The 72,089-nt window shown below is 45.8% G+C and overlaps 1 protein-coding gene across 1 annotated transcript; it reads right to left on the bottom strand.

Moving 5' to 3' along the window:
• Window positions 1–19,416: 19,416 nt before the first annotated feature.
• On the bottom strand, window positions 19,417–39,308 carry LOC142664420 (uncharacterized). Its single transcript, XM_075843488.1, has 8 exons — window positions 39,224–39,308; window positions 36,452–36,597; window positions 35,050–35,109; window positions 33,953–34,092; window positions 31,750–31,832; window positions 20,306–20,370; window positions 19,599–19,684; window positions 19,417–19,475 (listed from the first exon to the last, which is right to left on the bottom strand). Exons 1-8 carry the CDS (start codon window positions 39,251–39,253, stop codon window positions 19,417–19,419), a joined length of 669 nt encoding a protein of 222 aa, XP_075699603.1. The 5' UTR covers window positions 39,254–39,308.
• Between the last annotated feature and the right edge of the window lie 32,781 nt (window positions 39,309–72,089).

Here is a 72,089-nt window from a genome sequence, read left to right as displayed (position 1 = left end):
TTCTCACCCAGCTTTTCCAGAAACAGAAAAAAACAAAAACATAAGGCCTCGAGCCGCCCACAAATCGCGGCCGTGCACATGGCCACGGCCATTATTTTCTATGAGCCTGGACCGCAGAAGACGGCCGTAATAAGACATGCCCGTTCTTTCTGCGGTCCGGGCTCCTGGGCCATGTACGGACCGTGGAAACTATGGTTGTGTGCATGGCCCCATAGCAATGAATAGGGCCGCAATTCTCCCGTGGATTTTCAGGGGAACTGCGGCCGCAAAAGCACGTTCGTGTGCATGGGGCCTAAGGAAAGCAGAGAGAAAGGGCAAGCCTTATTACGGCCTGTTCTGCGGTCTGGGCTCATTAAAAATAATGGCCGCGGCCATGTTCACGGCCCGCGATATGCGGGCGGCTCGCAGCTGTCACTCCGTGGCCGACCCGAAAATCGCGGCCGTGCACATGGCTACAGTCGTCTACATGAGGCCTAATATAAACATTGTACCAAAAACATGTAAAAAACAATGTAATGAGGATCCCGGGGTGTGATGTGATGGGGCAGATCAGAAGCGTGTAAGTGATTGTTGTAAAAGGCTGAGCCAACATAATGCTCCGTCTATTAAATAATTAGGACATTGCCAGCGGGCAGGGAGTGGGCATGTAAGGGGCAGGTGCCACACAGGGATAACTCCTTGGCAGAACGCCACTTATTAGGGATAATTGTAAAGTACAGAAGCCAAAACAAATAAGACTGGATAATATCTGTGTACAATCCTAATATATATATATATAATGTACCGGCCGCTGGAGTCACATATTATATCTATCTATCTATCTATCTATCTATCTATCTATCTATCTATCTATCTATCTATCTATCTCATATCTATCTATCTATCTATCTATCTATCTATCTATCTATCTATCTATCTATCTATCTATCTATCTATCTATCTATCTATCTATCTATCTATCTATCTATCTGTCTATCTATCTATCTATCTATCTATCTATCTATCTATCTATCTATCTATCTATCTATTCATCTATCTATCTATCAATTCAATTCAAAGAAGCTTTATTGGCAGGACCAAATACATATTAGCATTGCCAAAGCAAGTAAGAAGTAAGGGAATGAGGGATAGGGACTGAGGGATAGGGACACATCTAGGGTCGGGGTTATACAAGTCCATGGCATATCATGTCTCTCTCAGTCTATGGCATGCAGTGACATATTGTGCCGCTTTGCCCACTGTGGTTTCCTCTTCACCCAGCAGGATGTAGAGTTTCTCTTCCTCTTCCATGGAGCTGAAGTCCGGTAAGAGATCAGAGAGTCTCCTGAAGTGAGTGTCCCTCACTGCTGAGTATTTGAACCAGTGCAGCAGGAAGTGGGCCTCATCCTCCACGGCCTCCTGGTGGCACTGTTGGCACAGTCGGCTCTTCCTGGGCTTGTACGTCTGTCTGTGGCGATCGGATTCGATGAGCAGGTTGTGGGCGCTCAGTCTGTAGCGGCTCAGGATCTGTCTGTCTCTGTGGTTTGGCAGTTTCTCCAGATATGGCGCCAGTTTATATTCTCGCTGTAGACTCCGGTATATTGTCAGTTTCTGGGATGTATTTATGTCGTTCCTCCAGTCACTGATATACTCCTCTTGGCCTTTGTTTATTGTCTCCTTGATTTCGGCTTTTGTGAGGCCGCGCTGAGTGACATTTTCTTCAGGCCGGGTCAGGGTGAGATGTTCTGGGGGGCCTGGTTTACCTGCGACCCCTTGGTGTAGCAAGGCTTTATGGTGATAGGAACTTTGCCTGCTGCTGTGTAGATGGGCCCAGAATGATAGCGCCCTCTTCTGGATTGTGAGGTGTAGTGGGAATCTGCCCAGTTCTGCCCGACAGGCACTATTTGTGGTGCTCCGATGGACTTGGAGAAGGTGTTTACAGAATTCTAGGTGGAAAATTTCTGTTGGGCTGGAATCCCACCTTGACCAGTTTGGGTATGTGTCCGGACCCCAGACTTCACTGGCATACAGGAGGATTGGGGAGATGATGGAGTCAAAGATTTTCAGCCAGACCGTTACTGGTGGTTTGAGGTGATAGAGTTTTCTTCTGATGGCATAGAAGGTTTTGCACGCCTTGTCTTTCAGAATCTCGATGGCTTGTTTAAAGCTTCCTGATTGGTTGATTTCTAGGCCCAGGTAGGTATACCTGTCTGTCGCTGTGAGTGTGGCGTTATTTAGTGTGAAGGTCGGGTTCCTGGGGGACTTTGAGTTTCTCTTCTGGAACACCATGATGTTGGTTTTCTTTGCATTGATGGGTAGTGCCCACGTGGAGCTGAATTTTTCAAGGATTTGCAGGTTGTCTTGGAGACCTTTCTCGGTTGGCGATAGCAACAGAAGGTCATCTGCATACAACAGAAATGTCACCTGGGTGTCATGGAGGGTGAGACCTGGTGCTGAGGAGGATTCCAGAGCTGTGGCCAGTTCATTGATGTAGATGTTGAAGAGCGTTGGGCTGAGGCTGCAGCCCTGTCTGACTCCTCGGCTCTGCTGGAAATCAGCCGTTCTTCTCCCGTTCACCTTCACACTGCATCTGTTCTCTGTGTAGGAGCTTCTGATGACGTCATAGGTTTTACCTCCTATTCCGCTCTCCAGCAGTTTCAGGAATAGGCCCGGGTGCCACACTGAGTCGAAGGCCTTCTTAAAGTCCACAAAACAGGCGTAAATCTTCCCATGCTTTGTATTGTGGACGTGGCTCTTGATGAGGCTGCGCAGGGTGTAGATGTGGTCAGTGGTGCGGTGGTTTGGCATGAACCCAGCTTGGCTTTGGTGGAGGACATTGTGCTGGGTGAGGAAGCTGAGGATTCTCTTATTCAGGATGGTGTTGAACAGTTTCCCCAGGTTGCTGCTGACACATATCACTCGGTAGTTGGCTGGGTCGTACCTGTCCCCACTCTTGTGGATTGGTGTTATAAGGCCTTGGTTCCAGATTTGAGGGAAGTAGCCGGCATTCAGCACCATATTAAATAGTTTTACTATTGCGGCCTGTATTTCTGGCGAGCTGTGTTTTATAATTTCTGGTGAAATTCCGTCTAGGCCGCTGGATTTTTTACACCTTATGTCTGCGGTTCTCTCTGTTACTTCTTGCAGTGTTATTGGTGCGTCCAGGGGGTTTTGAGAATCTTTCAGTGTTTCCTCCATCGCCTTCAATTTTGATATTATTTGTTTTTGTTCTTGGCTTTGTTCTTCTTTCGGGATATCTTTGTAGAGGTCCTTGAAATATTGGAGCCAGATGTTGCCATTTTGAATATGAAGGTTGTTTTTCTTGCAATTTTTGCCCATGTGTTTCCATAATTCCCAGAACGAGTTGTCATGGAGGGCATCTTGGAGTTGGGTAAGTTTGATGGAGATGTGCCTTTGTTTTTTCTTTCGGAGGATGGTCTTGTATTGCCTCTGTATGTTGCTGTAGGCCTCCTTCAGACCGGTGTTGTTTGGGTCTCAGTGTTTCTTATTTGAGGCATTTCTTAGGGTTTTCCGTACTTCTTTGCACTCACGGTCAAACCAACCGTTAGGATGTATTTCTTGTGGCCTCTTGTAGTCACATCTTTTCAGGTCGGACTTCTCTGCCATGGTATAGAATATATTATTGAGGTAATTTAAGGCCTGATTTACCCCTCCTGGGCTGGTCTCATACAACTTGTTGTAGAGGTTGTGAAGCATCTCCTGCATTTCTAGTCTGTTGATTGTCTCTTTATATTTTATAGTTGACGTTTTGGACCATTTAAAAGATGGCGGCAGGTTGAAGAGGCCGGTTTGATTTGGTTTTTGTGAAGATGGTTTGTTTGTGGATTTGATGTATAGAAGTAATTGGTTGTGATCTGACAGGTGCGTTTGTGGAGTGACTATGAGTGCGCCAATGTTGGCAGGGTCCACGTCCGTGATGGCATAGTCTACTACAATGCTGCCTACATGGAAGTTTAGTGTATACCTTCCTAAAGAGTCTCCCTTGGTGCGGCCATTCAGTATGTGGAGACCTAAGCTTCGACATAGATTCAGTAGTTTTTTCCCGCTTTTGTTGACGGTGCTGTCATAGCTGTTTTTCTCTTTCTGTAGGGAGTTATGACAGTCGGCCTCTGCTCCAAAGATCAAGATGTTTCCATCATTGGTCAGGTAGTCTTTATCTCTCCCCGTTCTTGCATTGAGGAGTCCGTAGATGAGAATGCTGCCCAGGGTCTGGAAATGGGCGGCTTCCCTTTGTATAATCTCAAAGCTGTCTGGGTTGGAGTACGGGGACTCTGGCGGTGCGATGTACGTTGCGCAGAGGTATATGTCAGACTGAGAGGTGAGGATGGAGCTGCCTATTCTTATCCAGATGTGGCTGTCTCCTCGCTTCACGGCTTTGATCTGCTCATGGAGCTCCTCTTTGTACCAGACTAATATTCCTCCTGAACACCGGCCCTGCTTGATGTTTTTATTTTTCAGGGCGGGGACAGAGATTTCCCTGTATCCAGTGGGCACCAGGGACTCATTCTCTGTCCTAGTCCATGTTTCCAGGAGGATTTGTATATCAATATTTTTCAGTCTTTGGTTGAAGTCTGGGATCGTTAGTTTTGCATCCAAAGGCTGAGGCGTTGAGGCCTTGAATATTCCAGCTGCTAATTATAAAGGACGTCATTGTGTGTCCATATACCTTGTAATGAGCGGCACTGTGTAGGACGGGCTGGAGATGTGACTGCTGGATGTGTTGTAGATGTTCTCGTGTTGTACAGTCACATTAGTTTTCTACATAGAGTGCTGAGCAGGGTCTTTATCTCCTCCATGTCTCTGCTCTGCGTGTCTCTGTGTGAGGCAGGGGGTTTCCTCCATGTCTCTGCTCTGCGTGTCTCTGTGTGAGGCAGGGGGTTACCTCCATGTCTCTGCTCTGCGTGTCTCTGTGTGAGGCAGGGGGTTTCCTCCATGTCTCTCCCCTGCATGTCTCTGTGTGAAGCAGGGGGTTTCCTCCATGGCTTTTGCCTCTGTTGGTCTGACCTTGGGTAAAGGGGTTTTTCTCCTGGGTGTAGTGAGGTGTGTGGGGTTTGAGGTCTTTTCATTGTTAGTGATGTCTATCTATCTATCTATCTATCTATCTATCTATCTATCTATCTATCTATCTATCTATCTACAGTGGAGGAAATAAGTATTTGATCCCTTGCTGATTTTGTACGTTTGCCCACTGTCAAAGTCATGAACAGTCTAGAATTTTTAGGCTAGGTTAATTTTACCAGTGAGAGATAGATTATATAAAAAAAAATAAAGAAAATCACATAGTCAAAATTATATATATTTATTTGCATTGTGCACAGAGAAATAAGTATTTGATCCCCTACCAACCATTAAGAGTTCAGCCTCCTCCAGATCAGTTACACGCTCCAAACCAACTTGGTGCCTGCATTATAGACAGCTCTTACATGGTCACCTGTATAAAAGACTCCTGTCCACAGACTCAATGAATCAGTCTGACTCTAACCTCTACAACATGGGCAAGATCAAAGAGCTTTCTAAGGATGTCAGGGACAAGATCATAGACCTGCACAAGGCTGGAATGGGCTACAAAACCATAAGTAAGACGCTGGGTGAGAAGGAGACAACTGTTGGTGCAATAGTAAGAAAATGTAAGACATACAAAATCTGATCTGGGGCTCCATGCAAAATCTCACCTCGTGGGGTATCCTTGATCCTGAGGAAGGTGAGAGCTCAGCCGAAAACTACACGGGGGGAACTTGTTAATGATCTCAAGGCAGCTGGGACCACAGTCACCAAGAAAACCATTGGTAACACATTACGCCGTAATTGATTAAAATCCTGCAGTGCCCGAAAGGTCCCCCTGCTCAAGAAGGCACATGTACAGGCCCGTCTGAAGTTTGCAAATGAACATCTGGATGATTCTGAGAGTGATTGGGAGAAGGTGCTGTGGTCAGATGAGACTAAAATTGAGCTCTTTGGCATTAACTCAACTCGCCGTGTTTGGAGGAAGAGAAATGCTGCCTATGACCCAAAGAACACCGTCCCCACTGTCAAGCAAGGAGGTGGAAAAATTATGTTTTGGGGGTGTTTCTCTGCTAAGGGCACAGGACTACTTCACCGCATCAATGGGAGAATGGATGGAGCCATGTACCGTCAAATCCTGAGTGACAACCTCCTTCCCTCCACCAGGACATTAAAAATGGCTCGTGGCTGGGTCTTCCAGCACGACAATGACCCGAAAAATACAGCCAAGGCAACAAAGGAGTGGCTCAAAAAGAAGCACATTAAGGTCATGGAGTGGCCTAGCCAGTCTCCAGACCTTAATCCCATCGAAAACTTATGGAGGGAGCTGAAGATCCGAGTTGCCAAGCGACAGCCTCGAAATCTTAATGATTTACAGATGATCTGCAAAGAGGAGTGGGCCAAAATTCCATCTAACATGTGTGCAAACCTCACCATCAACTACTAAAAACGTCTGACTGCTGTGCTTGCCAACAAGGGTTTTGCCACCAAGTATTAAGTCTTGTTTGCCAAAGGCATCAAATACTTATTTCTCTGTGCACAATGCAAATAAATATATATCATTTTAACAATGTAAAGTATAGAAAAAAAGGGGACCGATGCAAGGCGCTGCTAATATCAATAAGGATGTTTATTAACGATGGGAAAATGGTAGGCTACGCGTTTCGACGCAGGAATTGCGTCTTCATCAGGCCATGAACCTACGTTCACCGGCCCTTGGACCTTGGCAGCAGCTACAGATCGCATTTGGCTGGACACACCTTGGGTGTGTCTCCTGACTTCGCATCTCTATAGCAGTGTGCTCCCTGGAGATCGTTCCACACCCTCCAACAGTGTTATGCCTGGTCAGCATAACCCAACTAGGTGAGTGCAAATCACCCTAGCATCTATTGTTGTTTTTTGACCTCCGGATAATTGCACTATGTGGCGCCGTGTGTTTTTTCTTCTTTTCTAGTATTTTAACAATGTGATTTTCTTTTTTGTTTTTATATAATCTATCTCTCACTGGTAAAATTAACCTAGCCTAAAAATTCTAGACTGTTCATGTCTTTGACAGTGGGCAAACTTACAAAATAAGCAAGGGATCAAATACTTATTTCCTTCATTGTATCTATCCATCCATCCATCCATCCATCCATCTAGTGGCGTAACTACCGCTGTAGCAGCCGTAGCAGCTGCTACAGGGCCCGTGGCATGAGGGGGCCCGTGTCGCCCGCCGGCACGGGCCCCCACCATTGCCGCAGCCTCCGCTAGCAGCCGCTATGGCTGCTACAGCGGGACGCCACTGAATACTACGGCAGAGCAGGGAGGTATCTCCCCGCTCTGCCATTAACAAAATACATGTATCCCCTATCCACAGGATAGGGGATACATGTGTGATCGCTGGCACTGATAGGGAGAACGGGGGACTGAAAGTTCCCTGAAGTTCTCTATCACAAACCTCGGACTTCCGGGTTCTGTGTCGGCAGCTCCGTGGAAATGAATGGAGCGCCGGTCGCGCTTGTGCGCATGCGTGACCAGCGCTCCTTTCATTTTTATTGAGCTGCCGACACAGACACCGTAAGTCAGAGGTTAGTCATGGAGAACTTGGGGGGACTTTCAGTCCCCCGTTCTCCCTATCAATGCCAGCGATCGCACATGTATCCCCTATCCTGTGGATATGGGATGCATGTTATTTGTAGGACACAACAACACTGTAGGACACATTTTTTGTGGGGGGGTTGAGGACGCTGTATGGCGTTCCCTGCAGGGGGGGGGGCACTGTATGGCGTTTCCTGCAGGGGGGGGTGGCGCTGTATGGCTTTCCCTGCAGGGGGGGTGCTGTATGGCGTTCCTTGCAGGAGGGGCTGTATGGCGTTCTCTACAGTGGGGGCTGTATGGTGTCCTCTACAGTGGGGGCTGTATGGCGTTAGCGCCATACAGCCCCCTCTGTAGAGAACGCCACACACTCCCCCTGTAGATAACGCCACACAGTCCCCCCTGTAGATAACGCCACACAGTCCCCCTGTAGATAACGCCACACAGATAACGCCACACAGTCCCCCTGTAGATAACGTCACACAGACCCCCCTGTAGATAACGCCATACAGCCCTCTCCCTGTAGATAACGCCACACATCCCCCTGTACATAACGCCACACAGTCCCCCCTGTAGATAACGCCATACAGTCCCCCCTGTAGATAACGCCATAGAGTCCCTCCTGTAGATAACGCCATAGAGTCCCTCCTGTAGATAACGACACACAGTCCCCCCTGTAGATAACGCCACAGTTCCCCCTGTAGATAACGCCACACAGTCCCCCCTGTAGATAACGCCATACAGTCCCCCCTGTAGATAACGCCACACAGTCCAACCTGCAGATAACGCCACACAGTCCCCCCTGTAGATAACCCCACACAGTCCCCCCTGTAGATAACGCCACACAGCCCCCCCTGTAGATAACGCCACAGTCCCCCCTGTAGATAACACCACACAGTCCCCCCTGTAGATAACGCCACACAGTCCCCCCTGTAGATAACTCCACACAGTCCCCCCTGTAGAAAACGCCATACAGTCCCCCCTGTAGATAACACCATACAGTCCCCACTGTAGATATCTACAAAGGGGGCTGTATGGCGTTATCTACAGGGGGGGCTGTATGGCGTTATCTACAGGGGGTCTGTATGGCGTTATCTACAGGGGGGGCTGTAAAAAAGGCACTATCTACAAGGCGGGGGGTTGTGTGACTCCCAGGGGAGGGGGGGCCCCAGTCAAAAGTTTGCTATGGGGCCCAGTCTTTCCTAGTTACGCCCCTGTATCTAACTATCTATCTATCTATCTATCTATCTTATATCTCATATCTATCTATCTATCTATCTATCTATCTATCTATCTATCTATCTATCTATCTATCTATCTATCTATCTATCTATCTATCTAGCAGATATAAAAAAATGGCGACAGCACCCTGCAACACTAATGCCACCTAAACCACTAAATATAAATAGATATGCACTAAAGCTAAATCTACCTACAAATAGGGAGGTTCTTAGTGCACATTTTGATCAAAAAGTGTTAGCCCACCTGCCACGACAAGGCGACCTCTGTAAGGTGGGAACCTACGCTGCACATACACCCAGAACTGGGACTAAGCCTACATATATACCTGGGGATGGTAGGATCCAGCATTGAACTGATTAAAATCACCCAGGGCAGAGTGGGAGGAGTGCAAGAACAACAAGTCTATCTATCTATCTATCTATCTATCTCTTTTCCCATTACATACTTTTATGGCTTATTGATTCGATTTATCACCAAAAAAATTGCCGCTCCAGTGTTGCTCCAGGCATTGGGAAACCAAACAAAACCTGTTTCCTTATCGCTCATTAACTCCCATCAACAAGATTGTTGGAGGTCCGGGTGGTCAGACCCCGCTGAGCAGTTTTATTTTATATCCTGTATAATCAATATGGTCTGTCATGGGAAAAATATCCTTGAAATGTCCCTGGAGGACCCATGACAATTTGATAATCCAAAACCAAAACCATGAAAAATCCAGTAATCTAGATTTTATAGGTGTTGAGAATATCAAAAAAGAAATAAAAATACCTCTGGCTGCCCAAACACATACAATGGCTGTCGGTCGATACCCCCATACACATTAGATAGTCGTCAGACTTTTTTATGTTATGTGTTTGGGAACCTTTAGGACATGTTCACACAGCTTTTTTTTTTGAGCATTACTTCCCATCCCAAGTAATGAAATCATAAATCTGATTCTCGGCATAGAAGTAATGACGGATAATATAGATGATATCAGTGGTGAGTAATGGAAGGCGAATTACCAATAAATCGTATTTTTGGAATTCATCTCTAACATGTATATTTTGAGTCTACATCAAATATGTAATCGGAGGTTCACTATATGGACAAAAATTGGGACCCAGCTCTTAATCATTGAATTCCGGTGTTTCCTTCAGTCCCTCAGGTGTATAAATCCAGAACCCACCGTGCAGTCGCCATTACAGACATCTGTGATAGAATGGGTCATTGTAAAGACATCACTGAATCCCAGCGCGGTCCTGTAATAGGACGTCATCGATGTAACAAGTCAGTACGTGATATTTCTTCCCTCCTAGATATTCCACCATCAGCTGAGAGTGATATTATTGTAAAGTGGAAGCTTCTAGGAACCACAGCAACACAACCACGAAGTGCAGACCATGTAAAGTTACAGAGCCGGGCGCCGAGTGTTGAGGCGTATAGTGTATAAAAGTCGCCAACGCTCTGCTGACTCAATAACTGCAGAGTACGAAACCTCCTCTGGCATTAATATCTGCACAAGCACTACGCCCCAGGAGCTTCATGGCACGGGGTCCGAGCAGCTACAAAGTCTAAAGTGTTTTACTTTATTTTAGCTTCTAAGTGAAATTCGCGGGAAAATCTGCAGCGGCTAATGCACACTGTTTTGGGTAGCAAATTCGCACCAGGATTTTCTGGATATGCGACGGGTGTGGATTTAGTCTAACACAGTCTATCAGTGTTGTCTGAAGTGTTCCCTTAAAGGGGCTGTCCAAGATTAGAAAAAGGGTCTGGATTTTTTCCAGATACGGCGCCCCTCTTGTCTAATGGTTTTATCCGGTAATACGTTCTTTTGGATGGGAATAAGCTGTAATACCAGACACAGCCCAGAAACAGCGCCACTTTTGTTCATGGTCTGTATCTAGTATTACACTTCAGTTCCATTTACTTTAATGGGAATGGGCTGTAATACCATATACCGCTTCTGGACAGGAGTTATAGGTTTAGGTTATAGTTCTGTGATAAGGAGAAAGATCTCCAAGTTATACAAGTGTATGCTGGATTTTATGTTTGTAAAGAGTAAAACGCTAACATCTATATGTATAGTAGATGGGGATTACAGTTGTAATGGCCGCCGCTCCCACTGTTCCCCGTCGTCATATACTGACCTCTCCATGGCATCCTCTAGCTCTTGGTGGAGACCACGTTCCTGCCTCACTCTTTTCTAATTGCGGCATCCCATGCTGCTCTCTCCTTCTGTGTTTCATACACTACCTACTGCGTGCGCTTGCTGACTCCGCCGGTCTTTAGGGCCAGCGTGCACCTACTACTTAATTCTCCCAGGGTATAAAAGGAACCTCCCCCTGTCCACCATTGCTTGAGCAATTTGGATCCTCCTAGCTTGCTAGTGATATCTGATCAATTATTTGTTTTTCCTGTGTCTGACCTCAGCTTTTACCTTGACTCTCCTTGCCTGCTGCCTGTCCTGACCTTCCTAGTGACCCGTGGCGTACCTCTGCCGCCTGCCCTGACCTTTGGCTTTACCAACCGTGCTCGTCTGCCGGTCTATGCTATACCTAACCCGGCATTCGTCTGCTGTTCCTTTACCATAACGACGGCCATCGCTAAGGGAGACTTCTCTGGGATGTAGTGAATACCTGGGGTTCCCTTAGATTCCGCTATCTGGTTTAGCCCCATGTGACCCTTGATGACACAGTGGGTTCCCACCATCCTCTGTAGGCCCTATGACAGTCTCTCTATCCACAGGCCCCGTTACAACATTCAATAGATAAATGTTACAGATACATTATGAATTGGTTATTGTACTACTTTACTGTTACACTAGGCTCTATTGCCACATGCAGGGTCATTTTAACAACTTTGTGGGACCCGTGGCAAAGATTTAAAAGGCAAATCGGCCCACACCCAGAAGATGTTCATACCACCCCTGTTATCCCACAAAACAGCTCTCAAGGGTTTATGCAATTGTGACCCAAAATAGGCGTTTATGGGAGGGTCTGTGGGTGTTCCTGGGTGGATCGAGGTAGGGCTTAAAATTTCCCTGGAATGGTGATTCAAATTTTAGGAGATCTCCACCCAGGACAACAGGCTCAAAAGCTCCATGTAGTTCCTCAGACACCGGCATAGACCGCCCCCCAGAGTGCCTGCCACTGATCGCCCACCAGAGTGCTTGTTACAGATCCTTACCCAAGCGGCTCCCTTCAGATAAGTGTATACCGCAATCAGACAGTAGATACAGCGGTCAGATAACATCACATAGCCCCAACATACATATTACACACACTGCCCAGGTGAATAGTGCCATACAGCAGAGGCGTAGCTAGGTTCTCAAGCACCCGGGGCAAAGATTCAGTTTGGCGCCCCCCCCTCAACCTCTTTCCCGATATCTCCTTCCCCCTCGCCGTGTTTGTTTTCTCTACCAATCAACGAGTCATTTCTTTTTATGTAACGCGAGCATAAAATTATTTGTACATTTCACAAGCAATATGGTTCTATACACAACACCAGAACCAAGCTCAGTACATATATACAACACCAGCACAAATACAGCTCAATTCAGTGCAACCCCTGCCGTACTGGTGTGTACGGCGTAAAACTACAGCTCCCAGCATGGCCAGAACAATGGTGAGGATATGCTGGGAGATGCTGTTTCACAAAAAATAAATCCTATCATAATCACACCACCATCATCTCGCTGCAGATCATACAGTGACTACAGTGCTGATTAGAGGCAGAGTGAACATTTACATTAGGTGACTCACCGGTGACGTCTCAGATTCTAGTTCTTTTTCTCCATCCGGTCCAGACCTCTATGATGTCTTCTCCCGGTCACAGCCCATTTCTGCAGTTTGCCGCTCACATGTCTTCAGCTTCTCACTTTTCCAACATTTCTGCACCTATAAATAAATATAAAGTTATCATTATACCACACACTACACCCCTAAATATAATAGCGCCAAACACTGCACCTCTAATTATAATAGCACCATACACCGTGTCCCACACACACACTGTGCCCCCTGTAGATAGTGCCTGCCATAGAGCCCCCTCTAGATAGTGCCTGCCATAGAGCCCCCTGTAGATAGTGCCTGCCATAGAGCCCCCTGTAGAGAGTGCCCCCATATAGACCACCCCTGTATATAGTGTCCCACAAATAACTCCCCCTATAGTGCTCTACAGATAGCCCACCCCTGTATATAGCCCCCTGTAGATATAGCCCACCCCTGTATATAGAGCTCTACAGATAGCCCAACCATGTATGTAGCCCCCCTGTAGATATAGCCCACCCCTGTATATAGTGCTCCGCATATAGTCCCCCCCTGTATATAGTGTTTCACAGATAGCCCACCCCTGTATATAGCCCCCCCCTTGTACATATAGTCCACCCCTGTATATAGTGCTCCACTAGATAGTCCACCCCTGTATATAGTGCTCCACAGATAGCCCACCCCTGTATATACTATATACAAGGGTGGGCTATCTGTGGAGCACTATATACAGTGGTTGACTATATGTACAAGGGGGCTATATACAGGGGTGGGCTTTCTGTGGAGCACTATTGGGGGAGCTATTTGTGGGATACTATATACAGGGGTGGGCTATATCTACAGGGGGACTATATACAGGGGTGGGCTATATCTACAGGGGGACCATATCTACAGGGAGACCATATCTACAGGGGGACCATATCTACAGGGCTGGGCTATACACAGGGCTGGGATATACACAGGGGGGCTATATCTACAGGGGTGGGCTTACACAGGGGAGCTATATCTACAGAGGGGGGCTATATACAGGGGTGGGCTATACACAGGGGGGCTATATCTACAGGGGTGGGCTATACACAGGGGGGCTATATACAGGGGTGGGCTATATACAGGGGTGGGCTATATACAGGGGGAATATATCTACAGGGCTGGGCTATGTCTACAGGGCTGGGCTATATCTACAGGGGGGCTATATACTGGGCTGGGCTATCTATGGAGCACCATATACAGGGGTGGGCTATATCTACAGGGGGCTATATACTATATAGCCCACCCCTGTATATGGTGCTCTATAGACAGCCCACTCCAGTATATAGCCCCCCTGTAGATATAGTCCCCCTGTATATAGCCCAGCCCTGTAGATATAGTCCCCCTGTATATAGCCCAACCCCTGTAGATATAGTCCCCCTGTATATAGCCCAGCCCTGTAGATATAGTCCCCCTGTATATAGCCCAGCCCTGTAGATATAGTCCCCCTGTATATAGCCCAGCCCTGTAGATATTGTCCCCCTGTATATAGCCCAGCCCTGTAGATATAGTACCCCTGTAGATAGACACCCCCCGTAGATAAAGTCCCCTGTGTAGACAAAGTCCCCCCCCCCCACAGATACAGCCACACTTCTATTACAATTTAAAAAAAACAAAAAACATTTCAAACTCACCTTATTCCCGCTCCCACGCCGTCCGGCAGCCATGGAGATCTGCTCTCTCCTGCACAGGTCTCCAGGGGGTTGAACGCAGCGTTTATGAAAGGCGCTGATTGGCTGGGCAGGATGACTTTCCCTGTCATTCAGTCAGCGCCTTTCATCGACGGAAGCGTCACTGGTACAAAAGGACACCAGTTTTCCACCCGTATTTATGGGCACGTTTTCGCTTCAAAATTGCACTAATCGGCAGCCCCTTCTCTCTAGCAGTGCAGGGTAGAGAGAAGGGGCAGCCCTTTCCATAGTAAAAGTAAAAGAAATTCATACTTACCCGGCCGTTGTCTTGGTGACACGTCCCTCTTTCGACATGCAGCCCGACCTCCCTGGATGACGCGGCAGACCATGTGACCGCTGCAGCCTGTAATTGGCTTGTGATTGGCTGCAGCGGTCACATGAGCTGAATCGTCATCCCGGGAGGCCGGACTGCAGGAAGAAGCAGGGAGTTCTGGGTAAGTATGACCGTCTATTTTTTTTACAGGTTGATCTATATTGGGATCGGAAGTCACTGTCCAGGGTGCTGAAACAGTTACTGCCGAATGTTTAACTCTTTCAGCACTCTGGACAGTGACTATCCCCTGACGTCACCTGACGTCACACGTAATTACGGAAGCCCCATAGACTTCTATGGGCCTGCCCGTGCCGTTATTACGGCCTGAAATAGGACATGTTCTATATTTTTCAATGGCCCGGGCACCTTCCCGTACGCATACCCGTGGCCAATAGAAGTCTATGGGCCCGTAATTATGGGCCGTAATTACGGGCCATAATTGAAGGCTTTTTTATGTTCGTGTGCATGGGGCCTATGGGAAAATATTGAAATTCAACATCAGGAAGAATGGCAGCCAGTAGAGCCAAGTGACTATGGGGATTCCAGGAGAGCTAGAAGCTCCATACATATAAATAACATATCTATATATAGCAGGTGGGTATTACCCCTAGGTAGTCACTCAGGTTATTTTTCAGATCACAACTGGATATCTGCTTTTACCATATTGATCTAGAATGAGATGCGGTGAAACCAAACCTTTTTCTATTGATTACATGAATCCTTACATATGATAAAGGGCTTTTCAGACCTTCATATTACAGCTCCATGTGGGGTCAGACGCCGATCAGCCAGAACATTAAAACCACCTGCCGAATATTGTGTAGTTCCTCTCATACTGCCAAAGCATGTCATGCATGGACACCAAAAATACATCTGAAGGCGTCCTGTAGTATCTGGCAGCAAGACGTAAGATACACTATATGGACAAAAGTATTGGGACACACCTCTTATTAATTAAATTCAAATCGGTCCCATTGCTACAAGTGTATAAAATCCAGCACTCGCCATGGAGTCGTCTTTACAGACATTTGTGATAGAACGGGTCGTTGTAAAGAGATCACTGAATCCCAGCGCGGTCCCGCAATAGGACGTCAGCGATGTAACAAGTCAGTTCATGAAATTTCATCCGTCCAAGTTATTCCACCATCACCTGTGAGTGATATTATTGTAAAGTGGAAGCTTATAGGAACCACAGCAAATCAGCCACGAAGTGGGGACCACGTAATGTTACAGAGCCGAGGGCTGAGGCACATAGTGCATGAAAGTCACCAACGCTCTGCTGACTCAATAACTGCAGAGCTCCAAACCTCCTCTGGCATTAATATCCACACAAAAACTGCCCCGGGAGCTTCATGGCACGGGGGCCGAGCAGCTGCATGCCAGTGTTACATCACCAAGCACAACACCAAGCGTCAGATGGAGTGGTGTAAAGCCGCCGCCACTGGACTCTGGAGAAGAGGAAACCTGTTCTGTGGAGTGATGGATCACGATTCTCTATCTGGAGTCTGATGGACGAGTCTGGGTTTGGTTAATGCCAGGAGAACGTTACCCGCCTGACCGCATTGTGCCAGCTGTAATGTTTGGTGGAGGAGGATAATGATATAGGGTTGTTTTTCAGGTGTCGGCCTCTTCGTTCCTGTGAAGCGAAATCTTAATCCTTCAGCACACAAGACATTTATGACAATTGTAGCTTCCAACTTTGTTGGAAAAGATTATTAAAGAGAAGGCTTAAGGCCCCAGGCATTTTGCATCTACAGGCTCCTATGTCCCATACAAATTTACTTCTTTTTTTTCTGCAGAGTTTACTAAAGGAACCTTCTATAGACTGTAACCCTGGGTGGTCCGCTAATTTATTGCAGACCCAAATCAGGCCACTTTAAAAGCCCCTTTAAATTGTACCTCTAGTTATACTGACTCATGTACTGACTGTAGGTGACCGTGGGTAGTTTAAGCAGCTGGATATCCAGGGGATACATTTACAAAGGGGGCTGTTTTGTTGAATTACCCTTAAAGGGGTTGTCCACTACCAGACAGATTATCCAATGGATAGGTCATCAGTATATGATCTGTGGGGGTCTGACACCCAGACCCCGCACGATCAGCTGCTACGGCTGCCTGCGGGCACCGGACGTCCATGCCGGAAGCAGATGGCTCCGGTCACGAAATAGCGGCAGATTCAAGTGAATAGGAGCAGAGCTGCAGCTCGGCCACTATTCAATGTATGGAGCCAACTGCTTCCAGCCCCATACATTGCATACTGTGCAATGACATCTGATGCCTGCATGCAGCCGGAGCAGCTGATCGGTCTGGGGCCCGGGTGTCAGACCCCCACAGATCATATACTGATGACCGGTAGTGGACAACCCCTTTAATGTGATTAAATTCTAGCTGCCTAAAGTCACCACTAGAGGGAGCATATTTTGCACTTATTTATTTGGAGGTGTATACATTTGTATATGGTAAGACCCTAGTGGTGGCTGAAGAATTGCATTATTGACCTCTAGAACTATATGTATGGAGCTCTGTATCAAAAAAAACAAAGCTGCATCCTCTATAAAAATATTTTATTTAATAATTCTTTATAGAAGTTTGATGCCCTAAAAATTAAATGTTTAAAGCTAAAACTAGAACTAATAAATATTAGGATTATAATAAATATGCGGATATTTTGAGTTTAAAGGCTATGTACACCTTTACCACTATTTTTTGTACTGTCCCAAAGCATCTAAAATGTAAAATTAAGCAACTTTGCAAATAGTCCTGATTAAGAATGTCGTTTTATGTCAGGCCTGTGTCTCCATGGTAACAGACTACAAGTAAACACTATGTAGTCTGATCTTGCAGCTATGCTATCTAACATCTGTCCCCAACCTATTGCTAACCTACCACCGGTAACTTTTTTTTATTCATTACGGGGGAAAAAAGGGCAAGCTGTCTCTATAGGACCACCTATAGGTACCTTCCCAGAGCTGCTTTAAAGGAATCTCACTCAATTGTGCTGTCTACAATAGGGTGACTCTAGTTTGGCTATTAACCCAAATCTTGTTTCAAGTCTCTAGAAACTTTCGGGCATTAGGTTACAGAATAGTCACCTATAGGTGGCACTAGACAGACCGTTTTCCTCCTTCTGGAGTACCGGTATTTTGTATACATTTTCCCAGGTAACATTGCCTTTAAGACTCCCTGCCAGCAAGTAGAATCAGTACTTTCCAAGAGAAAAAAAAGGAGAAGACTCAAAGTTATGTTTATAAATTGTAATTTATTTCCTACCATTATTACCCTATAATTACTAATATAATATTACTAGGATTATATTACTGCTATCATTATTACCCTAACACTATGAGATCCCTATTCCTAAAGCTGTTGATCCAGAAGAAGGCGAAAACCCTGGACACATTCGGCCAATTTATGCCACAAGGGGAAAATTCCTTCTTGATCCCGGGAAAAGGCGATCAGTTCGAGAACCCTGGATCAAACTCGCTGCTAAATATTATAGTTTACTTTATTTTATAGTTAATTTACCTAAATATGTTATTATTATATTAATTTGTTATTATTAGATTATTATTATTATTATTATTATTATTATTATTATTGTGATATTTCTATTGCACATTTTTAATAAGACTATACTATAATTATTTTTTTAATGAGTTTATTCTATTTTTTATATTATCTTATTACTACTATATAACTACTAATATTACTAACATTTTTATTGTTATTTTCTTATTTATATTTATTATATCCCTATTCCTAAAGCTGTTGATCCAGAAGAAGGCGAAAAACCCTGGACAATTTGAGCCAATTCATGTCACAGGGGGAAAATTCCTTCTTGACCCCGGGAAAAGGCGATCAGTCCGAGAACCCTGGATCAAAGCTGCTAATTCCTATTACAGTTTACTAATTATTATAGGTAATTAACCTAAATTATAATGAAATTACATTTAATTCTTATATTGTTAGTATTACTTTGGTGTTGTTAATAATAATATAATGATACTACTATTGCTATCACTAATATCTAAGTCCCTATTCCTAAAGCTGTTGATCCAGAAGAAGGCGAAATCCCTGGGCACATTCAGCCAATTCGTGTCACAGGGGGAAAATTCCTTCTTGACCCCGGGAAAAGGCGATCAGTCCGAGAACCCTGGATCAAAGCTGCTGCTATTATTATATAATTATTTTTGTTATTACTCTCTTATTATTATACTATTTCTAATATTACTGCACTCTTGCTACCAATATTAATATGACTGACCTTTTTAATCTAACAATTATTAATATTATTATTGTCATATTATTAATATTACTGTCGTTGCTGTTGATGTAATAACAGTTAAGATGTTTCCATACAAGTCTTCATCTTCTCATTGGTCTGAGGAGGATGGTCCAGATGATGTTCCTCTTCCCTCTGATGTTCTTCATCATATCACGGAGGAAGGAATGCTGGCGGTTTTTCTTTCTTCTTCCTGTCTGACACTGAATTCTTCTCATCGCCATGCTGACTTCTTCCTTGGTTTCTTCTTGCTCTTTAACCGTTTTCTCTACCTCCTCCTCCTCTTTCTCTTCAACCACACTCTCTTCTTCCTCATCCTCGTTGTCTGATTTCTCATCAACCTCCATGTCTTCCACTTCATTGTCTTCCTCCTCCTTGTCTTCCTCCTCCTTGTCTTCCTCCTCCTTGTCTTCCTCCTCATGGTCTTCGTGCACTTGCTCCTCCTTGCGCTCTTCTGCCTCTCCTTCCTCCTTCTTGACCTCCTCTTCCTTCAGATCCTCACACAGATGGTTTGATGTAGGTTTGGGCTCTTCTTCATCCCACGGCCATGGCAGATATTTCCTCTGAGCTTCGCGGTTCGTTGGCATGAGGCGCTAAGAAGATAAAATATTCAGTCAATTGTCTATTGAAACGTTCCAATAACATTTTTCCATCTATAGAAAGAATATGGACAAATCTGTTATAGAGAGAACATAATAACCAGTATGATCACTGACCTCCATCTTGAAGATTGGGGATGGTAAGAATTTCGTGCAGTAGATGAGGCGCTGTAGATCTCTCTCCTCCGTGGTGCTGGGGTAAGCTGAAGAGAGAAAACAACCAGATAATGGGATCAGTCATAACATAACAAAAATATTCCTTTAATCTGTCATCAATGGGACATGAAAGGTGCTTTATTTTAAAATATTCTGGATTATTGGACGGGCATAGAAAAGTATAGAAATCTTAGTTTCAATCTTCAATTTCCTTACTGGTTCTCTCTCTTCAGTCTTCCACATTATAGTACAGTTTTGTGCTAAATTACCAAATTTTCGGGATTATCAGATACAAAGGAATTTTACTGTATTTTGAGATCATCTATCAATCACTTTCTTGTGGTAAAGTCTAATTATTAAAAAAAACTCACTTATGAAGGGTCCAAGTCCAAAAGCGGATTCCTGCTGCCGATAGATGTCCTAAAGAGAAGAGAATCCAGTAAGTGACCTCTTATCCCTCCTCAGGAATGGACAGTAGGACAAGTAGTCAGTTTTACAAATGAGCAGCCGGTGATTTGTGGAATTGTTACCTGTCCGGGGCTCTTACTCAATAAGCCGCTACTTGTCTGAGTGGACAGCCGGCCACATGGACCTCTCCTGCTGGATCCAAGTCTCCTGCTACATGTCCATCACAGTAAAGGAAAAAACAGGACAATGAAGCCACTGACCTCCAGAGATCTGCTGCCCGCTGCCATCCTGTACCCGTCCTGAACTGTAGAATGCAAATCACAATCTGAAACACAAAAAAGAGATGTATTCCCCGATCTGATAAAGACCCAAAATCCTGCAACTTTCCATACGTATTAATAGTGAATGTCCAAAAATATATATATTTTTTTAAATCTAAAAAGATCCAAAATTCTGAGTTGAATAATTAACTGTTCGGGACGCCAATTGCATACGGTACCTTCAAGTTTGTGGCCTGTGATTGGTGCCTCAGGTCACATGATCTATAACCCATAAGGAATAACAGTGCACAAGTACAGACCATGCAGAGCCATAATCTGGGCAGTGCAGCGCTTGGCGGTCCTATAGCTCCCATAGATCTTGTATGAGGTGTCAGTGTGCGGCTGTATCTCTTCTTACAATCTGTGATACTGTCTGCTGAGCTGTGTATCTAATCCTATCATGTTTGATACTTCCTTCTGAGCCACTGTATCTACTCCTATCATGTGTGATACTGTCTGCTGAGCTGTGTATCTAATCCAATCATGTGTGATACTGTCTGCTGAGCCACTGTATCTAATCCTATCATGTGTGATACTGTCTGCTCAGCCACTGTATCTAATCCTATCATGTGTGATACTGTCTGCTGAGCCACTGTATCTAATCCTATCATGTGTGATACTGTCTGCTGGGCCCTATCTCTAATCCTATCATGTGTGATACTGTCTGCTGAGTCATTGTATCTAATCCTATCATGTGAGATACTGTCTGCTGAGTCATTGTATCTAATCCTATCATGTGTGATACTGTCTGCTGAGTCATTGTATCTAATCCTATCATGTGTGATACTGTCTGCTGAGTCATTGTATCTAATCCTATCATGTGTGATACTGTCTGATTTATCTCTCACAAAGGCGTCAGAGTGTGGAGCAGGATGAAGACCATGACAATGTCCCCGACAGGAGACGAAGACGTGGTCAAGTTCCACCGCGCCGTAGGTTGCAGCAAGAAGGAGCGGACAGAAGCCGGTCCCCATTACGACCTGAGCCAATAGAACAGTCTGAAACGACAAGTGGCCATCGTATTAATAGTGAGACCGAGCTCAGAATTCCTGGAGAATTCCAGCCTGGGTCTACTCCATCAGCTACTCAGGAGAGATCCGAAAGGCTGGAGGAACCAACACAAGACCCCAGCACCAGTGAGCCGCTACCAAACCTGCAGCCGTCCAGAGAAGGAATCAGATCTCCTCAGCAAACATCTAACAGGCTGGTGGAGCCAACACCAAGCACCAGTCAGCTGCTTCCCAACCAACAGTCGACAACAGAGACCACAGACAGCAGACCTGTGCAGAGAAGACAACGTCGGCGAGGCAGGAGAGGCAGGCAGATTGATAGACTCCCATCTCGAACCTTTACTGAAAACGAAGACATCCAGTCCTGCACTATATGCCTAGAGGACTATGAGATTGGAGAGCAAGTCACCGTTCTGCCATGTTCTCACATATTTCATCTGCCTTGTATTGCACATTGGATCCCGACAAATCCACGCTGTCCCTTGTGCCGCGTCCATGCCTTTCAAAGAAAGAGGAGGAGAGAAGTACCAATAGCTGTGGTACAGAAGAAGAAACACCAGCAGTACAGGTATGATCACTGACATCTATAGTATGTTTGTGAAATCATGGCTGGAGCTTCGGCACCAGTATATTGCTGAGTGATTATCGTCTGGTCTGATTATTTTTTGTTTTGTCTACAGTACCACCTAGTCTTCTTCATCATCTTCACCTTGGACGCCAGAATCTAAATCTGCACAGAGACCTAATAATAAAATATCCCTGATGCCGTTTCCCAGAATCCATTTATGTGATACTGGCATTTCCCTTCGGGGATTAATAAAGTTATCTTATCTTATTTTATGCCTGGGACTCCCTTCTATCTTGGATATTTCATATTCCATCTCGGTTGGATTGGCGTTTCGACTACTACTACGTTTTGGCCTAAGACTTACATTACGCCTTAAAACTGGTGAGAATGGTGGCGTTCCCATGTTTACATAGGAGCAATGTAGGCCCCAAGATTACAATATTTAGGGTGATTGATATAAATTGTAAAAATAAAAAGCACAGAAAAGTTACTCTTTTTTTAGGGTATGTTCACAAAAGAAGTGCAAGTCACTTCTTGGGCCGCTTTTGGAGCCGTTTTTCCTAGACAATATTAAAAACAGCTCCAAAAACGGCCGTAAAAAACGCTGAAAACCTTGAAAACAGCTCTGTATTTTCAGATATTTTTGAGTTTGCGTGTGAACATACCCTAATTTCCATCAATGTACAAATGAATAGAAATTAATTACTAACATATACACCATCCAGACATAACATTAAAACCACCTGCCTTGTGTAGTCCTCCTAGTGCTGCCATAATAGCTCTGACCCGTTGGGACATGGATTTCAGAAGATCTTTAACCCCTTAGTGACCACTAATACGCCTTTTTACGTCGGTCACTAATGGGCTATAGGCTAGGCTGACGCCTTTTCACGTCAGCCTAGTCTAAGTCCTGCACGGGTCTCCCGTGCAGGCAGGAGCCGGGGCTCTGCTGTCTGATGACAGCTGAGCTCCTGCTCCAACGCCCGCGATCGAAGTTTACTTCGATCGCGGCCGTTTAACCCGTTAAATGCCGCCGTCAATAGCGACCGCGGCATTTAACTTTGTTTACAGAGGGAGTACGCTCCCTCTGTCACCCATCGGCGGCCCGCGAATGAAATCGCGGGTCTCCGATGGGGTGTCATGGCAGCCGGGGGCCTGATAAAAGCCCCCAGGTCTGCCCTGGACATATGCCTGTTAGGACGCGCCGGAGGCACGTCCTAACAGATTGCCTGTCAGATTTACACTGACAGGCAATAATGCTCTTGTATACGAAGTATACCAGAGCATTATAGCAGCGATCGGAATATCGCACAGTAAAGTCCCCTAGTGGGACTAATAAAATAAGTCATCAAAGTGAAATAAAGATTATTAATAAAAAGTACAGTAAAAAAATAAATAAAATCATTTTTTTCCATAAAAAGTGGTTTTATTTAGTAAAAGTGTAAAAAAAAAAAAAAAGTACACATATGTGGTATCGCCGCGACCGTAATGACTCCATTAATAATGTAAATATGTAATTTAAACCGCAAAGTGAACAGCGTAAAAAAAAAAACGCAAAAAACCATGGCGAAATTGCATTTTTTTTCCATTGCCCCCCAAAAAAGTCATAATAAAAATGAATCAATAAGTCCCATGCACCCCAAAACAGTACCATTCAAAACTACGTCTTGTCCTGCAGAAAACAAGCCCAAAAAATCACTACATTGATGGAAAAATAAAAAAATTACGGCTCTTGGAAAGCGACGATGCAAAAGCAAATAATTTTAGTTCAAAAGTGTTTTTATTGTGCAAAAGTCGTAAAACATAAAAAAACCTCTACATATGTGGTATCGCCGTAATCGTACCGACCCATAGAATAAAGCTAACAAGTTATTTACGTCGCACAGTGAACGGCGTCAATTTAAAAACGCATAGAACAATGGCGGAATTTCAGTTTTTTTTTATAATCCCCCCCAAAAGGGTTAATAAAAGTTAATATAAAAATTATATCTACCCAAAAATTGTGCTATTAAAAAGCACAACTAATCCCGCAAAAAACAAGTCCTCAAACAGCTATGTAGACGAAAAAATAAAAACGTTATAGCTCTTTGAATGCGACTATAGAAAAACGAATAAAATAGCTTGGTCATTAGGGCCTAAAATGGGCTGGTCACTAAGGGGTTAAAAGTGTCCTGTGGTATCTGGCACCAAGACGTTAGCAGATCCTTTAACCCCTTCCTGCTCCTTGACGTTCTATTCCATCATGTTACTGCAACAGGAGGCCTAACAATGGCCTCCGGGTTTGTCATCTACGGAAGCCTAGTTTGTCCTGCCTTAGGTTTGCTGTCAGTGAGTAACTGACAGCACTTTTACACTAGACTACGCATGTAGTGCAGTGTATTAGAATAGCGACCAGGGATTCCTGACTTCAAGTCACCTAGTGAGACAAAAAAAAAAACAGTTGTATAAAAAACCTTTTTTCAATATTAAATCCTTTATTTAAAAAAACAAATTGTTAATTAATAACTATTTTGTGTGGTATAAACATATGCCTTACACCACATTTTCTGTAATTTTTTCTGTTTTTCACTGAATGTATCAACCAAATTTTACCACTAACATAAAGTTCAATGTGTCACCAGAAAACAGTCTCAGAATCACTTGGATAAATAAAGGCATTCCAAAGTTATTACCACATAAAGTGACACATGTCAGAATAGACAAATGGGCTCTGATCCTTAAGGCCGAACCTAGCCTTCGTCATTAAGGGGTTAAGTCCTGTAAGTTGTGAGTAGGGGTCTCTATGGATTGGATTTGTTTTTCCAGCACATCTCACAGATGATCGATTGAATTAAGAATATGGAGGCCAGGTCAACACCTTGAACTCTTTGTCATGTTCCTCACATCAGTCCTGAACGATTTTTGCAGTGTGGCGGGGGCATTATCCTGCTGTAAGACAGCACTGGCATTAGAGAATACCTTTACCATGAAGAGGTGGATTTGTCTGTAGCAATGTTTAGATAGGTGGTCTGTGTCAAAAAACAGTATGGGAATACCAAAATAACCACCTTAAGTTCCCCATAGAAAATGGTGCCATAATCTGTCAAATCAGATTAAATTCTAGTGTTGGGTCCCAGTGACTCCAACTGAGGGGCTTGCATTTAAAAAAAAAAAAACATTATTCGTTTTTAGCATTGGATAAAGCAAAGGAGAAACAACAGGAACCTCTCAGAGGAACCTCTCAGAGAGCGGCGCTGTGCTCCGTATACTGCAGGAGCAGTAGTACAGCGAGTACATAGAGTACAGCGGGGCCGATCACATGACGAAGAGTCGTGTCGTCACCAAAGAAGACTGTACAACTAGACTTCCGGTTCCTCATCAGCGCTATAAAAATCTATGAAAATCTCAGAAACAGCACCAAGGGGGACGGGAATGTATATTAGCGAGTTTACTCACATGTAGCATCTATGGCCGCGGGCCGTCGGTTCCACTCACCTCCTGACGCCCACAGCCATGGATCTGTGAGCGCTGGTCCCCATCTCACTTCCGCTCCGGTCCGCCAGGGTGACGACGAATGGAAGATGGCATTTAACACCCGTGACGGGCACTACCAATACGTAGTGATGCCCTTCGGACTGTGTAACGCTCCTGCAGTGTTTCAGGAACTCGTTAATGATATCTTCCGAGATCTCCTCTATATCTGTGTTGTTGTTTATCTCGATGATATTTTGATTTTCTCCCCAGATCCGACGACTCATCGGAGGCATGTCCGTAAAGTTCTACTACGATTAAGGGAGAAACATTTATACGCCAAGCTGGAGTAGTGCGTCTTTGAGAGGAGTTCTCTGCACTTCCTGGGCTACATCATATTGGATCAAGGTCTCAAGATGGATCCTGAGAAAGTGAGAGCTGTCCTGGAGTGGCCACGTCCTCAAGGTCTGAGGTCCATACAGCGTTTCCTGGGATTTGCCAATTTCTACCGGCAGTTTATCTCAAACGTCTCATCACTGACATCTCCTATTTCCACCCTTACCAAGAACGGTGTGAACGCCAAGGTGTGGACCCCAGAGGCAGAGTCCAAATTTTTTAGTCTCAAAAAAGCCTTTACTTCTGCCTCAATCCTCTATAATCCTGACTTATATATACAGTTTTCTTTGGAGGTGGACGCCTCTTATGTTGGTGCAGGCGCACTTCTGTTCCAGAGGAGCCCCAAAGGAAAGGCAGTAGTATGTGGCTACTACTCGAGACTTTTTTCTTCTGCAGAGCGCATTTACTCTGTTGGGGATCAGGAGCTACTGGCCATCAAATTGGCTCTGGAGAAGTGGAGACATCTGCTGGAGGGCGCAGCTCACCCCATCCTAATCTACACCGACCACATGAACCTCACCTACCTTCAGTCCGCTCAACAACTAAATCCCTTTCAAGCCAGGTGGCCGCTGTTCTTCACCCGTTTACAATTTGTGCTCCACTATGTCCCGCTGACAAGAATGTGAGGGCCGATGCCCTGTCCAGGTCATTTGAAACGGATGACACGGTGGAGTCTCTTCAAACTATCATAGACCCGTCCTGCATTATCACTGCCAATCCTTTGCAGGTTAGAGACATCCCTCCGGGGAGGACTTTTGTTCGATTAGCAGGCAGGAGAAGAATTCTCCGATGGGGACACAGTTCTAAACTGGCTGGGCACCCTGGTGTTCGTAAAACCCGAGACCTGATTGCTCGTCACTTTTGGTGGCCCATGCTGCCCAAGGATGTTGTGGACTTTGTCTCTTCTTGCACGGTGTGTGCTTCTAACAAGGTTACTAACTCCAAGCCTGCCGGCCTCCATCAACCTGTGCCTATACCCAATGCCACCTTGCAGCACATTGTGATGGACTTTGTCACTGACCTTCCTCCCTCAGCAGGATGCAACACTGTCTGGGTGGTGGTGGACCGGTTCTCGAAGATGGCACAATTTATCCCGCTGACCGGCCTACCTTCTGTTCCCCGAATGGCGAATCTCTTCATCCAGCACATCTACCGCTTGCATGGCTTGCCCTTCACATTGTGTCCGATCGGGGGTTTCAGTTTACCTCGAGGTTCTGGAGGGCTCTCTGTAAACTCCTGGATGTGATATTGGACTTTTCCACAGTCTATCACCCCCAGTCCAATGGACAAGTCGAGAGGATCAACCAGATCATGGAGAATTATCTCCGTCACTTCATTTCCTTACAGCATGATAACTGGGTACAACTTCTTCCATGGGCCGAGTTCTCGTACAACAACCACACAAGCGAGTCCACCACTTCCACTCCGTTTTACATTGTATACGGTCAACATCCTAGAGTCCCTCTTCCAGTGTCTACTACTTCTCAGATACCCGCTGCTGACTCTGCATTTGGGGACTTCCTGTAAATCTGGCAACAGACCCGGGCATGAAGCGAAAAGCGGATACAAGAAGAGAGCCGCCGCAGTATCTTCCAGGTACCAAAGTCTCGCTGTCCTCATGGAACATTCGTTTGAGGGTGCCTTCATACAAGTTTGCTCCCAGGTTTCTCGGTCCTTTTGAGATTCGGCAACAGATTAACCATGTCTCCTATAAACTGCGGCTGCCTCCTACCTTCAGAATCCCCAACTCCTTTCATGTGTCCCTCCTGAAACCAGTGGTCCTGAACTGCTACAGCAAGACTTCCTGTTCCACAACTGCTCCCAGCAGTTCTTCTGATGTGTTCGAGGTGAGGGAGATCCTGGACTGCAAGAGGGTAGGAGGAAGGACTTTCTATTTGGTGGACTGGAGCGGGTTTGGTCCTGAGGAGAGGTCCTGGGAGCCGGAGGAGAACCTTGATGCCTCTGCTCTTGTTAAGAAGTTCCTCTCTCGCTCTAGTCCCAAGAAGAGGGGGCGTAAGAGGGGGGGATACTGTAGCGTCCAGGGCCATCGGGTCCACTCACCTGACGCCCGCAGCCATGGATCTGAATCTGGATCCCAGGAGACGCCAGCGCTCACTTCTGCTACGATCTGCTCTGTCCCGTAGGGTGCGCGCGCACGCTCGTGCCCTCTCTTAAAGGGCCAGTGCACGCACATGTAGGAAATCACCATCATCAACACACATGATTTCCTGGACTATAAGAAGGGCCCAACCCATCTGATCCTTGCCTGAGCATTGTTAGTATACCCCAAGTCTGTCTTTCAAATGGTCCCTTACTGTTTCCCGTTCCAGTTGTTACCCGTGCCCTGTTACCCGTTCCTGTATCCCGTACTGTGTTCTTGTTCCTGTGCCTACTAGTTGGAGTCGTGTCTACTGCACCTGTGTCATCCGCCACGTCCTGTGTTACCTACCTCCATCCGTGCCAGAGCTGCGGCCACTGTCTGGACTATCCTGGTACCCTTGTGCGGGACTTTTCTATTTCTGGGGTTCCCTGTTATTTTGCCAGCTGCCTCGCTGCTATGGCGGTGCGGCCTGGTGGGTCCACATACCCACAAACCGTGACATCACATAATGCAGTGAGAACACTGCTAATAATTTTTAGTCCCCGCATAAACCCTTTAAGATGCATTGTGTACAAGCAGTGAATCCACCGCACCTGGCCACGTTTTAACCTCCTTATTCTCTCTCCTCCTCTTCTAGGTGTTGGTCCTGAGCCTGGTACTTGGAATCACCATGATTTGCTTAGTGACCCGTATCTACTAATGTCTGGGGACTGGTAGGTCATTCTATTTTATCCAAATACTAGATGTATACTGTGATAATACATCACCTGTAGTGTTACTGTCAAATCTTCCCCCTGTACATGGACATAACTATAGCCCTAGTAGCCATAGAAGCTGCTATGGGGCTCTGATGCTGAGGGGGGCACCTTTGGTTGCCAAAACGTCATTAGTTTTTGTAAGGGAAGATCTGCTTTATTGCAGCATAACCCTTCCACGACAACCAACGTGTATATATACGGTGTAGGCCAGGAGGGAAGTATGGAGTGGGGTCACGGACTGAGCTCACTCCATAATTTGCTGGTGTTGGTTGTATGTTACAACTGACAGTTCACTGCGATGAGCGAAATCGTAGATTACTACGATCCCACTCGTTTAACCCCTTAGATGCTGAGGTCAATAGTAACTGCGGTAACTAAGCCATTAGAAAGATGGGGGTGGCCATCTCTGACGGCCCATTGCCCCCCTGCGATTGTGGGGTGCCAATGGTCGTCATTGCAGCTTGGAGGACTAATGTAGGCCCTCAGGTCTGCCATCTTTGCACCCCTGGCAAGGCTTAATAAGAGCAAGTAAAGAACACGATCAGGGGCGTAACTAGGAAAGACTGGGACCCATAGCAAACTTTTGACTGGGGCCCCCCCTCTCCTGGGTGTCACACAACCCCCCCCCTCTTGTAGATAGTGCCTTTTTTACAGCCCCCCCTGTAGATAACGCCATACAGCCCCCCCTTTGTAGATAGCGCCATACATCCCCCTGTAGAGAACGCCATACAGCCCCCCTGTAGATAATGCCATACAGCCCCCTGTAGATAACGCCATACAGCCCCCCTGCAGAAAACGCCATACAGCCCCCCCTGTAGGGAACGCCATACAGCCCCCTTTGTAGAGAACGCCATACAGCCCCCCCCTGTAGAGAACGCCATACAGCCCCCCTGTAGGGAACGCCATACAGCTCCCCCCCTGTAGGGAACGCCATACAGCCACCCCCCCCCCTGTAGGGAACGCCATACAGCGTTCCCCCCCCTGTAGGGAACGCCATACAGCGTCCCCCCTCCCAAAAAAATGCGACCTACAGTGTGTCCTACAAAATACATGTATCCCCTCTCCACAGGATCTCCACAGGATAGGGGATACAAGAGTGATCGCTGACAGCGATAGGGAGAACGGGGGACTGAAAGTCCCCTGAACTTCTCCATGAAAAACCTTTGACTTCCGGCGTCTGCGCAGCTCAATAAAAATGAAAGGAGCGCTGGTCACGCATGCGCACAAGCGCGACCGGCGCTCCATTTATTTCTACGGAGCTGCCGACACAGAACCCGGAAGTCCGAGGTTTGTGATGGAGAACTTCAGCGGACTTTCAGTCCCCCGTTCTCCCTATCAATTCCAGCGATAACACATGTATCCCCTATCCTGTGGATAGGGGATACATGTCTTTTGCTCTATTTTGCGCCTTCAGGACCAGACACCGTTTAGCCCTTTTTAGCACGTGTTCGTTAAATGGCTATAACTTTTTTATTTGTTTTTGCGAACGACGTGATTTTTGCGATGTTTTTTCCATAGACAATGCAGGTTTAATTTTTATCGTTTTTATACACACCTTTTTTGCTATTTTAGAATTTTTATTCATAAAGTTTGAAAATAATAGTAAAAAAATAAGCTTTTTTACATTTCAGCTATTTTTTTTTTGGTAATAACATAGTTTTACCCTAAAATAGACCTTTTATTTGTGATCGTCATTGTCTACCGTAAATTTTAATATATTACATGTCTATATTAGGTTAATTGGGTCAGCGCTAGCGTTACAGCAATGATGGGCGGGGGGGAACTGTTTTTTTTTTTGGGTGGGTATTTTATGTGTATTTATTATTTACATTTTTTTTGCACTTTACTTTATTATTTTTTTATTACTATGGTCTGTCCCCCAATGGTCAAAGAAGACCTTTGGGGAACTTTATATATATTTTTTCTTTCTTTTACACCATGTTTTTCCACTGTAACTGGAGCTGCACAGCAGCCCCAGTTACAGGGGAAATCAGCCCTCTCATAGTGACGATTGTCACTAATAGGGCTGTGCTCGGTCTAGTAAGACCCAGCAGCAGTCTGCCACTAACGGCACCCGGCGATCATGTGACCAGTCACATGATCACCGGGAGGAATAGAGACAGCGGCGCTGCTGCTGTCTCTATTCCTGTACACAGCACGCATTCAGCGCTGTGTACAAGTGATCAGAGAAGACAGAAGCAGCGAAAGCTGCTTCTATCCTCTCCTCAGGGTCCCCGGCAGTCACTGACAGCCGGAGACCCGACATTCAGCTGCCCGATCGCGCGGGCAGCAAGTTAAAACCCGAGCCGTAGAAAGTCTATGGCTCGGGTTTTAAGGACCCTGACCGCTGGCCGTAAAAATACAGCCAGCGGTCGGGAACCAGTTAATGGCAGAGCGGGGAGATACCTCCCTGCTCTGCCGTAGTGTTCAGTGGCGTCCCGCTGTAGCAGCCACAGCGGCTGCTAGCGGAGCCTCCGGCCATGGTGGGGGACCGTGCCGGCGGGCGACACGGGCCCCCTCATGCCGCGGGCCCCGTAGCAGCCACTACTGCTGCTACGGCGGTAGTTACGCCACTGGCCTCTGGCTTCATACTCTTCTGCCCAGGTGATATAGAGTTGTGCGTGTAGAGTACCAATACCTTGGCTGTGTAAATAGCTGTACAAGTCTACAGGCTCTGTACAAAAACGTGTATATATTATATATTTTATGAGAAGGATGTAAAATCTTGTACATTAGGTTTACGTTTACTACACCCATCATCTCAGGTTTACAAGTATAAATGAAATTTTACAGCCTGATGTCCGACAAAAGTTAACATTGAAGGGGTTATCGGACTTCAATAAAAAAAAACCTGCATTAGACTAAAAAATACTCACATGTTCCTCACGAGTAGTTTTCTGTGAAAGTTTCTGCAAATAATGGTAATTCCCACTGGGCCATTGTTTACATTCCCTGTTACTCTGAATTAGGTGGTCCCTCAGTTTCCCATGATTCCCCATCATCTGCTATTCCCTCCCCCGTCTGAGTTTTCACCGACCCCTGCCGTTTTGTAAATATCCCTTCCTCTGCTGGCTTTTCATCTGAGCACAAACTTTATTTGCCTGCATCCTAAAGGCTACTCCTCCTGTGACTTCTTGTGGACGATGCGTCACATGACCTGTGACATTCGCATAAGGGAGCGTTCCTGAAAGAGCCACAGAAGACACAAGAGAAAGGACATATCGTTCTAGGGGCGGATAGAAGAGGAAGTGTCACGTTAACAGTGATTTTTCGTTTTCTCGGTGCACTCTGAAAAAAAATTTTTTTTTCCTATCCTCCGTTATTTAGATATTGGTGGCATTATATTTGGCACCCGATTTTTAAATAACCCCCTGAACTGTCAATTGGGTGTGTAATTGGCAAGGGGGCGTGTAACATCGCTGTGACACTGTCCAATCAGCTACGGACAGTGCCATAGCAAGAGCTGGAGAGAGGAGTGTGCGAGCGCACGCACGCAGCTCTGTGCTAAGCACACTCGCTCACGGCAGACAAGAGATCAGTCTTGTCGTTTGTCTGGCGAGAACTTTAAGAGAGAGTGTGAAAGTGTGCATGCACGCACACATGTACGCGCGCTCTATCCTCACTCCAGCTCTTGCTGTGGCACGGTCCGTAGCGGCAACGTTACACGCCCCCTTGCCAAATACACGCCCCATTGACCATTCAGGGGGTTATTTAAATATAAATGGTACCAATATCTAAATAACAGAGGAGGAAAGGAAAAAAATGTAAAGTGCCCCAGGGTTTGCGCACCCCTTCCCATTACATGCTGCACCTGTATGGGCAGGTGACAGGTTCTCTTTACGTCAGGAGCTTACCCAGGGCTAGAGTACTTATTTGGGCAATGTCACTTGCACAAAACCGCTCTGTGCAGTGGCTCTCTGCTCTGGCTCCTAGTGGAGGGGCCTGACCGGGAGTCCCATCTCAATGACATCCATATGCCCGAATAAACACGGAATTCTGATCTAGGCTTTCAATTAAAGGCTTTGGACACCTTTGCAATGAAATTTTATAATTGATTTGCTTCCTAGATGCAAAATTAAACAACTCTCAAAAGAGTCCGTTAAAAACCCTACCATTTTGCTGCTGTAGAGTCTGTTTAACTCCTTTACATAGCTGGTTGTCCTGCTGCTTATTCATGTATTTTATTCATTTGTATAGCGCCAACTTATTCTACAGTGTTGTATATAGTAATCACTCACATCGGTCCCGGTCCTCATTGGAGCTTACAATCTACATTCCAAATAAGCCTAATGATTTTGAAGTGTGGGAGGAAACGGGAGTGCCTGGAGGAAACCCACGCAAACACGGGAAGAACATACAAACTCCATGCAAATGTTGTCCTTGGTCGGATTCAAACCTATAAACCCAGCGCAGTAAGGCAAAAGTTATTGCGGACGGGTGCTGACACCTGCTTTCTTTGCTCTACACCCTCACTTTTCTTAGTGTTAGATATAACAGTAGGGAGGAGGAGGAGAAGAAGGTTGTACATGGCAGATCAGAGTGTAGAGAGTGAGGAAAGTATCCAGGAAGGGCAGATCACACAGGCTGTTCGTATAGGGTGAAAATAAAGAGCACACATGGCAGTCTGCAGGGAGTGAAGCACACAGGCTGTAAATCAGTATATAAAAGAACCCACGGCAGAGTCTGCTGGGGAAGGTAGGGGGAAAATCAGCCTCCTCAGCATCAGTGCTGGTCAGCACAAGGGAGAAGAGATCCCTCATGAGCTGTAGAAAGAGAAAGCAGTACAGAAATGAACCTGTGCTGATACATGAGATAGTGAATGCTGCAGCATCCTGGAATCAGACCTCAACATCCAGCATGTAATCCTGGGAGGGACATGAAAAAAAAAAAAAAAAGTGAATATCAGGGGTGTGAAAGTGAATGAAGGATTGAGGATTACAGCTTGCAACTTTTTTTTTTTTTTTTTATTTAACTCCAGGTAACCACTAACCTGTAAAAATATAATATATTTTTTTTTACATAAAAGGTGTCTGTATTCTATTAGGCTATATTCACACATCAGGAATTTGTGAAACAGCATCTGTTTTCGGTTTTGCTTTGCTGGTGTGTGTGTGTGGGGGGGGGGGGGGTCTTTTTTATAGAACAAAGAAAAACTGATATGCTTAAAAAGTGATGGAAATTGATGTGCATCCATGTTAATTCACTGTAATTTAATCCAATTGCACATATGCCGTTAAATGGATTACATGGTGTCAACATAGCCTTACAAAGAAAATGAGAAATTATTTTGCTGAACTTACAAACTTGAGGCAAATATTGAGATAGCGCAGATCCCATAATACTTCTGCTCTTGGTGGAATATCCTGACCGCTCTCTCTAGCAGTGGAGACAAGTTGCTCTCTTTACCTCCCTGGGGATATGCTTGTTCTGCCCATTTTATATACCTACAACATAGAATAAGTTCAAGTATGAGAACGGTTTTTAACAATCCGATAGCTAGCACAGGGATTGCACAGGATCATAAAAACATGGCGGCTTTCTTCCAAAAAACACTGCTACAGCCGCCCACAGGTTGTGTGTGGTACTGCAGCTCAGCGCCATGTTGAGCAGCCATGATTTCCTTATCCTGTACAACCACTTTAAAATGAAAACCTCTATGAATAAAATAAAAAAAATGATAGAGTTATACTAGTGGGCACAATGACCTCCACTAAACACCCAAAGTGCCAATAAGAGGGACTGAAAAGCAAGAACTTCCTGGTTATGTGATCACATGATCCCTCTTAGCCAGTCAGCAGTTAAGAAAAGGATCATATGATGGAGTTTGAGAAGTCCTGCTCACATGGGTTTAGGGTAATGGTTTCCACTTTCTCGGCATAAAACAGATGCATAAAACCTTTTCCAGGTCACTTATCTATGAAGTCTTCTAAAAAAAAATAAAAAAAATGGCACTTTTCTGGAGCTCCGTCCTACCCATTCACAAATCAAAGGTTTAAAGATTATGACATTCTTGACAGAAAAAGCAGTCCCCACAGAGGGGCCACAATATTCTCAAATAAGGACAGCAATGTAATGATTATGCTTTACAGGATTTCATCCCCCATGGCTGCTCCACCAAGTCATGCTGTAAACCCCCTCCTTTATCCTTCTTCCATAATCCCCATATGCTTAGTAATGACTCTTGTAACTCGACCTCATACAAATAAGTGCAATATGACGGTCAATGAAAACAACTTTCTTTTAGGTGATTTTTTTTCTGTAAAATTGAAATGAAACAAAATAAAAACTTCTCTCCATACAAGCACCCATCTATCCTGTGCTCACTTACAATGCACCAACAAACTATTAGCCAACCTAAATATCATTACTGTTATAGAAGAGTCCATCAACAATTGACATACCGGTCCCAAACATCCAAAGGATCATCTCCAGTGTAAAAGTGAAGTTCCAATTCAAAGGCCCTTAAAAAAAAAAAAGAACTAAATGAATAAAGAACCAAAACATTATCCCTCCATGTTTTGGCAATACAAATATTGGTTACACATCTCAGCTTTTTTAGGCGCTTATTTCATGTCACTATAGATCCTTCATCCACTGATCCCCCTATATAATCATATACTACAAAGACGTGGAGGATCTCGTTGTAAGACGGCTTCAGATGGAAACAATTTATTTTTTGTTGCATTTGTGACCATTTTAGTTTTGTTAGTAAATTTTTAAACGGAGGAGCCCATGGCACCTAAGCACATGGCCGAGGAACATTCTGGTGAATAGGCACTTACAGCTCCCGCACATGTTGCATAAATGCTGCAGAAATTGACCCGCGGCGCAGATTCTCAATTTGCAGCATTTCAACTTATCTTGCGTAAAACGCTGCAGACTTTCGGTACGGAGATTCTACAGGAGCTCTAAGGCGGAGGTCTCCAACCGGTGACACTACAGCCGTTGTGGGACTACAAGGCCTTACATGTCACTCAGAGCACGTGGGTAAGTCACATGCGGACTTGAGTATGTTCACACTAGTGTCAGGGATCATTACCATGTATATTGTTTGCAAAAATATTATCCTCACACATATGTATATACATTTCAGTTCTTTGTGTAATATACTGATATATATATATAACAAGTTCTTTGTTCATGACGGACACACCTATGGAAGACACCGCCCCCTGGAATGCAAGAAGAGTGTACAGAAGAACTTGCAGCTGAGAAGCCGGTGGGGGCTTGGGCACTCCCACATCCCTAGTGAGGGAGCATGTGTCTTTTCCTGTGTTTCTTTGTTCTGAATAAAGTTAGTTCGCTTCCTGTCCTATCTGAGGAAAGCTGTGTACCAACATCTCTTTGGCTGGTTTACTTCTTTCCAGGCATGCCTTCAGCTTTCAATTTACAGAGGTGGTTATTCGGTGTGGAATAACAGGGAGAAGGAAGCTACCCTGAAATTCGGACTTGACACTAGTATCATGGCTTACATTTTATGTGAACGATGATGGAAATGATGAATCCGTTTTGCAAAGGATCCGGATAGATCCAATTAACTCACGATGGGTCCATCAGATTTTACGGTTTACTATGCTATCCGGGTTGTCACGGAGAACCGGAAAATAAATTATTGAAGTGTGAACATAGCCTAACTCATGTTATTTTACCCTCCCCAGAACATACATATTTATTGCCAGTGGAGAAGTAACTGGAGGAACGGTTTGTAACATGCTGATACAATATACAGGTGTATACACGGTAATGACTCCTCCTTGGACTCTCCTGATGTAGTAGTTATTGTCTGTTTAGTGAATTACTCACTGTTTCCTTTGCAGGATGGCATTATGGTTGGCATGGACTTGCTGGGAGAGAACCTCCTGCAGAGTCGACATATCCCTCCCATGTCGAAGAGGTTGAACATTTTCCTTACTGAGTTCCCACTCATCTCCGTCCTGTGCCATACTCTGCTGTACAAACGGATACAAAATATTGTAAAGATAACAGGTATATCAGCAATGACCAATATCTTCCCTATGATACATCTGCATCGGAGGCATCATTCAGGGCCGCTGTCGCAGATTCCGTAAAATTTGACAGGGAAAACGGTGCAGCATGCTGCACTATATTCTCCTATCAAAAAAAGACACCTTGGCGGAACTCACTGTAAGTCAATGGGGTCTGTCAGGCATGTTGGTATTTGCGGTGTGACGGATCCTGAACGCTTTGAAAACCGAAACACCAACGCAGATGTTTACAAAGACTAAAGCTGAGAAGCTCGCTGTGAAATACTGGGGATGAGCATGTATTACATGATGGCCCATAGATTTTAGTGGCCACTGAGTAACACTAAATTTCTTCAGCTAATTTTAGTATCCCCATGGTCACGTGGCTGCACCTATTCCTTTCATTTGTACACATAACTGAATGACTATAGGAGAAAGAGAAAGAGAGAGAGGGGGGGGAGAAAGAGAGAGAGGGGGGGAGGAGAAAGAGAGAGGAGAGAGAGAGAGAGAGAGAGAGAGGGGGGAGGAGAGAGAGAGAGAGAGGGGGGGAGGAGAGAGAGAGAGAGAGAGGGGGGAGGAGAGAGAGGGGGGAGGAGAGAGAGAGAGAGGGGGAGGGAGAGAGAGAGAGGGGGAGGGAGAGAGAGAGAGGGGGGGAGAGAGAGGGGAGGAGAGAGAGAGGGGGGGAGAGAGAGAGGGGGGGAGAGAGAGAGGGGGGAGGAGAGAGAGAGAGAGTGGGGGAGGAGAGAGAGAGGGAGAGATAGAGAGAGAGGGGGGGAGGAGAGAGAGGGAGAGAGAGAGAGAGGGAGAGAGAGAGAGGGAGAGAGAGGGAGAGAGAAGATTGCGCCTGTCGAGGGAGACTGTCCGCTACGGGAGAGAGGTAAGGTGTTAGCTCATTGGTCCAGTGTCCATGTGCAGAATACCAAGGAACTGATATCCAATGAACTGAAATTAATTCATCTCTGTAGACGGCTGTGAATGCAATGGCCCCACACGTAGCAATTGTGTGTCAGTTGTGATTTTTTTTTGGGGATGTTTGTGGAGTTTGAAACGGAAGCTGTGGTTTCACTTTCAATTTCCGTTGCGGGGTTCACCCGATGGAAACCACAGACGGAACCCCGGAACAGAAAGCGAACGGTGATGTGAACAGGCCCTTACATTGACACCAGTGATAAAGAACCATCCATTACACATCCATTTTTTTGAATAGAGAAATTACGGCACGTTTTTATGGGCCCATGGACTTCTATTGGCCACGTGTACCTCCCCGTATGCTTACGGGAAGGTGTCGGGCCGTTGAAAAATTATAGAACATGTCCTATTTCAGGCCGTAATTACGGCACGGGCAGCCCATAGGAGTCTATGGGGCTCCCGTAATTACGGGTGACTACGTGTGTGCACCCGTAATTACAGGAGCGTTGCTAGGCGACAACAGTAAATAGTCACTGTCCAGGGTGCTGAAAGCGTTAAACGATCGGCAGTAACTCTCAGCACCCGGGACAGAAACTACCGATCAAATATAGATAAAGCTGTAAAAAAAAAAAAAAAAAAAAAGACATTCATATTTACCCAGAACTCCCTGCTTCTTCCTCAAGTCCGGCCTCCTGGGATGACGTTACAGCCAATCACAGGCCAATCACTGGTTGCAGCGGTCACATGGACTGCCGCGTCATCCAGGGAGGTCGGGCTGGATGTGAAGAGAGGGGTTATGAATTTCTTTTACTTTTATTACGGTAAGGGCTGTCCCTTCTCTCTATTCTGCACTGATAGAGAGAAGGGGCTGCCGATTAGCGCAGCGCAATTTTTCAGAGAAAACGTGCCCGGAAATACGGGTGCAATACGGGTCGCATACGTGTGACCAAGGACCCGTATTTACGGGTGGACAAAAATACGTTCGTGTGCATGGGGCCTAAGAGATTATACAACGAAAGTGTGAATTTAGCCTTACATTTTAGGCCAGTCTGCTGGGGACGTGCAGATGCAACGGTTATAAATGTTGTAGATTAGAAAAAATGTGCTACAGCCAAAGCTGTGCCCATGACCCCGCGCCTCCGCGAATAAAATAAGCCTGTTCTTAAAAATGCACATGTGCCCATCGCAGAGATAAGGATATACACACATATATACCACACACGGTGTATACCCTCCACAACGCCCCTCCCCAAAGTCACTGTCTCCCAAGATCAGCCCATTGGTAGAGAATTGAAAGGCAATTATACATTATATACACTCCGTTGTATAAGTACTGATAACGCCTACTCACATATTGCTTATAAACCCTCCCCCCAGGTTACAGTGCACATAATCTACGACATGGAGGGCAAACTGTGGCAGCGCCGCTACAGGGTCCAGCGGGGGGCGGCGCACACCACGAGCTGCCCTCCATCACTAGCGATATATTCCACCGGCACATCACGTCACTCACCGCCCGTGCAGTTATCTCCGCAGCTCAAGGAGTCTACGCCGCTACACAAACCAGATTTGAAATAAAGTAACTGTTGTCTGATTGGTCTACTACGAGACCTGTCACGTGACGCGCCTGCCCACCGCAGCTGTCTTCTCGAGTACCTTGAGATGATTTGCTAAAACATACCACGTGATTGTAAAGGAAGCACAAAAGCATCTTGGGAGATGTAGTCTTTCGTTTAGCTGTTCGGCGGCGCGCGCTGTTCCATGGAGTTCCCTGGAGAGGAATGATTATGTCAGTTTTCCTGTAGGATGAAATAATTCCTTCATATTTGACACTTTTATGCATGGGCCCGACCTTTAGTAATGGAAGCAGCCGAATGGTTTAGCTAATTTGGTGGTGCATTTTAGGTACACTGAGCATGTGACTACAGCCAACGCTGGAAAACGACTTCCAAGACCGTGTGGCCTAAATAATACGGCGCGGCCCCATGCACACGTCCGTATTTTTCATCCGTTATTACGGACCCATTCATTTCAATGGCCTATGGACACCTTTGCAGATTTTTAGGGATGGGTGTCCATGCCCCATGGCGGATCATCATAGGGTGTTTTGGATGGCCGCCCGGGGCCCGAGACTCCCAGGGGGCCCATAGCCACCCAAAGTACAATGTCGTTTTTGGCACTATTTGCAGCGAATTGCGGCAAAAAACGCGACGAAACAGCATTGTATTTGTCCTGCAAAAAGACCTTTAGACATAAGGTCACATGACCGCAGCTCTGTCACCCCATTATAAGTGCCCTATATTCTACATAATGTGATCGGCGCTGTAATGTAGATAACAACAGTGATTTTTATTTACACCGCGTTCCAAATTATTATGCAAATGTTATTTTTCGCTGATTTTGCGAAATAGTCGATGCAAATGACGGTCAGTATAATCTTCACGCCATCAACCGTTGGAGTATAATGCAAATTTTATTGAACAAATCTCCTAATGATAACAGATTTTTTTTTTTAGAAGTAAAAAACTCAAAATGCTAATTATTATGCACAACAGATATCAATTTTTTTTAACCCCTGCAGGACTGAGCCTTTATGTGGTAATAACTCCGGAATGCTTTTACCTATCCAAGCGATTCTGAGATTGTTTTCTCGTGACATGTTGTACTTTATGTTAGGGAAAAAATTTGGTCGATAAATTCAATATTTATTTCTAAAAAACACCAAGATTGAGAAAATTTGCAAAAATTTGCATTTTTCTAAATTTAAATGTATCTACTTTTAAAACAGATAGTAATACCACACAAAATAGTTACTAGTTAACATTTCCCATATGTCTACTTTATGTTTGCATCGTTTTTTGAACATTCTATTATTTTTCTAGGACGTTTCAAGGCTTAGAACTTTAGCAGCAATTTCTCATATTTTCAAGAAAATGTTAAAAGGCGATTTTTAAAAAGGACCAGTTCAGTTGAGAAGTGGCTTTGAGGGCCTTATATATTAGATAGTCCCCATAAATAACCCCATTTTGAAAACGGCACCCCTCAAAGTATTCAAAACAGCATTCAGAAAGTTTTTTAACCCTTTAGGCGTTTCACAGGAATTAAAGCAAAGTAGAGGTGAAAGTTACACATTTCATTTTTTTTTTACAAAATTCATTTGCAATACTTTTTTTTTCTATACCACAGAAGGTTTTACCCGAGAAATGTAACTTATTATTTATTGCCCAGATTCTGCAGTTTAGAAATATCCCACATGTGGCCCATGTACGCTAATTTACTGAAACACCGGCCTCAGAAGCAAAGGAGCACCTAGTGGATTTTGGGGCCTCCTTTTTTTTTTTGCATATATTTTAGGCAGCATGTCAGGTTTGAAGAGGTCTTGTGGGGCCAAAACAATAAAGACCCCCAAAAGTGACCTCATTTTGGAAACTACACCCCTCACGGAAATTATCTAGGGGTATAGTTTGCATTTTGAACCCACAGTTTTTTTGCTAAATTTATTTGAATTAGTATGTGAAGATGAAAATCTACTTTTTTCTGAAAAAACTTAAAAATTGTTAATTTTTGCAAGGAATAAAAGAGAAAAAACACCCCAACATATGTAAAGCAATTTCTCCCGATTATAGCAATATCCCATATGTGGTAATAAACTGCTGTTTGGACCCACAGCAGGACTCAGAAGGGAAGGAGCAACATTTGGATTTTGAAATTCTGATTTTGCTGGAATAGTTTTCAGTGCAGTGTCGCGTTTGCAATGCACTGGAGGGAACAAAATAGTGGAAACCCCCGGAAAGTGACCCCATTTTGGAAACTACACTCATCAAGGAATTTTTCTAGGGGAGTAAAGTTAGCATTTTGACCCCACAGTTGTTTTGCTGAATTCATTGGAATTATTCTGTAAAGGTAAAAATCTACTTTTTTTCTGAAAAAAGGTAGCCATTTTTAATTTTTACAAGGAATAAAGGAGAAAAAGCACCCCAACATTTGTAAAGAATTTCTCCCGATTACGGAAATATGCCATATGTGGTAATAAACTGCTGTTTGGACCCACAGCAAGGCTCAGAAGGGAAGGAGCGCTATTTGGCTTTTGGAGTTCAAATTTAGCTGAAATGGTTTTTGGGTGCCATGTCGCATTTGCAAAGCCCCTGAGAGGCCAAAACAGTGGAGACCCCCCAAAAGTGGAAATTACACCACTTAAAGAATCTATCTAGGGATATAGTGGGCATTTAGACCCCACAAGTCTTTTGCAGGATTTATTAGAATTAGGCCGTGAAAATGAATATCAACATTTCTTCCACTAAAATTGTGCATTTTTTCAATTTCACAAAGGATAAAGGAGAAAATGCACCCCAACATTTGTAAAGCAATTTCTCCCGAGTACGGCTATACCCCACGTGTGATCATAAATGGTTTTTCTGGAGCTGCCCCAATCCTTTCGCATACATGACGTCTTCCATGCCTCCCTCCTTAAACGCTGCTCCCCGTCCTGGTCCCCCTCGAGGAAACCTCCTGTTCCCATTCTCACCCCTGAGGGGGTGGAATTCGAGGTGGCCAAGATTATGGACAGTAGGATGGTCCAGGGCTCCCTCCAGTACCTGGTCCATTGGAGAGGATACGGGCCGGAGGAGAGGACTTGGGTACCTGCCCGTGATGTTCATGCTGGGGTATTGATCAGGAGGTTCCACCTTCTCTTCCCTACTAAACCGGGTCCTCTTAGTAAGGGTCCGGTGGCCCCTCATAAAAGGGGGAGTACTGTTAGGGATCTGCCAGGTACTACGTCTAGGTATACTCCTGTGATTAATCAATCCACACCTAAGGCCAGACCTGTTCGACTGACACCATCTCCCACCAACCAGGGTGGCAGGCTCAGGAGTGGGAGAGCCTATCGCGGCCTGGTCAGTCGGAGTTAGCTCCGCCCCCTGTCCTTTATTACCTGCCGTGCTCTCTTCCTCAGTGCTTGTAATTCTTCTGGATTCCTGGCCTCACTGCTGCTTGCTCCAGCCTGCTTCTGCCGTGCTTCTGCCTTGCTGCAGTTCCGTTTAACCTGCTTTGCTTTGCCCCTGGCTTGCTTCCTTCTCCGTGCTCACTTTGGTATACTCCACTTCATCCTGGTCCTGACTACTCATTCACCGCTCCGTTTCCTCGCGGCGTTCCGTGGCTACTGCCCCTTCCCTTGCGTGTTCCCTGTTTGTTCTCCCGTGCACTTAGACAGCGTAGGGACCGCCGCCCAGTTGTACCCCGTCGCCTAGGGCGGGTCGTTGCAAGTAGACAGGGACAGTGCGGTGGGTAGATTAGGGCTCACTTTCCCTTCACCACTTTCCTGCCACTACAAACAGGTTGCTGTATATTGTGTTCGGCATTCACTGTCGAGGGTGCTGAAAGAGTTACTGCCGATCAGTTAGCTCTTTCAGCACCTTGGACAGTGACGGGCGTCGACTAGCCTCATCTCTATGATGGCGGCTGCGCGAAAATCACGCAGCCGCGCATCATACACGGATGACACACGCAGCTGTCAAATGTTTTTTGCGCGCGCAAAACGCTGTGTTGTTTGCGCACGCAAAAACGCAACATCCGTCTGTATCTGCCCTTAGGCAAATAGTTTTATTTTTTCTAAAAGTGGTAAAACATAAAACAAAACATAACAATGTGGTATCGCCGTAATCGTATCAACCTGTAGAATAAGGTAGACATGTCGTTTTTTTTACCGCCTGATGGACGCCGTTAAAACAAAACCCCCCAAAAAATGGCGTAATTGCTGTTTTTTTGCCTATTTCACATCACAAATAATTTTTGATTCAGCTTCCCAGTATATTATGCTGTAGAATAAATGGCGCCATGAAAAACTACAACTTGTCCCGCAAAACACAAGCCCTCATAAGGCTGCGTCGACGAAAAAATATAAAAAAAGTTATGGCTTTTGGAAGGCAGGAAAGGAAAAGGATAAAATGAAAAAACTCAAATTGGCCGTGTACTTAAGGGGTTAAAGTTTATTCAGTATACAGTAAGCATTTCTACAACTTTCTAATATACTTTGTGTTTCATTATTCCGTCATTTAGAGACTAAAAATCTGTTACAGGGCCAATCAGGGTAAGGTGAGTTTTCTTTTTATTGGTGCAAAGGGGGCCTAACTTATCTATGGTAAAACACAGGGGCCTAACTTATCTATGGTAAAACACAGGGGCCTAACTTATCTATGGTAAAACACAGGGCGCCAAACTTATCTATGGTAAAACACAGGGGCCTAACTTATCTATGGTAAAACACAGGGGGCCTAACTTATCTATGGTAAAACACAGGGGGCCTAACTTATCTATGGTAAAACACAGGGGCCTAACTTATCTATGGTAAAACATAGGCGGCCTAACTTATCTATGGTAAAACACAGGGGCCTAATTTATCTATGGTAAAACACAGGGGGCCTAACTTATCTATGGTAAAACACAGGGGCCTAACTTATCTATGGTAAAACACAGGGGGCCTAACTTATCTATGGTAAAACACAGGGGGCCTAACTTATCTATGGTAAAACACAGGGGGCCTAACTTATCTATGGTAAAACACAGGGGCCTAACTTATCTACGGTAAAACACAGGGGGCCTAACTTATCTATGGTAAAACACAGGGGACCTAACTTATCTATGGTAAAACACAGGGGGCCTAACTTATCTATGGTAAAACACAGGGGGCCTAACTTATCTATGGTAATACACAGGGGGCCTAACTTATCTATGGTAAAACACAGGGGGCCTAACTTATCTATGGTAAAACACAGGGGACCTAACTTATCTATGGTAAAACACAGGGACCTAACTTATCTATGGTAAAACACAGGGGCCTAACTTATCTATGGTAAAACACAAGGGGCCTAACTTATCTATGGTAAAACACAGGGGGCCTAACTTATCTATGGTAAAACACAGCGGGCCTAACTTTTTATTTTGGGTGTCTAGTTTCTTCCATTTTACTGCCGCTGCTGCCGAGTAAGTTGCACCGCAAAGGGGTCACTAAGACCATGTTCACACGGTGGATTTTGCTTGGTGGGTCCCGCTGCAAAATCGGACGCAGAATTATTCCTGCCGTCAACCAAAAGATTCCTACTCCCATTCACTTCAGATCGGGCAGGACGCTTCTTTTGCCCGCTAGTTGAAAAAATCAGCTAGCGGTAAAAAGAGGCATCCGCCTCCCACTGAAATAGAGATCTGCAGAACATTGCTCTCTCCTCTCTACCTCCTGACAGATACATAGTGATATATTCTGCAGATTATTGTCCAACTGACTACTCTAGAGATCTGCAGAACATTGCTCCTCTACCTCCTGACAGATACATAGTGATATATTCTGCAGATTATTACACCACTGACTTCTCTAGAGATCTGCAGAACATTGCTCCTCTAACTCCTGACAGATACATAGTGATATATTCTGCAGATTATTACACAACTGACCTCTCTGGAGATCTGCAGCACATTGCTCCTCTACCTCCTGACAGATACATAGTGATATATTCTGCAGATAATTACACAACTGACCTCTCTGGAGATCTGCAGCACATTGCTCCTCTACCTCCTGACAGATACATAGTGATATATTCTGCAGATTATTACACCACTGACTTCTCTAGAGATCTGCAGAACGTTGATCCTCTAACTCCTGACAGATACATAGTGATATATTCTGCAGATTATAACACCACTGACCTCTCTAGAGATCTGCAGAACATCGCTCCTCTAACTCCTGACAGATACATAGTGATATATTCTGCAGATTATTACACCACTGACCTCTCTAGAGATCTGCAGAACATCGCTCCTCTAACTCCTGACAGATACATAGTGATATATTCTGCAGATTATTACACCACTGACCTCTCTAGAGATCTGCAGGACATTGCTCCTCTACCCCTGACAGATACATAGTGATATATTCTGCAGATTATTACACCACTGACCTCTCTAGAGATCTGCAGAACATTGCTCCTCTACCTCCTGACAGATACATAGTGATATATTCTGCAGATTATTACACCACTGACCTCTCTAGAGATCTGCAGAACATTGCTCCTCTACCTCCTGACAGATACATAGTGATATATTCTGCAGATTATTACACAACTGACCTCTCTGGAGATCTGCAGAACATTGCTCCTCTAACTCCTGACAGATACATAGTGATATATTCTGCAGATTATTACACCAGTGACCTCTCTAGAGATCTGCAGGACATTGCTCCTCTACCCCTGACAGATACATAGTGATATATTCTGCAGATTATTACACCACTGACTTCTCTAGAGATCTGCAGAACATCGCTCCTCTAACTCCTGACAGATACATAGTGATATATTCTGCAGATTATTACACCACTGACCTCTCCGGAGATCTGCAGAACATTGCTCCTCTACCTCCTGACATACATAGTGATATATTTTGCAGATTATTACACCACTGACCTCTCTAGAGATCTGCAGAACATTGCTCCTCTACCTCCTGACATACATAGTGATATATTCTGCAGATTATTACACCACTGACCTCTCTAGAGATCTGCAGAACATTGCTCCTCTACCTCCTGACAGATACATAGTGATATATTCCGCAGATTATTACACCACTGACCTCTCTAGAGATCTGCAGAACATCGCTCCTCTAACTCCTAAAAGATACATAGTGATATATTCTGCAGATTATTACACCACTGACCTCTCTAGGGATCTGCAGGACATTGCTCCTCTACCCCTGACAGATACATAGTGATATATTCTGCAGATTATTACACCACTGACTTCTCTAGAGATCTGCAGAACATCGCTCCTCTAACTCCTGACAGATACATAGTGATATATTCTGCAGATTATTACACCACTGACCTCTCTAGAGATCTGCAGAACATCGCTCCTCTAACTCCTGACAGATACATAGTGATATATTCTGCAGATTATTACACCACTGACCTCTCTAGAGATCTGCAGGGCATTGCTCCTCTACCCCTGACAGATACATAGTGATATATTCTGCAGATTATTACACCACTGACCTCTCTAGGGATCTGCAGAACATTGCTCCTCTACCTCCTGACAGATACATAGTGATATATTCTGCAGATTATTACACCATTGACCTCTCTAGAGATCTGCAGAACATTGCTCCTCCACCTCGTAACATATATATAGTGATATATTCTGCAGATTATTACACCACTGACCTCTCTAGAGATCTGCAGAACATTGCTCCTCTACCTCCTGACAGATACATACTGATATATTGTGCAGATTATTACACCACTGACCTCTCTGGAGATCTGCAGAACATTGCTCCTCTACCTCCTGACAGATACATAGTGATATATTCTGCAGATTATTACACCACTGACCTCTCTAGAGATCTGCAGAACAACATCGCTCCTCTAACTCCTGACAGATACATAGTGATATATCCTGCAGATTATTACACCACTGACCTCTCTAGGGATCTGCAGAACATTGCTCCTCTACCTCCTGACAGATACATAGTGATATATTCTGCAGATTATTACACCATTGACCTCTCTAGAGATCTGCAGAACATTGCTCCTCCACATCGTAACATATATATAGTGATATATTCTGCAGATTATTACACCACTGACCTCTCTAGAGATCTGCAGAACATTGCACCTCTACCTCCTGACAGATACATACTGATATATTGTGCAGATTATTACACCACTGACCTCTCTGGAGATCTGCAGAACATTGCTCCTCTACCTCCTGACAGATACATAGTGATATATTCTGCAGATTATTACACCACTGACCTCTCTAGAGATCTGCAGAACAACATCGCTCCTCTAACTCCTGACAGATACATAGTGATATATTCTGCAGATTATTACACCACTGACCTCTCTAGAGATCTGCAGAACATTGCTCCTCTACACCCTGACAGATACAAACTGATATATTCTGCAGATTATTACACCACTGACCTCTCTAGAGATCTGCAGAACATTGCTCCTCTACCCCTGACAGATACATAGTGATATATTCTGCAGATTATTACACCACTGACCTCTCTAGAGATCTGCAGAACATTGCTCCTCTACCTCCTGACAGATACATAGTGATATATTCTGCAGATTATTATACCACTGACCTCTCTAGAGATCTGCAGAATATTGCTCCGCTACCTCCTGACAGATACATAGTGATATATTCTGCAGATTATTACACCACTGACCTCTCTATAGATCTGCAGGACATCGCTCCTCTACCTCCTGACAGATACATAGTGATATATTCTGCAGATTATTACACCACTGACCTCTCTATAGATCTGCAGAACATTGCTCCTCTACCTCCTGACAGATACATAGTGATATATTCTGCAGATTACTACACCACTGACCTCTCTGGAGATCTGCAGAACATTACTCCTCTACCTCCTGACAGATACTTAGTGATATATTCTGCAGATTATTACACCACTGACCTCTCTAGAGATCTGCAGAACATCGCTCCTCTACCTCCTGACAGATACATAGTGATATATTCTGCAGATTATTACACCACTGACCTCTCTAGAGATCTGCAGAACATTGCTCCTGTACCTCCTGACAGATACATAGTGATATATTCTGCAGATTATTACACCACTGACCTCTCTGGAGATCTGCAGAATATTGCTCTGTCCTCTCTACCTGCTGATAGATACTTATTGATATATTCTGCAGATTATTACACCTGACTTTTCCACACCCTTATGATCCCTGTAGATAAAAGGCTCCCTGGATAAATTCCCCAATATACATATGAAAACACTGAAAATTGTAAAGAAAATATATGTTTATTCCAGAATCCAGTAGAATTGCTGTGCGGTTTTCTCCGGCCCTTTAACATGTGATGATCTGTGACATGAAGAAGAGGAGGGTCCTTCTTCACACGTGGATATGGCCGCCAGTCCACCCTTACACAGCTCAGTCCTGGATCATAAGACAGCGTAAAACATTTTTCTATTTTTTCACAGTTGTATCCTAGAAAAGACAAAAAAATCTGAATTAGCCCAAAAATTCACAAAACCTTCACCACAAGGAGATGAAGACGGAGCAGAAGACGTCGGACTTACCGGATCTCGCTTCTGTTCTGCACGTCACTGGTTCTCAGCGCTGGGGGAGTCTTCATGACAATTTCAGATGGTTTAGGTGGTAAAGACCACCATGTTGGGGTGACAAAAGATGGTGAATGGGCCCCGAGCGACAGATGGAACAGAACAGGCCTCTTTCTCTCCCGGGGGTTCGGGGCCCTGATGGTAAATGGGCCCCGAGTGGCAGATGGAATTAAAATGCCCACTTTCTCTTCCGGGGGTTTGAGGCCCTGGTGGTAACGGTAACCCCTGATAGGTCCTCCATCTCCACATCCTCTGGAAGTTTGCGTCCGCGAACTTCCTTTTTGTCTTTCTTATCCTCCATATCCTCCATCTCTATATCATCTGGAAATTGACGTCCGCCAACCTCCATTTTCTCATCCTCCTCCACGTCCTCCATCTCTATATCATCGGGAAATTGACGTCCGCCAACCTCCATTTTCTCTACAATCCTCATCTTGAAAAACATCTTCACTATCCTCCTCTTCATCAAAGACACCTTCATGATGAGAGCCAGCAAGAGAAACCGACACCGTGGTCAATGTGTGACCCCAATTTATAGACTTGATGATGTCATAAGATGTTTACACATCCAGATTAAAAAGTGTAGAGAAATAGAATCTGCCCACGTTCTAGATGACATCACAAGAAGCGAATCTCAGTGATCCGGTGGCCATATAAAACGTATTATGGTACAAGAATACAGACAGTAGGGTCAGACTACACCCTCTGGGGAAGTTTCTATCATCTCAAAGAATTCTCAAATCAATGTGGTCAATTCCACTGGTTTCTTAAACGTAAACGCACCCATAAAACGTACAACACGGGCATTTACATATACAGTAAAAATGAAACAAAACCATTTTTTTCATAAATATTGATTTTATTTTGTACAAGTGGGAAAAAAAATACACATATGTGGTATCGCCACGATCGTAACGACCAGAGCAATAAAGTTAACACATTATTTAAACAGCATGGTGAAGACCGTAAAAAAATAAAAAAAATTCAAAAAACACGGCAAAAGTGTTGTTTTTTTGAACTTATCCGGCCAAAAAGAAAAAAAAGCCCTTATACAGCGATATTGACGAAACAATACAAAAATTACCGCTCTTGGAAAGCGGAGATGCAAAAACAAATTATTTTTGTTTAAAAATATTTTTAATGTGCAACTAAAATTTATATTCACCCAACCCGGTGAATTGCACAACAAGCAGAGCAGATGAGGCCTCTTTTAGCCTTTAAGGTTAACGGCCAGGAGCGGCGGCGTGATGCAGTGATTGAAAGTCTGTATCCTACAACGGCAGGGGTCTCTGTCATAGATTTCAACTAGATCCGCATCCTGATAGGCCGTATAAGCCCTAAGTCGACAAAGTCAATAGCGAGCGCAGCATCTAAGTGGTTGACAGAGGGAGGGGGCTTCTTCTATACAATAGCAGGTGATCGCGGGGGTGCCAATGGTTGCTATGGCAACTGGAGGCCTAACAATGGCCTCCTGGTCTGCCATGTACTGAAGCCTATTAGGCCCTGCCAGAATGCAGTATATTATACCAGCTAAGAGGTGATCGGATCCTCAATTCCCCTAGTGGAACATAAAACTAAAAAGAATGCTCTAGAAAAATCAAAAAACAAAAATTGCCACTCTCTCTTTATAAAGTCATTATTAAAAAAATATATAAAACTATACACAACTGGTATTGCCACATCCATAAATACACAAAAATAATCACATAATTTATCCTGCGCGGTAAACGCTGTAAGAAAAATATTTTAAAAGAATACCGATATTCTGTTTTTTGGTCACATCACCTCCAAAACATTGGAATATAAAGCTACCCAAAAAATGTACCCCAAGATGGTACCAATAAAAACTACAGCATGTCCCGCAAAAAACGCGCCCTCACAGCTCTGTGGATGGAAAAATAAAAAGTTATGGCTCTCAGAATATGGCGACTTTATGTAAGTGTTTTTATTGTGAAAAAGAAGTAAAACATTAAAAAAAACTATATAAATTTGGAATGGCCGTAATCGCAGTGATCCGCCGAATAAAGTTACATGTCGTTTATACCACCCGGTGAACGCTGTAAAAAAGACAATGCCCCAATTGCTGTTTTATGATCACCTTGAATCTCGAGATTTAATAAAAATAATATCCTGATGTGCAGGCCACAGGGGCTGGCTGGCACATTTTAGCCTGGGGTGCAAGCCCACAGCACTGGACCAAGAGTAGTGGCCCGTCCTTAACCTGTTTACCTTCACCTTCGCTATAAAGGCGGCAGAGGAAACTGGGCTTTAAATTGTTAAAAGACGGCAGCTGGTTGTGTCTTCATGTTGGGATTGCACACGCAAACTAATCCTGCTTAGGGCCTGTTCACACCTCCGTCAGTGTTTCCGTTGAGCAGCAGAACAACAAAAATATTGTCTGGTTTCAAGTCATGGTGTCCGTGGTCATACCAAAAACAAAAGCGCAGCAGGCTGCGCTATTGTTTCCGGTATTTTTACCCAGATCTGTGATAGAACCTCCAAAGCAGATGTGAATCTGCTCTTACCGGCATATTGTTTCTGAATACTTCCGCCACACAATGATCATATAGTGAATAATATTACCATACTGTTACTGAATAAAAACACTGAACAAAACCAGGGGCGTAACTAGGAAAGATTGGGCCCCATAGCAAACTTTTGACTGGGCCCCCCCCCTCCCCTGAGTGTCACATAACCCCCCCTTGTAGATAGTGCCTTTTTTACAGCCCCCCTGTAGATAACGCCATACAGCCCCCACTGTAGAGAACGCCATACAGCCCCCCTGTAGATAGCGCCATACATCCCCCTTTAGATAACGCCATACAGCCCCCCTGTAGATAACACCATACAGCCCGCCTGTAGATAACGCCATACAGCCCCCTGTAGATAACGCCATACAGCCCCCCTGTAGATAGCGCCATACATCCCCCTGTAGATAACGCCATACAGCCCCCCTGTAGATAACGCCATACAGCCCCCCCCTGTAGATAACGCCATACAGCCCCCACTGTCGAGAACGCCATACAGCCCCCTGTAGATAACGCCATACAGCCCCCCCTGTAGATAACGCCATACAGCCCCCCTGTAGATAACGCCATACAGCCCCCCTGTAGATAACGCCATACAGCCCCCACTGTAGAGAACGCCATACAGCCCCCTGTAGGTAACGCCATACAGCCCCCCCTGTAGGTAACGCTATACAGCCCCACTGTAGGTAACGCTATACAGCCCCCCCTTTAGGTAACGCCATACAGCCCCCCCTTGTAGGTAACGCCATACAGCCCCCCAATGTAGGTAACGCCATACAGCCCCCCCCTGTAGGTAACGCCATACAGCCCCCCCTGTAGGTAATGCCATACAGCCCACCCCCTTGTAGGTAACGCCATACAGCCTCCCAATGTAGGTAACGCCATACAGCCCCCCCTGTAGGTAACGCCATACAGCCCACCCCCTTGTAGGTAACGCCATACAGCCCCCCAATGTAGGTAACGCCATACAGCCCCCCCTGTAGGTAACGCCATACAGCCCCCCCTGTAGGTAACGCCATACAGCCCACCCCCTTGTAGGTAACGCCATACAGCCCCCCAATGTAGGTAACGCCATACAGCCCCCCCTGTAGGTAACGCCTTACAGCCCCCCCCCTGTAGGTAATGCCATACAGCCCCCCCCTGTAGGTAACACCATACAGCCCCCCCTGTAAATAACGCCATACAGCCCCAACCCCCCAAAACTATCTGACCTATAGTGTGTCCTACAAAAGACATGTATCCCCTATCCACAGGATAGGGGATGCATGTGTTATCGCTGGCAGCGATAGGGAGAACGGGGGACCAAAAGTCCCCCAAGTTCTCCGTGACTAACCTCAGACTTCAGGAGTCTACGCAGCTGAATAGAAATTAAAGGAGCGCTGGTCACGCATGCGCACAAGCGCGACCGGCGCTCCATTCATTTCTACGGAGCTGCCGACACAGACCCCGGAAGTCCGAGGTTTGTGATGGAGAACTTCAGGGGAATTTCGGTCCCCCGTTCTCCCTATGGCTGCAAGCGATCACACATGTATCCCCTATCCTGTGGATAGGGGATACATGTCTTTTGTAGGAACAACCCCTTTAATGGCAGAACGGGGAGATACCTCACTGCTCTGCCATAGTGTTTAGTGGCGTCGCGCTGTAGTAGCCATAGCGGCAGCTAGCAGAGCCTCCGGCCATGGTGGGGCCCCGTACCGGCGTGCGACACGGGCCCCCTCATGCTGCGGGCCCCGTAGTAGCCGCTACGGCCGCTACGGCGGTAGTTACGCCACTGAATATAGTCATAGATGCCGGTCCTACACAGGGGCTCTGTGTAGGACCGGTATAAGTAATTACAGCACAGTGACATCCAGTGACGATATAGGGGTAGATACCAGTCCTATACAGGAGCCCTACAGACCATATAAGTGATTAAAGTACAATGACCATATAGTGGTAGACACCGGTTCTACACAGGGGCTCTACAGACCATATAAGTGATTAAAGTACAGTGACATCCAGTGACCATATAGTGGTAAATACTGGTCCTACACATGAGGTCTGTAGACCATATACAGCACAGTGACATCCAGTGACTCAGAGGTGACGTCTTCTCAGATTAGATTTGTTCATTTTCCCTTTTCTTCTCCATCCTTCCTAGAGCGCTATGACGACTTCTTCTAGCCACGATCGCCTCTGCAGAATTTAAAATACAGACAAGTTGGTTTCCTGCTTTTCTAGCATTCATCCCACCTATGCCCCATCCTCTAAACAAACTCGTCACCCACAGTGCCCCAGATAGTAATAATGATACCCACTTTGTGCCCCACACAATAATAGTGCCCCTTTGTGCAATCATATAGTAAACGTGCCTCCTTTATGCCCCCCATACAGTAATGCTGCCATTAACAGGCCCCCTTCTCCTCCAGGCCCAGTTGTGATTGTAGTGGTTGCTACCAGACCCAGATGGGAAAGGGACCCCCCGATAACAGTGGGCTGATATTTTTATCCTCTGACAGGAGACCCTGTGGGGATGGTGGCCCTGGGCATTTGCCCAGTTTGACCCCCTCCTAACACCAGCCCAGTAGAAAAGTGTTCTAACAGACGTCACAGGTGTAGCGCAGCCATGGGGGTGGTCATGGGAATGATGGGGTCCTAAAAATCTACTGGTGGACCCGCCCAGCCCAGCTCACCCCTGGCAGGCCAGAGGGGAACATTACATTAGTTTCATGAGGTCATTATGAAGGCCCTAATATTTTGGAACCAGGTAGGGGAGGGCCCGACCACATCTGCCCGAAGCGAGGGCGCCCGGTTTATACTAGGACAACACTTTCCCAGCAACGTTTTCTAAACTGTAAAGAAGGAAAGGATCTAAAAAGAAGCAGAGCGTGTCAGAAAAGAGGGATAAGAAAGGACACCATCTATCAGTGAAACACCTGCCCCATAATACCTGGCTTGTTCACACAGAATTGCATCATAACTTGCCACACATCTATGTATTATATATATTATTAAAGGCCCCCTAATAAAGGCCCCCTGGTCAGCCATCTTTGTACTCCTTTGAATCCCTGCCTCTTGCAGGGCTTTAAAGGAGACTGTCAGTATAGCAATATACTGCAATACATTAGTATTGCAGTATATCATGTAAGCGATCCAATGATCGCTGGTTCAAGTCCTCTAGGGGGACTAATAAGAAAAAAAAAACAGTTAAAGTTTTTCTTAATGTTCCAAAAAAAAAAATGTTTAAAGTTCAAACACCCCTTTTTCCCATTTTTTCCATAAAGCAATGTTAAAAAAAAAATTAACGTTAACATAACTAGTGTCGCCGCGTCCATAAAAGTCTGAACTATCATAATATAGCGTTATTTAACTCGCTTGGTGAAAGCTGTAAAAAAAAAAAATATATATATATATATATATAAAATGTAAAAAGCAAATTGCTGGTTCGTGGCTTAGCGTGCAGCGAGAGCGGTCGCATGTTCTAGGAGCTCCGCAGTGAACCCGCGCCAATGTTATCCTGCAGACATCCTGAGGCTTCCTAAGGCTTTAAAAATACCGTCCAAACGATCTAGACGGTCGAGGGTGACTACTGGAGCCAGTATGAGCCCCACCAGAGGTCAGTCGGCCGCGGAGAAGCTGCAAGGCTTTGCACGGGGTGAGGGGCAAGATGGCGGCCGCCCTCCTCAGCCTCAGCGTTCTAAAGGAGGAGAAGCATTCTAAATTGCAATGACCGGGACACGATTTTACGCCTGACACGCAGGCTACCGGAAATTACTTATAATGGGGCAAAAGTCTCTATATTCCCTGACCTCGGCTGACTTGCAAAAGAGACGTGCGACATTTCTTGCTGTTAAGAGGCGCCTGAGAGATCTGGGTATTCCATACTCCATGTCATATCCAGCTAGGTTGCGAATTGTGGATGGAGAAAGATCCGGTTTTTTTCAACTCCCCGCAGGATGCTGATGAATGGGTGAGAAACAAGCGCCCACCTCGACGGAACTAATTCTGCCTGATAACACAGATGGAGTTTCGTGTAAGGATGACTGATGATGTTGGGCTATTCTGAATCACCGGACTTCCATGACTAATCATAGGATTTCGGGAACATTCCATTCTGATGGTGATCTGGACTGGGTCTGACAGAGATCGGTTAGACCTACTGCCTGGCCAGTGCGACTTTTTGTGTCCTTGGATTTGTGGGGCGCCATACCTGAGGAGGCTGCCGCACGTCCCCTTAATGGCGGAAGCTTAACTAAGTTGCTGTTTGGCGCGGGTATTACCCCCGTATACTTAAATGCCACGTTTTTGGGCACGCTCCGGCAATGTAACATGCATCTACATGCATTGTCGGTATTGTTCTACTATTTACAATCTGTTCTTTTGGGTTCTAGGTTGGAATGTGCCTTGGGTGCGGGCAGTTATGATACTACTCATGTACAAATGTAAACGCATAAGGGATGCACCGAATAATTATCAGCTGCTTCTGAGAAAGGCGGGATTGTTGATGTATTTCAGGCATTGTGGATCTCTCCTACATGTGAGAAGTATATTTTATGAATGTCTTCTTTAACTGTAATGTCGTGGAATGTGAGGGGTATGGGCAGCCCGCAGAAGAGAGTAATATTGTATGGTTATATTCGCAAAGTTAACCCTCATATATTGTGCCTCCAGGAGACGCATTTAACACCTGCTAAAATGAAAACTGTTCTTAGGCCCTGGGTCCAGTGGTCTAGCCACTCATATCACACATTATACTCGAGGGACGTGTTCATTTTGGTACACAAATCTGTGAGATGGGAAGCTATCCATACTAAAACCGATAGTGAGGGCAGATATGTATTTGTGTATGCTCTCATAGAAAATGTTCCTTATGTTTTATTGGGCATGTACATTCCTCCACCAGCATCTTTACAGATTTTGCAAATGGCGGCTACCTTTGCTGCAACATATCCGACCGCTAAAGTGTTGGGCATGGGAGATTTTAACATGGTTGTGAACTGCAGTCTGGATAGGTTTAGTGCTTCTTCTGGGCAGGACCGAGTACCCCCGCCATATCTGTACTGGGTTTTACTGTTTGCTGAGATGGGATGGACAGAACTTTACCGATATAAACACCCAACAATTAAAGTGTATTCCTCCCTAGGCAGAAACTCCCTATCCTGCATAGACTATATGTTTGGAAATTCTCTCATTGTACCTTTGGTTGAATCTGTCACTTATATATCTAGAGCGGCGTCTGATCATTCTCCTATGGTGACCAGCTTTAGTCTCCCTGGCCCCTCCTTACCTAGGAGCTGGAAAATACACCCCTTTTGGTTGACCCTGACAGGCCCTCAGGATAGGATCCCTGATTAACTTGACTTGGATATGTAGAGTCGAGTGATCAGTAATTATTCCTTACCCCCTTAAGAATAATAACACTTGACACCAAGGTTGGATTTTAATGGCCACAGCAGCCGTTTATTATAAATTTTATAAAATTAGAAATTTTATAACCAAACCTTAAATAACCTAGAATTCCCCAACATTGGAATTCTTCCAGAATAAACATACCAAACCCTTAACCCCTTCCCGACATCCGCCGTATATATACGGCGCTGTCGGGAGGTGCTTCCCGCAAAGCGCCGTATATATACGGCGCAGTGATGGTGCGGGCTCAGGAGCAGAGCCGGCACCATCACCGCGGGGTGACAGCTGTATTATACAGCTGGCACCCTCCTGTAACTGCCAGGACCGGAGCTATTCTCCGATCCGGCAGATTAACCCCTCAGATGCTGCGCTTCACCCGATCGGCAACCCAGTGATGCAATCGCTGGGTTGCTGTGGCGTCCGAGTCTGCCTTGTACGGGAGCCGATAACTGACAGCGCTAATACACTGCACTACGTATGTAGTGAAGTGTATTAGAGTAGCGATCGGGGCATCAGGCCCTCATGTCCCCTAGTGGGACAAGTAAAAAAAGTAAAAAAAAGTTAATAAAAATGTGGTAAAACAATAAAAACACACACATTTCAAATAAAAATAAAGCTAAACTGACTTTTTTCCCATAGTAAGTCTTTTATTATGGGAAAAACAGTAAAAATGTAAAAAACTATACATAATTGGTATCGCCGCGTCCGTAACGACCCAAACTACAAAACTATTATGTAATTTATCCCGCACGGTGAACGCCGTAAAAAAAAACCATGAAAAACAACATTTACTCCAAAATAGTACTAATAAAAACGGCAATCCGTCCCGCAAAAAATAATCCCTGACACCGTTTTGTGCACGCAAAAATAATAAAGTTATGGGTCTTAGAATGTCGACACAGAAAACAAATGATTTTATAAAAAAAGTGATTTTATTGTGCAAAAGCCGCAATACATAAAAAAAACTATATAAATTTGGTATCGCCATAATCGTATCGACCCGCAGAATAAAGCTAACATGTAATTTAGGGCACACTGTGGATGCCGATAAAAAAAACAATAAAAAACTATTCCAGAATTGCTTGTTTTTGGTAATTTCCTTTACCAAAAAATGAAATAAAAAGTGATAAAAAAGTCGTATGTGTTCTAAAATGATACCAATAAAATCTACAGCCCGTCTCGCAAAAAACAAGCCCGCACACCACTCAATCAACTGAAAAATAAAAAAGTTACGGCACTAGTAATGCGGTGATGAAATAACATCTCAATGCCCAGGCCGGAGGGGAACATTCCTGCAGTTTCAGGGCCCCAGGATTTAGGAACTAGGAAAGGGAAGGGACATAGCACATCCGCTGGAAGCGAGGGCGCCCGTATTATACCAGCGCAACACTTTCCCAGTAATATTTCCCAAACTACGAAGGAGAAAAAGTCCCCAAAAGGTGCAGTGTAAAGAGTGTTACAAAAGGGGGATAAGAAAGAAAACCGTTTATCAGTGTGACACTGACCTGTGCATAACGGATCGCTTCACATCGTAACACACATCTATGGATAATTGTATTATTTACCCCATTATTATACCCTCTTATTATATACCCTGATGTTCTCCGCACAGATTACATATACCCTGATATACTCCGCACAGATTACATATACCCTGATGAACTCCGCACAGATTACATATACCCTGATGTACTCCGCACAGATTACATATACCCTGATGTACTCCGCACAGATTACATATACCCTGATGTACTCCGCACAGATTACATATACCCTGATGTACTCCGCACAGATTACATATACCCTGATGTACTCCGCACAGATTACATATACCCTGATGTACTCCGCACAGATTACATATACCCTGATGTACTCCGCACAGATTACATATACCCTGATGTACTCCGCACAGATTACATATACCCTGATATACTCCGCACAGATTACATATGCCACCACATTATAAACGGAAATACCAGCAAAACCCCAAACAGAACTATTACCAAGCAAAATCCATGCTCAAAATGGCGGTCTTTCCCTTCTTAGCCCTACAGCGTGCCCAAACAGCAATTTATGGCCACAAGTAAGGCATTACCATACCCGGGAGAACCTGCTTAACAATTTATGGGGTAAGATTCTCTAGGGACACAACATCTTGTGCGGTGAATGGGCAGATCAGTGGAGAAATTGCAATTTTCACTTTGCACAATCCACTGCGTATTCATTTCTGAAAAACACCTGTGGAGTCTAAATTCTCACTACACCCCTTCATAAATGCCTTTAGGGGTGTAGTTTCTAAAACGGGGTCACTTTTGTTTGGTACATCAGTGGTTTTGCAAATGCAACATGGCGTCCGCAAACCATTCCAGCAAAATCTACGCTCCAAAAGATAAATACCGCTCCTTTTCTTCTGAATGCTCCCATATACGTAAACAGCCGATTATAACCACATATGGGGCGTTACTGTACTCGGGAGAAATTTCTTTACAAATGTTGGGGTGCTTTTTCTTCTCTATTCCTTGCAAAAATGAAAAATGTGTATCTAAAACGACATCTTGTTGGAAAAATTTTTTTTTTTCATTTTCATGGCTTTATTCTAATTAATTCAGCAAAAAACCTTTTGGATCAAAATTTTCACTATACCCCTAGATGATTCCTCAGGGGGTGCAGTTTCCCAAATTGAGTCACTTTTGGGGTGTTTCCACTGTACTAGTACTACAGGGGCTCAGCAAATATGACATGACACCCAGAAACCATTCCAAAATCCAAATGGTGCTCCTTCAATTCTGAGCCCTACCGTGTGTCCAAACAGATGTTTGTGACCACATGTGGGGTATTGTTTTACTCGGGAGAAGTTGCTTTACAAATGTTGCAGTGCTTTTTCTCCTTCAGTCCTTGTGGAAATGAAAAAAAAATACCTAAACCTACATTTTCTTTGAAAAAATGTAGATTTTCATTTTTACGGCCTACTTACAATAAGTTCTGTAAAAAAACTGGCTGGTCAAAATGCTTGCTACACCCCTAGATAATTTCCTCAAGGGGTATAGTTTCCAAAATGGGGTCACTTGTTGGGGGTTTCCACTGTTTTGTCCCCTCAGGGGCTTTGTAAATGTGACATGGCCTCCGCAAACCATTCCTGCTAAATTTGAGCTCCAAGAGCCAAATGGCGCACTTTCCATTCTAAGCCCTGCCGTGTGTCCAAACAATCGTTTATTACCACATGTGGGGTATTGTTTTACTCGGGAGAAATTGCTCTACAAATGTTGTGGTGCTTTTTCTACTTTAGTTCTTTTGGAAATGAAAAAAAATTAGCTAAACCTACATTTTATTTGAAAAAATGTAGATTTTCATTTTCATGGCCTAGTTCCAAAAATTTTTGCAGAAAAACTGGCCGGTCAAAATGCTTGCTACACCCCTAGATAAATTCCTCGAGGGGTGTAGTTTCCAAAATGGAGTCACTTTTGGGGGGTTTCCACTGTTTTAGTTCCACTAGACCTGTTCAAAGCGGATATGGTGCCTAAAATATATTCTAATAAAAAGGAGGCCCAAAATCCACTAGGTGTTCCTTTGCTCCGGAGGCCGGTGCTTCAGTCCATTAGCGCCCTAGGGCCATATGTGGGATATTTCCTAAAACTGCAGAACCTGGGCAATAAATATTGAGTTGCATTTCTTGGGTAAAACATTCCGTGGTACAAAAAAAATGGATTCAAAATGAATTTCTGGAAAAAAATAATGAACTTTGTAAATTTCACCTCTACTTTGCCTTAATTCCTGCGCAACGTCTAAAGGGTTAAGAAACTTTCTAAATGCTGTTTTGAATACTTTGATGGGTGCAGATTTTAAAATGGGGTGACTTATTGGGGGTTTCTAATATCTAAGGACCTTAAAGCCACTTCACAACTAAACTGGCCCCTGTAAAAATAGCATTTTGAAATTTTCTTGAAAATGTGAGAAATTGCTGCTAAAGTTCTAAGCCTTGTAACGTCCTAGAAAAATAAAATGATGATCAAAATACGATGCCAATCTAAAGTAGACATATGGGGGATGTTAGTTAGCAACATTTTTGTGTGGTATAACTGCCTGTCTTACAAGCAGATACATTTAAATTGAGAAAAATGCTAATTTTTGCAATTTTTCGCTACATTTTGGTGTTTTTCACAATTAAATACTGAATGTATCGGGCAAATTTTGCCAGTAACATAAAGTCCAATGTGTCACGAGAAAACAATCTCAGAATCGCTTGGATAGGTAAAAGCATTCCGGAGTTATTACCACATAAAGTGAAACATGTCAGATTTGAAAAATGAGGCTCTGTCAGGAAGGTCAAAAGTGGCCAAAGAGGAAAGGGGTTAACAGGGTCAATATAAATAACACCCATAACATGACTAGGGGAAGCCCTTGAGGTTACCACAACTTAGAAAAGATAGCCATCTGCCACCACCACTTGTTTTTACCTCCAGCCGTAACCCGGCTCGAAGGCACCGCTCACTTCTTGCAGATGGCTTTGCCCATAAAGCACTTCAAAGGGGTAACACCCTAAGAAGCCTTCATATTTTGGGGGACGCATACCCCTGATGCGACCCCCCCACCAGTTTTACTGACCAACCTCAAGGACTCCCACCGCCACTGCGACATGGACCTTGACCACCTCAAGCCCATGAGCTCCTCCACACCAACACCCCTCTTTCAATCCCGTCTGCTAGGGCCAAACTCCACAAATCCATCCCCACCTCATTCAAATGCACCCCATCCTGTCTCCAATAACAACCTACACCCGCTTCCAGGTCCCTGTGCCTGACCACCACACCTCGATTTTTTGCCACAAATGCCGACACCGCCCTATTCACTTTTATTCTGGCCTGATTGAGCCTCTCCATGGATCGGGCAAAGCGCCATGTCTTTCTGGGCACAATATCTGACCAGACTATAATCAGGCCCGGGTGTAACGCCCATAAACACAACAAATCGTGCTTAATATCCCTCACCAAATCACGAAAAGGGCGCACACTCAAGTCATTCCCCCCAACATGTAAAACTAAAATCTCGGGAACCCGGTCTAGCTGCGTATACACCTGAAACTCTGGTAACACCCTGGACCAAACCATTCCCCGGAAACCAAGCCAATGCAGGACAGCATCCTCCCGCGGAATTCTCAGTTGTCGACCATCCGGGCGAACTTCCGCCCTTAGTGCGCCCCAATACACAAAGGAGTGCCCCAAGATCCAAACCAGCAAAGGACGCGAACCTGCGAAAGAAAGAAAACACACACATCTTACAAATCCCATTCGCACTCTATCTTCCACAGGCACAACATACCCCCTAGCAACCTTTTAACAGTCTGACAGCAAATGAGGCCGAACATAAGTGCGGAAACGGTTAGACTCCCATCTCCCAATACGCCTAACCCCTGACTCATCCAAACCCCATCGCACCGCTTCAGTTGCTGCACCAATTCTAAACGAATGGGAAGAATACTCAGCTGACTTCAACCCAATTGCCAGCAAACAGCGCTTAAACACTGCCCCAAATTGGAACCTGGATAAAAAGGACCTGTCTTCATGCCGCAATAACGGAACCCCCGTTGCCCCCACCTGTACCCCAAAAGCAGACATACACTGTACCGGACACACCGCCGAACGCCCGATAGCAAACAACACAATCCGCGTCCCCTTACCCACCGTGTCAGTTTTTGACCTGCGCATCAGCAAACAACTCCACATCCTCTGGACTTATTCCCCCGCACGCAACCCACTCTGCGACACCAATTCACCCACTCTAAAAGCCCAAAAAAAGGCTAACGAAAAAAACAAGCGAAACAATCGGACTTCAAAGGCCGAACTACAAACCACCTCCACCGCCGTACACAACAAGCAAAGAATCCGGTAAGAAACTGGCCGCCGCCGATCTACCGACCCTCTCCCCCTGCGAATACCTTTTAATTCTTGAATCGCCAAAAATTCCTTGGTCACGTCTATTTCGCCATGCAATTTCAAACGAAACGCCACAGCGGACACAAACTTATTCACTTTTGCTACAGACACACCTGACTCATACACATCCCCCAACCAATACAAAAAGGCCACCAGCCTGTCCCGGTCTGACCGGACGTCGCCCAAACCTCTCAACCAAAGCTCCCATTGAGCCCAGCCAGCCCTATATGCTGCCCACGTAGAACTTGCCAATGATCGCTCAATCAATGCCCCTGCCGCAGAGAAACCAACTCCCAAAGATGATCCGGGCACAGCATGCCAATCTGCTCCGCTCCCGGCGCCAGCTGACGAAAACGATCCCACTGTGAGCGAGAAAGCGCATCAGCAACACAATTGTCAACCCCCGGCACATGCACCGCCACCACCCAAGCATTTAACGACAAACAAACCAGCACCAAATGCCGCAACAGTTGAACCACCGGAGGAGACGACGCCGAGATGTTATTGATAGCCAACACCACCCCCAGATTATCGCAGTGAAAATGAATCTTCTTGTCCCTGAGCCTATCCCCCCAAATGGTCACAGCGACCACGATAGGAAATAGCTCGAGCAGGGCCAGGTTTTTTGTCAGACCGTTTTCCACCCAGCTAACCGGCCACCCCCCAGCACACCACTGGCCACCACAATAGGCCCCAAAACCGCCCCCTCCAGCCGCATCTGTAAACAAGTCCAGATCCACGGAATCGAAAGCTCCAGCCATCCACAGGGACCGCCCGTTGTACTGTCCCAAAAACCGATGTCACACTTCCAAGTCGGCCCGCTGCTCCCCTCTCAATCTTACAAAGTGATGCGGTGCCACCACACCAGCAGTCGCCGCCGCCAAACGCCTACTAAACACTCTGCCCATAGGCATGATCTGACACTCAAAGTTTAACTTCCCTAACAATGACTGCAGACTGCGTAATGTGACCTTTTTAAGCCGAGACAACGCCTGAACCTCCAAACGAAGGGCCACCAACTTATCCTCCGGAAGCCTGCATTCCATTAAAACCGAGTCGATTTCAATGCCTAAAAAACGAATAACCGTAACATGCCCCTCTGTTTTGTCAGGAGCCAGCGGGACTCCAAAATCCCTCATGACTCCCTGCAACGCAAACAAAATATTGGCGCACACCGCCGATCTGCCCAGGCCAACACACAAAAAAATCATCAAGGTAGCGAATAACTGAATTCACACCTGCGACGTCCCGAGTTGCTCATTCCAAAAATGAACTAAATGCCTTAAAATAGGCGCAAGACATGGAACAACCCATCGGCAAACAATGATCCACAAAAAATTCCCCTCCCAAAAACAACCCAACAACCGTTGACTCTTGGGATGAACCGGCAGTAACCGAAAAGCCGCCTCAATATCAGTTTTTGACAACAAGGCACCTGCACCCGCTTCGCGAACCAACGCCACTGCCATATCAAACGACGCGTACACCACCGAACACAACACCGGATCAATACCATCATTAACCGATGCACCCCGGGGAAAAGAAAGATGATGTATCAACCGAAACTTGTTCGGCTCACGCTTAGGCACCACACCCAACGGGGAAACAACAAGATCCGACACAGGTGGTTCCACAAAAGGCCCTGCCATGCGACCCAAAACCACATCTTTACGAAGTTTTTCAGTCACCACCCCGGCGTGCTGATAAGTGGACCGGAGATTCCGACGAGTCACTGGAATGTCATAAGGAGGAGAAGGAATTACAAAGCCCATGAAAAACCCATCCGCAATCAATTGCGCCCCAGCCCTATCCGGATATCTACTTAGAAAGGGGGCCATCCTTTCCAGCTTCACCGGCGTCACCCCCTGACCAGCTGAACCCCCTGGTCCACCTCCCTTCTTGCCTTTTCGCAAACACTTCGACGCGCCATGAGATGACCCGCTGCAATGGGAACACACGTGCTTGAACTTGCACGCTGCCCCAAATTTACACTGGCCGTCGTTAAACTGCCAGCAGAAACCGAGTTTTGAACCGGAACCTTGACCGGACTAACCGACCTGCCCTACAGACCCTCCGCTCCCTGGAAAGGACTGTCCCGGCTTAACCGGAGCAGTCACTCTCAACCACAATGCAATATTTTTCTGATCCCATCTAATGCTGGGCTGCACCGCCTTCCGCTGCCGAAATTGCTCATCATAACGCAGCCAAGCCATACCGCCATACGCACGATGCGCCTCACCGATAGCATCCATATAACAAAAAATCGCGGAACAATTTTCCGGCGCCTTTTCCCCAACACTAGCCAAGATCGCGAAGGCCTGCAGCCAATTCACAAATGTTTGCGGAATGAGCCGATAACGCAGACGTTCCTCCTCTTCCTTCCTACTCTCATCCCTCTTCCCTTTATCCAAATTAAATTTTGCCAATGGAAGGAGAGAAAATATCTCCACATACTCGTCCTTCCAAATGCGCTCCTGAACTTCCTGTTTCAAATGCGCCCTCAACGGGCCCTCAAAACAGACATAAACCTCACCTCTTGCTCTATCATCACCCTGTCACCCTCTTGAGCCCCATCTGTCTGCACCGACACAGCCACCGCCCCCGCACTTGCACCCTATATTGAGGCTGCCCTACCAACGGCGGCGCCGTCCAAACCGCAACCGGGGACACCCCCGCCGATACCGGGGCCTGCGCGAGCTATCTAATCTGTTGACCAGCTCGCGCAATCATCCCACTAAGTCATCAAGACCGCTACCACCTCCTCCGGAAGACCCGTCAACAGCCGTAGAACCCGCCGCATCCCCCGCACCCCCCAACATGCGCGTATTAGGAGAAGAGAAAGAAGAAAAACACCCACCTGGCTGCTCAGGCGCTGTGATCCCGCCAGCCGGACGAACTTGAACACGCCGATGCTCAACATCGTCTCCTTCTTCTAAGTCACCCGCCGTCTGCGAGCGCTGCCCGCACCCACAATGCAAGCACGGAGATCCCTGACCAGACTGTCCCGAAGGGTCGGCCTCCATACTAGCCCTGATGCTGATAGGGCCAGCCGCCTGCTGCCCGTTATGCGGTATCCAGAGCTCAGACCGCACTCCACGGCCCACCGGACTCTCCATTCTTCCGGACTCAGACCTCGAAACAGCCAGCCCCCTGATTGGCACCTCACCAGGCGGGGCTGCCGACATCCCCGCATCTTGCACCACACCAGATGGAGGGAGGGTATTTGGGAAGCCAGGAGCCAACCCCCCCCCCTTGCCGCCAAGCACCCCCGCGGGCTGGGGATTTCTGCGAGGCCGGGACCACCGAGGGGATGCAGCTCTCCCTGGAGACCGGCCTGCAGCGACCCTGAAGGGGCTTCCCCTGCGGCGCCGTACCCACGGGATTTTGTCAGGGCTAAGTCTCCCTGGGGGTCTGGCACGCCGTGACCTGCGAGCAGGCACGACCTCAGGTGAACAGACATCGGGCATGATCCCTCCACTAGCCAGAGGGCTGAGCAGCAGAGGGCTGCCTAAATTTAAGTCCAGCACTACAGGGGACGACAGGGAAGAAGCCGCCACACCCCCCTCCCTGGACACCGCGCGATGAGAGCGCCGGGGCCCAGCTGCCTGGGGCACAGTCAGCCCCACAAGTCTCGTCACCTGCTCCTCGAACCATCCGACATCCTGCTGATCAGCTGCCGCCCGGAGCCGCTCCACAAGCTCACTGAAAGATGCCATCTCCAACGAGCAGGTAAGTAAATATAACACTACAACGCTGCTGCTGCTCCTCCTGTTGCTGTGTTACCTCCCGCTGTCTCCCACCCCTGAGACTCCCACCCCCTCCCTCCTCCCTTCCAAACCACTCCCCTTCACTCCCTGCTACTCAACCTTAACCTCTTCCTCACCTGTTCCCTCCTATCCTGTCATGGCGGCCTCCCCTTATTCCCTGCAGTCGGCAGTGCGGCCGCTCCTGGAGGTATTTAATATAGAAAATAGCACATTTGAAAATTCCAGCATTGCATGGGATACTCTGAAGGCCTATCTTAGAGGGTGTCTCCGGTCCACTATTTCCTATTTAAAAAATGACTCTTCCAGAATTGAGTCAGAGTTGGAGAAGCAATGCGCAGCTCTAGAGGGTAAATACACTGCTGATCCCACTGACATAAATAAAGATTTATGGCTGCAAATGGGGCGGAAATACCTATTACTGCTACAGGAAAAGGCAAATAGGAAGATATTTTTGCGAAGCAATCGTATTTTGAGTTGGGTAACCAGTCCAGCAACTCTTGGCCCACTTAATCCATCAAAACTCTAAAAGCCCGGCTATTCTCAAAATTCACAGTAGCTCTGGGGATTGTTTGATGGACTCCCAAGGAATAGCCGAGGCATTTGTGCAGTTTTACAGGGAGCTATATACCTTTCAATCCAGTTATGATATGTCTGAGTTTCAGTACTATATGGATGGTATTTCGTTCCCAACACTGAGTGTAGAAGGTAGAGCAGCCCTGGAAGCTGATGTGACTGAGGAGAAGATACGGGAATCCTTGAAAGGTATGTCAAAATGGAAAGCATCGGGTATAGAGCAGGGGTCTCAAGCACGCGGCCCGCGGCCCCTGGGGCTGTCATCTGCGGCCCGCGGGACACAGAGCCGCTAGTATCGGCTCTGCTCCGAGACTCTGGAATTCCCTGACTTCGCTGTCCACATATGAACAGCGATGTCTGGGGCTTCCCCAGAGCCGGAGTCCCCGGCAGAGCGCTAGTACAGGCTCTGCTCCGGGACTCTGTGGAATTCCCTGACATCGCTGCCCATATATGGACAGTGTGTCAGGGTCTTGCCAAGAGCGGAGCAGAGCACTGGTGTCGGCTCTGTTCCTGGACTCTGTGGAATTCCCTGACATCGCTGTCCACATATGAACAGCTATGTCTGGGGCTTCCCCAGAGCCGGAGTCCCGAGCAGAGCGCTGGTGTCGGCTCTGCTCCGGGACTCTATGGAATTCCCTGACATCGCTGTCCACATATGAACAGCGATGTCTGGGGCTTCCCCAGAGCCGGAGTCCCGGGCAGAGCGCTAGTACAGGCTCTGCTCCGGGACTCTGTGGAATTCCCTGACGTCGCTGCCCATATATGGACAGTGTGTCAGGGTCTTCCCCAGAGCGGAGTCCCGGGCAGAGCGCTATTATCGGCTCTGCTCCGGGACTCTGGGGGAGCCTCTGACATCGCTGTCCATACATCGACAATGATGTCAGGGGCTTCCCCAGAGCAGAAGTCCCAGTGATGTCAGGAGCACAGCTGGAGTCCCAGGAAGAGCCTACAAGCGCTCTGCCTGGGACTCCAGGTCTGGGGTTGCCCCTGACATCTCTGTCCATATATGGACAGTGATGTCAGGAGCAGAGCTGGAATCCCAGGCAGAGTGCCAGAAGCGGCTCTGCTCCGGGACTCCAGCTCTGGGCAAGCCCCTGACATCACTGGGGCAGCCTCTACAGAAGGCACTGGGGCAGCCTCTACAGAGGGCACTGGGGCAGCCTCTACAGAGGGCACTGGGTCAGCCTCTACAGAGGGCACTGGGTCAGCCTCTACAGAGGGCACTGGGGCAGCCTCTACAGAGGGCACTGGGGCAGCCTCTACAGAGGGCACTGGGGCAGCCTCTACAGAGGGCACTGGGACAGCCTCTACAGAGGGCACTGGGGCAGCCTCTACAGAGGGCACTGGGGCAGCCTCTACAGAGGGCACTGGGGCAGCCTCTACCGAGGGCACTGTGGCAGCCTCTACAGAGGGCACTGTGGCATTATCTACAAGTGGGTGTGTGGCAGTATCTGAAGAGGACACTGGCATTATCTAGGGGTGTGTTGCATTATCTACAGAGGGCACTGTGGCCTTATCTACAGAGGGCACTGTGGCCTTATCTACAGAGGGCACTGTGGCCTTATCTACAGAGGGCACTGTGGCCTTATCTACAGAGGGCACTGTGGCCTTATCTACAGAGGGCACTGTGGCCTTATCTACAGAGGGCACTGTGGCATTATCCACAGAGGGCACTGCGGCAGCATCCACAGAGGGCACTGCGGCAGCATCCACAGAGGGCACTGCGGTAGCATCCAAAGGTATGTCAAAGGGGAAAGCATCGGGTCCTGATGGGAACCCTATAGAGGTATACCACAAATACTCAGACCATCTCATTCCCTCACTATGCGCTATGTTTTCTTATGCCCTTGGTGTGGGGCAATTACCAGATAGCATGCATGATGCCACTATTATTGTCCTGTTAAAACCCGATAAAGACCCTATGGAATGTGGCTCCTATCGTCCGATATCGTTATTAAAAAATGACTACAAACTACTTACTAAAATTCTGGCAAACAGACTTAATAAAGTCATTTCCCAAGTTATTCATGATGACCAGTCCGGCTTTATGCCAGGGAAGTCTACCTCCGATAACATCCGGAGGGTGCAGATTCTTGCTCAGATAGGGGGTGCTATAAAGGCTGATTGGGCAATGGCGTCTCTGGACGCTGCGAAAGCCTTTGATTCCATTGAATGGGTATACCTGCTGTAGACTTTGGAGAGGTTTGGGTTTGGTCCACAGTTCCTTTGATGGATTTCGCTCCTATACAAGGTGCCGAGGGCACAAATTCTGGTGAATGGTGAACTATCCCCATATTTCAGTTTACAGAGAGGTACTAGGCAGGGATGTCCGTGCTCTCCCCATTGCTTTTCGCTCTTGCTATTGAACCATTAGCTATACGTATACGACAATACCCTGCGTACAAAGAGATTTGTTTGGGTGGCAGGGAGGATAGAATTGGCTTATTTGCAGACGACATGGTTCTTTTTACGTCCCAGCCAATTGTGACATTACCCCAGGCGATTACTACTCTGGAGATATTTGGGAGGTTCGCTGGACTCCATATCAACTGGACTAAGTCTTTTTTTATGCCCTTACAGGGGGTGGGATGGCCAGACTCCATACATGGCTTACGGGTGGTTTCCTCATTTAAATACCTAGGTATTATTATCAATCGGGATCATGGGGATGATCATGCCACTAATATATTGCCGCTACTGGAATACGTAAAGGTTACGTTTAGGATCTGGAGCGCTCTTCCCCTAGCAGTGACTGGCAGAATAAACTTAATTAAAATGGTCGTTCTTCCCAAATGTCTTTATGTCCTCGAACACGCAGCGACACCAGTGTTTAAAACATTTTTCAAGCAGATACATGCCTTATTTCCAGCATTTATTTGGGGTTCCAATCGATCTAAGCTCAGTCTCACTACTTTGCAGCGTCCCAAAACATTAGGAGGAGCAGCCTTGCCAGATCTCTACCTCTATTATTTGGCGGGGCAATTAAGATATTTGAAAGTTTGGGTCGCCAACATGACCTCGCCAAATAGGGAACATCATTTGGCGTTTCATCTGCAAATGACCACTCTCTGGCCAGTATTAGAGGGGTCCCTGACTGCAATTCAAAATGTATTGCCCATTCATAGGGTGGCGTCTCAGGTGTGGATGGCTGCAAAAAGCATTTATGGGTACTCTGATGTACAAACTGATATGCCGTTATGGTTTAACCCACTCCTCTCCCAGATGTCAGATGCTTTGGCTCCCTCCTTTTGGATTCAGCACGGGGTATGCACTGTTGCGGATATGTATGAGGATAATATTCTTAAATCGTTTACACAACTGCAGTCTGACTTTGCAATACCTAGGACTGCCTTTTACAGATACCTACAATTGCGCCATGCTCTCGGGGGCCCAGTACCCTTCCTCTGACACTGCATTCTCGCAATTTCCTCTGATAGGAATTTTTAGATCCAAAGGCACCAGAGGTTTGATATCTGCCATATACACATCTCTCATATCGACCAAATTAGCCAGAACACCCCTGCAGGTAAAAGACAAATGGACTACACAGATACCTGACCTTACAGAAGGGGATTGGGACGAGATCCTATCCTCTCCACTATTTGTGTCTCCAGCCGCTAACAATAGGATGATACAAATATCCATAATCCATCAAAGTTACCTTACTCCTGTTAGATTACACAAAATGGGTAGATACCCGAGCACGGAATGTCACAGGTGCTGGAATTCTGCATATACCAGTCCAGGTTAGTCCACAAGTTTGTTTGTTTGGTATGCTACAGGATGAACATTGGCCTCATTATTTGAAAATATTCCTCCTCCCACTACGGCTAAATGGAAATCACTTGTGAATTCTATCATTCCGTATGAGAGGATAATGTATAGACAGAGAGGATGCATTGATAAATTCTATAAGATATGGGAAGCCTGGTGTGACTCTGCGGTGACTCAGTATACCCCACACAGGTATAATGACCTCCGCCGGTCATTGACACACAATTGAAGCTACTGGGTTGTGGATCTACAGTATATAATTCATAAAATAGTGTCTTGATTTGTTTTGTTTTTTGCCTTTGGATACATGTTAAATGTCTGAATACATGTCTGTATTTCTCCTTTATTTGAAATGTTGGTGTGTTATGTCTCACACACATCTCTGCCTTATTTTCTGTATTATGTGCATGGCTTGATTGCATTTGTACTACGATTCTTCAATAAAACGAGTTTACAAAAAAAAAAGTAAATTGCTGTTTTTTGGTCACCTTAGCGCTCCAAACAAATAGAATAAAAAGTGATCAAAAAGTCGCTTGTACCCCAAAATGGTATCGGTGAAAACTACAGCTCGCCCCGCAAAATGTAAGTCCTCACACCGGTATAGTGACGGAAAAATAAAAAAAAGTTATGGCTCTCAGAATAAGGTGACACAAAACATTATTTTTCTTAGGGGGGATTCACACGAGCGTGTATTCGGTCCGTGCGGGCCGCGTGGTTTTCACGCGCCACGCATCGACCAATACAAGGCTATGGGGCAGTACAGACAGTCCGTGCTTTTTGCGCAGCGTTTGTCCAGCTGCGTACAAAACGCGACAGGTTCAATAACTCTGCGTATTTCGCGCATCACGCACCCATTGAAGTCAATGGGTGCGTGAAAACCACGCAGGTTGCACGGAAGCACTTCCGTGCGAACCGACTGAAACAGCGCACCAGCTGTCAAAAGGATGAATGTAAACAGAAAAGCACCACGTGCTTTTCTGTTTCCGAACATCCAAACGGAGCGTCTTTGAGATGAGCGAACCCGGACAAGCGAACCGAACTTCACCGGGTTCGGCCGAACTCGTTTTGGCCGAACCCGGCAAAAAAATGTCCGGTACGCGACGTCATGACATAGTCACTGTCCACGGTGCTGAAAGAGTTAAACTGTTTCAGCACCATGGACAGTGACTACTGATCCCAAAAAACATGAACCTGTAAAAAAAAACGAAGTTCTGACTTACCGATAACTCCCGGCTTCTTCCTCCAGTCTGACCTCCCGGGATGACAATTCAGTCCAAGTGACAGCTGCAGCCAATCACAGGCCAAGCACAGGCTGCAGCGGTCACATGGACTGCCGCGTCATCCAGGGAGGTGGGGCCCGATGTCAAGAGAGGCGCGTCACCAAGGACGCGTCACCAAGGCAACGGCCGGGAGGGCAGATCTCGGTAAGTACGAACTTTTTTTTT

The sequence above is a fragment of the Rhinoderma darwinii genome, chromosome 12 (assembly GCF_050947455.1).
Source record: "Rhinoderma darwinii isolate aRhiDar2 chromosome 12, aRhiDar2.hap1, whole genome shotgun sequence".
Taxonomy (NCBI): Eukaryota; Metazoa; Chordata; class Amphibia; order Anura; family Rhinodermatidae; genus Rhinoderma; species Rhinoderma darwinii.
Note: the sequence above shows the minus strand (reverse complement) of the source record. Positions and strands in the feature narration are given on the sequence as shown.

Excerpts from the sequence above, each read along its gene's own strand:
- LOC142664420 (XM_075843488.1), bottom strand. The coding sequence starts at position 39,253 with ATGCTTTTGTGCTTCCTTTACAATCACGTG. Across the intron at positions 20,371-31,749 it reads GAGTAGCCTTTAGGATGCAG|ATTGTGATTTGCATTCTACA; the intron begins GCAAATAAAGTT and ends TTTGTGTTTCAG. Across the intron at positions 19,476-19,598 it reads CCCCAATCTTCAAGATGGAG|CGCCTCATGCCAACGAACCG; the intron begins GTCAGTGATCAT and ends TTATCTTCTTAG.